Consider the following 72,089-nt stretch of genomic DNA (forward strand, 5'->3'; position numbering starts at 1 on the left):
TGGTACCTGAATAGAGCATCAGGTTACATAACTAATTTGGGAGCAAAATCTACCATTGAGAATAAAAATTATGAGCTTACCTCATATCATTAAAAGCAAAGAGAAAAATCACTCCACACAAAGAAAAGCTGACCTATGTTCCCAGCCTGTTAGTATATTATTAATGTCATGATGCCATTGTCCTCTGGAACATTTGGTTGCTGTTTGCATTGTTATTATTGAGTCTTTATATAGCACATTCATCTTTTATTGGTTTTAAAAGGTCACTTGTGATCTAAGCATTTTCCAGGTTACCCTTCTTTTCTTTTCTTGAACTTGGTGATGGTGTTTGTTTGGTTTGTTGTACTCTGAAAGATTCCATGCTCTGAAAGATACTCTGGACACTGAGGATATATCCAGGATACCTGTCTTTAGAGCCTGCCTCTGTACCTGTGGGAAACATTAAAGATCCATGTGTCCTCATCTGGTTAGAACAAGGCTCCCATCCTCAGCATTCATCATCAGTCTCTGCAGATTTTTGTCCAAAGTAGATAGGTGAAAGAGGTAAATTGTGTCTGCCTCAAACTTCTCTCTCTATTGGAGAGAATAAACTTGCTCTTTTTCAGTAGGTAAAATAGACTGTCTCTAAAATTCATACACTGTTTTGCAATTATTTTTAAGGACTTGCACCTAAATGACTTAGATTGTCAATGTGTTCATAGCCACAATTATATTGATCTGTGCCACTCTTTGACCTGCTGCCTCAATTTTATCTGGTCATGCAGTTCAAGGGAGCTAGATTTTGAAAATTTTTATAAATTCTTTCCAAAAGTGATAGGGATCTGATTTCAGTATTGTGGCTTCTCATGGTTATATAGAATTTGAGTTTCCTGTGTACAGGAAAAATTGCAAGACAACTTATCTTTTCTTTCTACATTCTTCCAACTCTCCATTTACCACTTCTGGTCAACTTTGAATTCACCTCAGATCCATGCTAAGAATGGGATTAACCCTGAATCCTAACACAAGTAAACCCATGGCTATCACTTGGATAAATGTTCACCAAAAGCCTATGTCTTAAAGAATTGTGGTTATCAGCCTTTAGTGTTTCAGGGAGATGGTGGACCCTTTAGGAGGTGGGGCCTATTGGAGGGAAGTTAGGTCATTGGAGAAATGCCCTTGGAGGGTATATTGATACCCCAGACTTTTCTTGTCTCTCTTGGCTCTCTGGCAAACGTGCAGGAGTGCTTCATATTCCCACCATGATGGACTGCCTCACCTCAGGCCCAAAAGCCATGGGGCCATGCAACCATCTGAAACTGTGAGCCAAATAAAACTTTCCTTATTAATGAAGATTATCTCAGTTATTTGGTTACAGCATTGGAAAGCTGACAAACACCTATTAACATCAACTGATCCAGCTAATGCCCAAGATGATTCCACCTGGCAGTCCCTACATAAGATAGCACTCCTTTGTGTGCAAATCTGTTTGTATGAAAACAGAAGAACTCTAAATGTGTCACCATGACTCTTACCTGGCTATGCCTACTTCCCTCCTAAGAGGCCTCATATTTTAAGGCAGAAAGTAAGCCACTGGGCAGAGATTATTGTCTGGCTTATAGAGCTGAGTACTCCTGTCTGCATCAATAGGGAAACATTTTAACATTCAAGCTCTAGAAAGAGTTTGAAAATCAACTACCATCAAGACCTTTATCCCTAGCTTTAATCACCTTTTTCATTAGCCTGAGCCTGTGTAGTACCTTTTCCATTTCTATTATTCTCAACCAAGGACTTGTGTTTCCAAATCTTTGTTCTTTTGAGCCCCTAGCTATTTCTTCCCATTTTATTCCACTGAACTCTACCTCATACTCAATCTGTCCACCCCAGGCTCACAAGTCCTTGCCTGAAGTATGGCCATCTCTTTTTGATTAAGCCAGAGCTGCATCCTGTCTGCATTCCATCACTTCTAAGCAATTCCTTGTTCCTCTTTCTATAGGGGATTGTAGGCTGATTATTAAATCAGATTCTTGCATATACCCTGTTACTGAGATTTACTTCCCATTTGATCCCCAACTGGGGTAATTTTCAGATTTTTGAAAATATTCACACGACTTAAAGCTTTGACAGCACCACTAAACCTCACCATCTTCCACCCATGTCAAGATACAATCACAGTTACTTGCTTTTCCCCATTTCTTTCATCCATCTACTCCCATGGCCACACCCTAAAACCTGCCATCCCCCAAACTATCCCTTTTCTGATGCTTTATATTTCAGTACCTCATTCCTTACCCACTTTCTTTGGTGATGTTTGTCACTCATTGTCTTCTCTTCAGTTTTTGGGCATCTCCCTTTTTGCACACTCTATCAGCAATTCTCTGACCTTTCATCTTTTTTCTATTGAACCTAGACCTCTTCATCAATTCTACTTTTCCTGTAAATCCATTAGGCTTATCTCATTATATATTTCATTATATACTCCAGTTGGCAAATCTTGCTACCAAAACCCACAATTTAAAATATTTGGCATCCTACCTCTGGACTCTCATCAGATACTGAACATATAATTGGATGCTATTTTACCATCCAAGTGACATATATTATGTTAAAAACTGAACTTACTCTATCAAAATTTTTTTAAGCTTGAGTGAAGAAACAAATTGCTGTTTGTAAGATGTTTAAAATCATTATCTTTTTTGCATTTAAAAATGAAGAAATGTCATGCTATATTTGGCATGGTATCTTCTAGACCAGGAATGGAAAATATACTTCTTTTTCATGCCAATTTCAATTGCTTAGAGTACCAGTAACTCATTTGTATTGACTACTGAACACAAAATGCACAATTTGGTTAACAGGATTTGGACATTAGAGGATTAGAGAAGGTAGACTGTTTTCCAAGCAGTGCTTAGCTGATATGTATTCAACCATCAGGTTTCAGCTTAAACAGTATTTCCTCAAAGACAATTTATCTTGAAACTTGTTCTAGATCTTACCATGTGGTCCTTATCATAGCTCTTAATTAATATCCCTGACCTAATAGACTAACAGGTTCCTTAAGAGAACTTTTCTATCATGCTTACCATGGTATCCTATGCTTAAGTGTCTAGCAAATGCTTAATAAATATTTACTGAATAAGTTGCATGATTCTAACCTGCAAACCTGCTTTGCACATACATTTTCTAGCCCAAAGAAGCCATTTGTTGTCTCCCTTAGGACACCATATATCCCAATTTTCATTCCTGCCATTTGCTCAACACTTATAAATGAACCTTTATTAAAGACACTTCAGTGCCGTTTGTTAGACACTTCAATATTTTACATGTTTTCAATGTACATTGTACCAAAATTTCTATAAATAAATAAATTTGTACATAAAAGTAATACTTCCTCTTTCACATTGCCTCTCAGAAGGAGCAAATTCACATATTTTGTGGAAGTAACATTTATTAGTTAACTGTTGAGGACAAACCAATGGATCAATGATGACCTCTGGAACAATGATGCCCTCTGACAGGAACATCTGACATAGGTAGCCATTTGGCTAATATCTCCCTTCAGCTTTTTGGCTAAAGAAATGTACTTTGAGATTTTTTTTAAGGACCTTATTTGTTTCAATGTAATTTTCAGTGAATTACACATTGGCACTCACAAGACAGTTAGCTACAGGTCTCAAAAGTGTAAACACACCCAGGTCTAGGGCTAAATCTTATGTAGTCCACACCCAGTCCCGTCTATGTGAAGGGAGGGCATGGATGGGCCTGCTCAGGCTCCTCAGTAGACATGAGCTAGCCCTGGAAGGTGAGAACTTGATCTTTTTTACCCCCAGTGTAATATTATATTGGCAGAATTAAAACATCACTATTGAAAAATCCACAGGTACCAACACCAGCAGCCTTTGCCTTAATAAAAAGCCTCAGCTAACAATCCGGCGACATGGACAAGATGACATTTGCTTTTAAGAAAAAGTGAGCTTCAGAGAAGGAAGAAAGGCCTACCATCCTAACTCATGGCTTGTGGTGGATTAGCAACCTTCACTCCACCCCTCAAAGAAGCCAGCCTCCAGGGAAAAGCCCCTCACAGCAAAGACACATTGCAGGAGCCACCAACGCAGGCTAAACGTAACTTCGAAGAGCACACAACACCAAGGACTCCCCGTCCTTCCAAACCCACCAGGAACCCCAGGAAACAAATGTGGTTTTTGTCTCTAATTCCCACCATGCACTAAGGCACCAGAACTATTCCTAACCCCCCTCCAAGGAAATAGCAACCTGCAGGAAAGGCCAAGGAGGCCTCTGGGAGCTCCGTGCTGCCTGAAGGGAACACAGGGCAGGGCTGAAGGTCTGCGGGGTCCTCGTCGCACAGCCTCACTATAGAGTACAGGCAAAGACCCCTGGGGAAAGAGAAGGCCGTCAGAGCCAAGTTCCAGCATGACCAGCTGTGGCAGCTAGTGTAGCTGCCAGGGAGGCCAGAAGGACAGTAAGGGATCACCTTTTCCATCTAGGGACACCGCCGGCTTCCTCAAGGATGTCGGCATTCTATTGTTTGCTGGGGTAGAGGGACCTGTCCCCGGCCCCACTGCGAGGATGATGTGGAGAGTCTCCTTGGTCGCCCTGGCTGGGATCCTGCCCACACAGTGCACTTGGCTGTGTGCTGTCCCTGCATGTGGGCTGAGGGTGGGGGGCCTGCTCCTTGGAGTAACTGTCCACATCAGCATTGCAGTCACTGCACACGAGAGGGCCACTGGGTTCTGAAGGAGAGATGGGCCAGGTCAGAGCCACCCCCACAGAACAGGCCACCCACCTGCACCCAAGTGGGGTCCTGCCCCCGGCCTACAAATGCCCCCTCACCAAAGACCTTCACAGAAAAGGCTGGGCACATGCCACACCGTTAGTGGAGATGGGGTCCTTCTTGCTCACATGCCCCAGATTAAGCTAATCTTGTACTTAGAGAATGTAGTCACACTACTGTGATCAGAGGCAAAAAAAAAAAAAAAAATAGAAAAAAGAAAAACCCCAACAATTTAATTAGGTACCAGGCAGGGTTAAGAGTTTTCTGAACAATTAGAAATTTAACCTCAAAACAGCCCTGGTGAACAGATACTAAAACCCCCTATGTTGCTTATTATTCTGGAAAATTATTGCTCAGGTTTACTGTACCATAAATAGTAACTAAGAGACACACTCATCTAGAATTAAAAGGGCACCAGGCCAGAGCTTCCTGTTTATATACTAAATACCCAATTTAGGGAGTGCTAGACGGAAATGTAGGCATCTCCCCTCTTCATTTAGTGAGTGGGTCAACCCAGATCTTGATTTCAAAAAGGCACTGGTTTTCCTGGTGGAAGCATCACCTACCCATCTTAGGTGGACCAGGTATCCCAGTGGCTTTTTCTGACACTTTCCAGGGCTCTTTACTGTATCTAACACAGAGCTTGGGCTGCCTCTGCATGATGCTGTGGACGTAACCTCTGGGAAGAGGCCCGCATCTCTCAGACACACACCTGCAACAGACTCCCCAGGTTAGAAACTGCAGAGGAGGTCTTAGTGAGTTTGAGGAGCAGGACGGGTGGGGCTGCTGCTGCAGTCTCTCTATCAGTGTGAGTTACTACTGTGCCACCACGAAGCTGGCAATGGGCCTGTTTTCTAGTACCACTTTCCCAGCAAGCAGTCTTTGAGAATCTGCAACCATGTTAGAGGAGCAGCTCTCTCAGGCCCGGCCTTCAGCTCAGCAAGTGCTCACAATCTCCCACCAACTGAAACAGCGCCCCCTGCAGAGAGCTTTCCCTGTGAGTCTGGAATACAGAGCAGGTCTGGGCACTGCCGCTGCACTCGCATCCCTTGGTACCTTCATGGTGCCAGAGCCCCCACACAGATCCCAAAATCCAGGGATGCTCAAGTCCCTTGTATATAATAACACACCATTTGCACATAACCTGAATACACTGTCCCATGTAAGTCACCCTAGATTAAGCATTGTGACTAGTAAAATGTAACTTTGTGTGCACAGCTATTGGACTGTGTTTTGGGGGAATAATGACAAGGAAAAGAAGGCTGCATGTGCATGCACCTTCTCCGCCCTGGATATTTCTAGTGTGTAGAAGATCGAACCCACAGATACCAAGGGCCAACTGTGGAAGCAGGGCTTGGTTTCAGGGCCTGGGGTTTCCCTTCAGCTGTTTCTGACAGTGGTCCTACCTTATCCCAACTGGGAGGCTTACTGCTAAGCCCAGATGGTGACCTTCCGGAGAGACAGGATGTTGAAACCTCTGCAAAGCTTGCACAGACCAGGACTGAGCTGAACAACAGAGGCCTGGGCCAGCAGCTGCCTCGTTCACCTGATGCTCCCTCCCACCTAATGCCAGACACCTGAATAGGGAGCTAGAGGCCATCTCCACCTACGGAGGATAGTCACCTAGATAGAGCTCCATCTCACTGTGTCAGAGGCCTTACTGTTGCTCTCGATGTGCTTGTTGGCCCAATGGCCACCCTCAGTCCTGATTGAGGTTTCTCACCAGTCAGAAAGAGTCCCCTGAGAAGAGAGGTAGCTTGGAACATCTTGTGGCACAATAGTTTCATCTGCAAGGAGATAAGACAATGAAATATTCAGGATTGCGGTGACAACAGATGCAGATGCACATTCACTGTCAGGCCCCAAGCAGGATCCCCTGGCAACAGCCATCGAGGCTGCGCAGAGACCAGGAGTTGGTGAAGGTAGGAGGCCCTCCCAGACCCGAGCTGAACCTGAGCCCAGGTCAAAAGCATGTGAGACCACAAAAGACGGGGAAGAGTGACAGGAAGGGAGACAAAACTAATAAATCCACAGCACTGTGATGCTTCAGGGACAATCCACCTCCGTTTATGAGGAGGACATCAGCAGGAAGTTCTTTTTTTTTTTACTTGTCAATAGACCTTTAGTTTATCTATTTATGTGCTGTGCTGAGGATCAAACCCAGTGCCTCACTCATGCCAGGCAAGTGCACTACCACTGAGCCCAAGCCCCAGCCCCAAGGCAGTTCCATTTCAGGCTCTGCCCTGAGTATGAACCCAGTGTTTGCAGGACCAAGGCTTCATTTCTCCAGAACCACATTCCCAGAGGTCCTGGAGTTCCCAGAGCATGAGAGCTCTTGAAGAGTGTGGACCTGGCTTCTCCTGCCCTGGAAATGAACGGCCACCATGCTCACCTGTGTTGGTGACACTGTACTCCTCGCTCTTCTTCCTGGTTTGGTAGATGATGCACACCCACACCAGCGACATAAGAACAATGCTGCACACCACGGTAATGGTGAAGATGCCATGGTGGTCCTTCCTGCAGCCAGGCGTGGGCAAGATGCTCAGTTGGCTGTGAGCGTGCTCCGTGCCCAGCGTGTTGGACATCTCGCAGGTGTACTGGCCCGCGTCCTCCACCACCACGTTCTAGACCACCAGCAGCTGGTTGCCGGAGGTAAGGTGGTGCCTGTCGGTGAGGCTCAGGAGGCAGTTCCCCTTGAGCCAGGTGATGGGGGGGGGAGGGGCTGCCAGTCACTGCACTGGAGGGCCACCGTCTCCCCCACAGACACCACGAGGTCTTCCAAGGGTACCACCAAGGACGGGGTCTCTGCAAGAGATCAAGAGACAGCACACTCACTCTGGGGCCTCAGTGCTGTGGTCTGCTTGGTTCTCAAGACATGGCATAATCCTACCTGAGGGCTTCCACCAGCATGGCAAGCTTTTCAGAAGTTGGCTGATCTCTGGTCACAAAGGTTCCTGGTCCCAAACTGTGCTGTGTCCCTGTTCTTGACTAAGACCACACCCCTCCTGCATGCTCCTTGGTCACCAGTTGCTCAAGGTTCTGGCACTGCACTGGCCTTTAGTCTTTTTAAAGAGATAGGAGCCATGGTGGTGGGACACGCCTGTAATCCCAGCAGCTCAGGAGGCTGAGGCAGGAGGATTGCAAGTTCAAAACCAGCCTCAGCAATTTAGCAAGGCCCTAAGCAACTCAGTGAGACCCTGTCTCTAAATACAAAATAGGGCTGGGGATGAGGCTCAGTGGTTGAGTGCCCTGGGTTCAATCCACAGGACCCCAAACAATTTTTTTAAAAAGAGGAAAAAAATCCTAAAAGCAGCCCCAAATTTCAAACAGTAGCAACACCTTCCCGTAACCCCAGGGTTCACAGAGCAACTCCGCAGGCCTTCCCCTCAGTGCCATTTCAGACTCCTACACATGCACGCACACACACACCCCCCAGAGTATACCAAGGGTCTAACCTAAGACAGTCAGGGTGGCATTCGCTGACACAGAGCCTGCTGAGTTCTGGGCGGTGCAGCTGTAAATGCCCATGTTATCTATTTTCACATTAGTGATGAAAAACACGTCGTCGTCTGGCATGACATGCATGCGACACTCCCGAGCTGCAGGAAAATATGTGCCTCTGTCATTCTGCCAGGCAATCTGGGGGTTGGGGTGGCCGGTGGCCACACACTCAAGGGGAGCCATGGTGCCAGTCTGGATGGCAATGTCTCGGGGCATTTTGGTAAATGATGGCAGCACTGGAAAACACACACAAAGGGGGAGGTCAGGGGACAGCTGGCTGCAAATGCAGGGAACACCTCTGGGGCAGAGACCCCCAGTGTGCGAGGGCCACTGCTCAATACCTCCCCGCCCTGTGCCACCGCCAGCCCAGGACTGCTACAGCCACCTCAATCAAGAGCAGTAAGCTTCCCAGGGAAAGTGCCAGCCTCTCCCCACCACGGCCTGGCACTTCCTCCACCTGTCCACTCCATCTGGGGATGGAGTCCCAGGCTATGGCTGACATTCTGCCTACTGCACCTCATAGGAAATGGGTCACACAGGTGGGACACTGGGAGTCGGGGCCTGAGGCTTACCTGCCTTCACAAGCCACAAGGACAGAGCCTGGGAAACAGAAATACCTGCTCACTAAGCTGCAATCACAGAGGGAAGGTCCATGCATCCCCAGGGCAGCCTGAGGGCCATGCTGCTGAGCACACATAGGCAGAAGCACTGGGCTCACTGGCTCAGGTTCAGCAAGCAGTGGGACACCAGAGTCAGTGTCCAGCTGCATGGCAGGCATCACCACGCTTCCTGTCCAAGCTGCTCTGGTCAGCCAGGTACCATGGCCCTCCCCTGTCATCCTAGTGTCTCAGGAGCCTGAGGCAGGAGGATCATGTTCAAAGCCAGCCTCAGCAACTTAGTGAGGCCCTAAGCAACTCAGTGAGACCCTGTCTCTAAATAAAATATAGGAAAGGGCTGGGATGTGGGTAAGCACCCCGGGACCTCATTTACCTGGTGTAAATAACAAATGCCCTGGCAGAGAGTCACTTAGTTGCCTGAGTCTTGAGGTGGCAGTGTGGCCTCTCTAAGAATACACCAAGACAACCTGAGGGTGGTCAAGTTTGTTCTGTGTTCTGCGGGGCTGACTGAGCGCAGCCTGCTGGCACTTCTGATGAACTTCGAGCCAACTCTGTCACTGGCACTTTAATGATGAGAAAAATCTCCCCGGGTTCTCAGGGAGATGCCCACTCACACTCCTCCCGTCCCCCTCCAAAAATAGCAGCCCTGAAGAGAGCAGCTCTGACAAGCTGCTTTCTGAGTACAGGACCTCATCCCACCCTCCCCCACACTTGTCTTGCTCTCTGCTGTCTTGAGAGGTGGGGACCTGCCCCTGCCCAAGCTGGCCTGTGCTTCCACAGCTGTGCCACCCACTCAAGGGCACAGCTTCCCCAGGGTCTGGGATACGGGACCTAGAAACTAAATTGCGTGGTTCCAGAGAAGTTTAAGGCTCAGCTCTGCCACTCACCCTGCCTCCCAACAGTCACCCAAAGTCCAGGGAGAGGGTGCTTTAACCTGCAGAACCTGCCCTGGGCAAACCCAGGGTACAGTGCGGTCTGATCCCAGGTCAGCCTTCATCCTCTCCTAGGTGGGCAGCTAGCAGGGCGGGGTGCCTGGGAGAGACCAACGGGGGCACCTACCATTCACCATGAGCTGGGCCTTGTTAGAGTAGGTGGAGCCAAAGTGGTTGGTGATGACACACTGGTAGCAGCCCTCCTGGCCAAAGGTGACCCTGTGGAGGTGCAGGATGGTGGTGTACTCCATCACTTCCCCGTCCTGGGTGCGCACGTGCAGGAAGTTCTCCATGTTGGCATTGGCCAGAACCTCATTGTCCTTCTTCCAGGCAAAGGTCATGGGGGAGCTGCTGCTGCTGGCTGCTGAGCACGTGAACCAGATGTCCTTGCCTACCACAGCTGTTGTCGTCTCCGGCTGGGTGATGATCTGTGGCTTTGGGAAGTAGACTGGGGAAAGAAGGGCCACTATGAGGAGAGAGGGACCAGCTGCTGTCACGCTCGCACAAAACCAGGCCAGGGACACCAGGCCCCACCCAGGTGAGGCCATTTGCACGCCCCTGCACTAGAAATGGGCCACCAGCACTTGGTCACCCAGCCCTCCGGAAGCTTCCTAGAGGCCCACACCCACTGCACCTGTTGATACGGCTACACAAGAGGTGCCACTTGTTGTGGCTGCACAAAGGACTCTGGCACAATGGCTTACAGAACGTTGGGACTCCCAGAAATCTGAACTCCCTTAAAATGATGAAAGTACTGCAAAAAAATGGTCAAAATCAACGGTTCCAATTTCTGGAAAATCAAACACAATGATCCACAGGGTGTGGACTTAAGAAAATGGAGGCCTCTTGGAAAGAGATAGGAGCTCTCTGGTGTTATGAGTTACCCAAGTCCTACCTGCCTCCACCCCACTCTGTGACAGCCTTGAGACTCAGCAGCTAGCAACCATTGAGGGGACAGGTGGAGCTCCCCCAAAAGCCCCATCTGAGCAGTGGCACTGTGTGATCTGTCAGGCCAAGACCTAGAAAGCCCCACTCATGAAGAAGGCTCACCACAGGAAGCCCTGTCCCCAGGCATCTGATGAAAATAGTGGCCACTGTGTAACCATGCCACTGTCCAAGGTGACTGTGGCTGTCGGGGTGAACAGGACAGTTCACTGAAACTGAAGGAAAGTCAGGTGGAGGAGATAGCAGCAGCAGGCCCTGTGAGGTCCACCAGAGTCCTGGGAATCAGGAAGTGCACGCCCACGTGCAGGGTGGACACACACCCTGGAAAGACCTCAGGGGAGCCCTCATTTCTTGCCTGGGCTCCGATGGCAGGCACACACAAGCAGGAAGTGAGAGAACACGCCAGCACATACATACCCGGCCTGGGTGAAGGACCCAGGATTTGCTGATGGGCGTGACTTAAGGACTTCTGTGTCCAACTATTGGCTACACACTAGCAAGCCAAGCAGGAACTCAAGGGGTTGTGCAGAGCAGGCTCCACAACACTCATCTAGGAGAGGCCCTAAAGGAACGGCGATGGGCTAGCAAGCCCTGGGGGAGGACGGGAAGATCTGACTCTGGACTTGCCATGTCATTTTACTTTTTTTTTTTTTTTTTGGAACTGGGGATCGAACCCAGGGTCACTTGAACATGGAGCCCCATCCCCAGCCCTATTTTGTACTTTATTAAGAGACAAGGTCTCACTGAGTTGCTGAGGACCTCCGTTAAGTTGCTGAGGCTGACTCTGAACTCAAGATCCTACTGCATGGGCCTCCTGAGCAGCTGGGATGGGGCCTGTGTTACCACACCCAGCATATTATTTTATCTTAAATGTCCAATTTTCAACAACAAATTATGAAACAGGTAAAAAAAAAAACATCAATACAAACTGTCCCTGAGGAAATTGAGATCTTGGATTCATTAAACAACATCAGAGGGGCTAGGGATGTGGCTCAAGTGGTAGCGCGCTCACCGGGCATGCGTGTGGCCCGGGTTCGATCCTCAGCACCACGTACAAAGATGTTGTGTCCGCCGAAAAGTAAAAAATAAATATTAAAAATTCTCTCTCTCTCTCTCTCTCTCTCTCTCTCTCTCAAAAAAATGTTTTAAACAACATCAGCTATTATAAAACTACTTGAAAAACTAAAACTAGTCTAAGAGAATTAAAGCATGAGAACAGAAACTATAAAAATGAACCACATACAAACCATGGCATTTACAAGTATAGTAACCGAAATTAAAAATCCACCCTAGGGTGGATATAGCTCATTGGTAGAGTGCTTGGCTTGCATGCACAAGGCCCTGGGTTCAATCCTCAGAACCAAATAAAAACAAAACAAAATCCACCCTAGGACTAGGGCTGTAGCTCCCTAGTAGAGCCCTTGTCTAGGATGGGTGAGACCCTGGATTCAATCTCCAGGACTACATAAAAAAAACCTAAGTAAAATAAAGGTATTGTGTCCATCTACAACTAAAAATATTTTTAAAAAATCCATCCTAGAGGGCTCAGTAGCAGAACTGAACTTGCAGATGAGTCAGTGAACTTGAGACAGGTCAGTGGAGATATCCAGTCTGAGAATCAAAGAGAATGAAGAAAATACACAGAACTTCAGAGATCTGTGCAAGAGCATCCAGCATCTCAACACACAGATCATGCAAGTCCAAGCACAGGACACAAGGAGCAGGGAGAGTATGTTTGAAGCCCTGATGCACCCAAACTTATAAATTGGATGAAAAACATGCACCCACATATCTGAAAAGTTTAATCAACTCTAAGCAAAATTCATTCAAAAGGCTAGGTTCATCATATTCAAGTGTTAAATGCCAAAGACAAAGCATTTTCAAAACAGCACAAGAAAAACAACTTATCAAGTACAGGGGATCCTTGAAAATATTTGTAGCTGATTTCTTATCCAAAACCAAAAAGGTCAAGAGGGAGAAATATTCAAAGTATTTAAAAAGTCTGGAAATCTCAGGTGCAGCAAAATTATCTTTCAAAAATAAAGATGAAATTAAAACATTCCCAGATTTTAAAAAATATACAAACTGAGAGAATTTACTGCTACCAGACCCTACCTACAAGAATTAACTGTGGTGGTGCATGCCTGTAATCCCAGCGGCTCAGGAGGCTGAGGCAGGAGGATCATGAGTTGAAAGCCAGCCTCAGCAAAAGTGAGGCCCTAAGCAACTCAGTAAGACCCTGTCTCTAAAAAAATTACGAATTAGGGCTGGGGATGTGGCTCAGTGGTTGAGTTCCCCTGAGTTCAATCCCTGGTACCCCCTCCTACAACAAAACAAAACAGTAAATGAATTAAACACTCTGATCAAAAGGCAAGGAGAACCATAATGGATAAAAAAAAAACTATGACCCAGTATACACTACCTACAAGAGGCAGTTTAGATCCCAAGACAATTAAACAGTCACCCAATATGAGACAAAATATTTTATTATGCAAATGGGTCAATCCATTAGGAAGACATAAAAATTATAAATATGTGCACCTAACAGAGCTTTACAAAATGTAGAGCACCACCTGTCAGAACTGAAGAGAAGAACAGACAATGTAACAATAATACTCTTATTTCCAATGAAAAGCTAGACAGAAAAACTAGGCAGATGAACAAGGATAAAGAAGACTTGAACAACAGTATAAACCAACTAGTTCTAATATACACCCATGGAACTCTCCATCAAACAACAGCAGAATATACTTTTGAAATGTACACGGAACAATCTCTAAGATAAGACTATATTTTAGGTCAAAACATAGGTCCAATATGTTTAAAAAGATGGAAATCACACAAAGTATCTTTTTTGATGACAATGGAACAATGTTTAAATCCACAGTGAAGAGAGTATTTGCAAAGCAACTTGCGGAAATAAGCAGTGCACTTCCGCATAGCAGAGAAGAAGTCACAGGGATGCTGGAAGATGCTCTGAGTTCAATGAAAACGATGTGTTTAGTTTTCAAGTCTCGGAAGCTATGCCTAAAATGGTGCTCGTGGACTTATTGCTGGAAAAGCCTGTATTAAAGAAGTTTAGGACTAGTAATCCAGTTTTTTAACCCAGAAAAAGAAGAATAGACTACACCATCACAAGCAGGAAAAAGAAATTAATCATGATTTGAGCAGAAATGAAAGGAGGAGGACAGGAAAATGAGAAAATCACTGCAAAGCAAAAATTGGTTCTTTGAAAATATCAACAAAATTGAAAAACCTTTAGCTCAACTAGTAGGCAGGAAGGAAAAACAGAAGGCACAAAAAAGGGCACCCTACTACTGACCTTCTTCCAGCCAGAGGAAAATAGGGAACACTCTAACAACTCTATCCATCTAACCAGACCACCTGGTTGAAATGACTAAATTCCTAAAACTGACTCAAGAAAAAACAAATTCTGGCTCAACACTAAGGAGACACTTTAGAATTTAAGAATTTTTAAATGTAGAATTAAGAAATTCCTATAAAGAAAAGCCCAGACTCAAGAGAATTCTACCAAATATTTAAAGAGACAACCAATCTAAAACTTCCAAAGCATTTTTTTTCCTCTTTCTTTTTTTGGACAAGTAGATGTAAAGAGAATATCTTCCAACTAATTTTACACAACTATTATTCTAACAACAAACACCTAAGAAAAACATCACACACACACACACACACACACACACACATCAACTATAACAACAACTTAGAGAACAATGTCTTTTATAAGTATAGATGCAAAAACTTCAGCAAAAATCCCAGCAAACTGAATTGTACAGCACCTAAAAAGAATCACATACTATAATCAAGTTAGGTTGATCCCAGGAAAGCAAGGTTTACCATTCAAAAATCAATGTACTAGACCATTATCAATAAAACAAAGGGGGGGGACCCTATACAGTCATCTCAGAAACACACACAAATATATTACACACAAGACAGAATCCAATAGATTTTCATAATAAAAATATTCAAAAAATTAGGGTTAAGAAAGGAACTTATTTAACCTCATAAAGGTCATCTTTGAAAAATCCACAGTTAATATTACACTTAGCTGGGCTCAGTGGCATGCACCTGTAATCCCAGCAGCTTGGGAGGCTGAGGCAGGATTAAAGCCAGCCTCAGCAATGGTGAGGCACTAAGCAAGTCAATGAGACCCTGTCTCTAAATAAAATACAAAATAGGGCTGGGGATGTGGCTCAGTGGTTAAGCACCCCTGGGTTCAATCCCTGGTACCTGCCCCCCCCAGAATAAAATTATTGTAAATGGAATTCTTTTCTTGTTTGTTTATTTAGTGCCTCGCAATTGCTGAGGGTGGCTTTGAACTTGCAATCCTCCTGACTAAGCCTCCCAAGCTGCTGGAATTATAGGCATGCACCACTGCAACTGGCTCTAAAAATATTTCTAAAAAAATTTTTGCACAACTGTCTAGAAACTGAAAAACCACCACCACAATTCACAGACTAGGAAATTGTATTTACAAATCATAGACCCGATGAGGTCTAATATTCTGAATATTCTAATATTCAGAACTGACAACTCATAACAAATATAGATCTGAATGTGCTAATATTCAGAATTGATAACTCATAACAAAATAGAGAAATGAATGACTTGAGTAGCTATTTTTCCAAAGAAGCTATGCACAATCCAATGAGAATCTAGAAAATTATTCAACATCATAAGTCATTGTGGAAATGTTAAGACTACCATGAAATTCTACTGTGTTCCCACTAGCAAAATCTGAAATAAAAAAGATAGCAAGTGTCCGCAAGCATGAGGAGAAACCAGAATCCTGTACATTGCCAGCAGGTGTGTAAAATCCTGAAGCCACTTTGAAAAAACAGTTTGACAGTTCTTCGGTCACACCTAGAGCTACCACAGGACCCAAAGATTCCATTCCCAGGTGCAATCCCAAGAGAATTCACATAACTAGTGCATGAATGTTCACATCAAAATTAATCATAAAATCCCCAAAGCACCATCAAATATCCGCCATCTGATGTATGGATGAAACAAAACCTATATCCATACAGCAGGATGTCACTCAGTCACAGAAAAGGAACTGATGCTTTAAAACTATGCTCAGGGGTTGGGGCTGGGGCTGGGACTCAGTGGTAGAGCACTCACCTAGCATGTGTGACCCACTGGGTTTGATCCTCAGCACCACATTAAAAATAAACAAATAAAATAAAGGTGTTGTGCCCAATTATACCTAAAAAAATATTAAAAATATAAAACAAAACTGCTCAGGGGTGCAGGCAGCTCAGGCCCCAGATCCAATCCCCCCACTGGGGGAGAAGACCCAGCAAAGTAAGAAGAGTTCCTCAGGCCACTTGCCGTCCACCAGCACTCATATTAACTGTCCAGAGCAGGCAGGTCACACACACCCGTGGACTAGTGACCGCCACGGCTCGTGGCCAGGAGAAGAGGGAATGCCTGCTAAGGCGTGGGGTTGTGGTTTCTTTCAGAAGTGATGAAAATGTTATAAATCACTGAGGACACAAATTTTGAAGACTCTAAATCCAAAGTTCATGTTTTAAAGAGACACATTTTTATGACATGTAAAAATTATATTTATAACACACAAACACACACACACACACACACACACACACACACACACACACCGAGCTTTACTGAGCAACAATTCACCTATACTACAGCTCGCCCATTTCAAGTTCACAACTTAATGGTCTGTGGTGCATTCACGAGTAGGTGTCGTCATGACCACAGTCAATTTTAAGATATCTATGTCACCTCATGAAGAAGCACTTTGTAGCTACTCCCCTTCTCTCTCCATCTCTCCCCAGGCTGGAGCACCTCCTAGGGCACATCTTACCTCTACAGATCTCCCTGTCCTGGGACTTCCCTGTGACTAGGTCATAGAATCTGCGGTCCTTTGTCACTGACCACTTTCCCTTAGCTTATCATTTTCAAAGTTAATCCAGGCTGTGGGAGGGATGGGACGGGTGGCATTTTATGGCCTGATAATCCTGCAATGTCTGAACCCAGAGCACTTAAGCACTGAGCCACATCCCCAGCCCTTTTATTTTTTTTTTATTTTTTATTTAGAGACAGGGTCTCACCGAGTTGCTTAGAGCCGCAATAAGTTGCTGAGGCTGGCTTTGAAATTGCAATCCTTCCGCCTCAGCCTCCTGAGCTGCTGGGATGATAGGCGTGCATCACCAAGCCAGCTTCCCCATAGTATTTTTTTTTAAACAGTTTAACTTGCATCTACCCATAAACGATCATAGCTATTAAAAACGTGAGCATAAAGCAATTACAAGGGTTTGTTACTCTGGAAGTTCTTCCTCATATTCACAAGGGCCCCAGGAAGCCTCAGTACTTACAGTTTCTTAAGATTCCTCATTGTGATAAAGGTGTCCAGCTGCACAGACCTGATGGCATTCTCTCCCAGGTCCCTGAAACACAACACAAGGACTTGTGCCAAGAAACCCCAGGTGCCCTTCCAGCCAGCCCTGTGTCTGAGCCAGGAGACTCGGAGGTTTTCTGTGACAGCCTTCGTTTCATGTGACCCAGAGGTGCTAACTCCACAGGAGGTGGCTCTCACACGTGTTGATACAGCACATGCGGTGACACGGGGACCCAACCTGTCTGAGGGGCAGCGCAGAGGCGGGTGCAGGCCTGCTCAGCAAGTCAACAGCCACAGACTCTCCCAGAAGAACCGGGGTTGAACTTGGTGCAAAGAGAAAACAGACTCAAGCCCACCCACTCGAAGGAGCTACCCCAGAAGGATGTAAAGTTCCCAGGGCTGGCTGGTCCCCTTACTCCCAGGGCCAGGCAGAGAAGCTCCCAGTGGGGTGGGGTATGTGTCACTCTGATGGCTGGCCTTGTGGGGGTGACAAGGAGACCAGGGCCCATGGAGGAGAGGGGGAAGCAGCAACACAGGGCACTGGAGGGAGGAAGGTATTGTCCACACACCAGCTGCATTCATGGGGATCACATCGACTGGCCATGTGTTTTGTGATTGCTCTGGCACAGGCAAGATAAGGGCCAGCATTGAAGCAGCTGCTGCTTCTAAACAGTCTGTTTCTCAGTTTACAAAGATGCCATTCAATCCTAGCTGACTTTGCCATGGCCACCCTTGGCAGGCCTGGGGGTCAGGCAAGGTCTGGCAAGATACTCACAGGTGCTCCAGTCCTTCCAGCCCCGAGAATGCTCTCTTAGCCACAGACTTGATCTTGTTCCCAAACAGAGTCCTGCAGATTCCAAACATCCAGGAAGAGACAGGGTGGGGGAAAAGGGGGGAGAAAGAACGCACAGTCAGCCTGTCTAGTGAGAGGCAGGGGAAGCTGACCTGCACTAAGATCCCAGGGTGGACACACACAGTCCTGCCCCTTCTGAGAGGAAACACTTTTCCCTCTATTAGAATTCAGGAGCAATGACAGGCTGAAGGTGCATGCACTTTAGGGCCTACAAAGGCCCCCTGCAGACTCCATCTCACTTCAGTCAGAATAGCTATCATTAAGAATACAACTAACAATAAGTGTTGGTGAGGATGTGGGAAAAATGCACACTCATACATTCCTGGTGGGACTGCAAATTGGTGCAAGCACTCTGGAAAGCAGTCTGGAGATTCCTCAGAAAACTTGGAATGGAACCATCATTTGATCCAGGTATCCCATTCCTTAGTCTATATCCAAAGGACATAAAATCAGCATACTACAGTGACATGGTCACATTAATGTTTATAGCAGCCCCATTCACAATAGCTAAGCTATGGAACCAACCTAGGTGCCCTTCAACAGATGAATGGATAAAGAAAATACAGTGTACATACACAATGGGATATTACTCAGCCTTAAAGAATGAAATTATGGCATTTGCAGGTAAAAGGATAAAACCAGAGACTATTGTGTTAAGTGAAATGAGTTCATCCCAAAAAACAAAGGTCAAATATTCACTCTGATTTGTGAATGCCAGCCCACAACAAGGGCGGTTGGGGGAATAATAGAAATCCATTGCATTAGAAAAAGGGAAATGAGGGGAAGGGAGAGGATGGGAATGGGAAAGACAGTGGAATGAATGGGACAGAACTTTCCTGTGTTCATATATGAACACATGACCAGGGAAACTCCACATCATGTCCAACCACAAGAATGGGAAGTTAGACTCCATGATGATCTGACATATGTATGATATGTCATAGTACACTCTACTGTCCTACATAACTAATACCCATTGGACACACACTTGTCCCACCTGGCCCTCTGTCTCCAAGGGCCCCTGAAGGGGGTTGGGGGTGAGGCAGGCAATAGCATCACAAGAGACAGGCTGGGTAGTCTCTTAGTGAGGAGAAACAGAGAAGGTAATGAAAACTATGGATCTGAAAGCTGCTGCCCACTTCTGAGAACTGTGTTCCAGGGATAATGGTTCCCCAAAGAGGCAAGAATGGGATAGGAAAATGGGTGGCTTGTCAGGGTGGCTCCACAGCTCTTTGCACCTGAGATGCATCCTGGCATCTCAGCCTGCAGAAGATGCCCTGTGCTGTGGTTTTTGAGCAAGACCCCAGATTTTATATGATGTCAACCCATCAGACATGGGTCCTACCAAGAACCAGGTAAGAAATGTGGAATACAAAGGCCAGTTCTACCTCCCCCCAGAGAAGCCAGTGAGCACCAAGTCCTCCTCAGGGATGCCAAGAAAGGGAAGGTGAGCTCCCCAAAATAAAAAAATGGCAGGGTCAGGCCATTGCCAGCTGTCTGAGCTTCAACCTAACTGCAACAGGGCAGGAGCAGCAGGTGTCCTCGAGAGTACAGGCCAAGCCAGGACCCGGAGCTCGAACAGGGAAGGCTGCACCACCTGCTCCCCAGACACCACCAGCCCACAGGCCAATGTCTGGGGCAGCCATGCCACAGGGCTCCCTGTCCCCCATTTCATCAGAAACAGACTCCTCCCCTGGGGGCCTCCATGCCCAGGGCCCAGCAGTCACTCCACATTCAGCCTCAGACAAAGTCAGCTCTGTTTTCTGTGTCCTCCAGAGGACAGAGAGCAAACAGGCCACACACCCCTGTGAGTGTCCTCCTCTCTGAGGTAGTGTGTGCATGGACGTGCCAGTAATCTCACCCCAAAAAGCACTTCTACAGCCTCACAATCAAAACTTCTGTTTTTAAACAAATAAACCAAACACTGAAAACCTGGTGGCTGGGCTTAGGCTCTGTAACTACAGAACTAGCAGCAAATAACGACTCAGGGGGGGCACCAAACTCCAAGCAAGGCTGAGGGCACTGCCAACCTCTCCACTTGCTCAGATCCGCCCAGGCTGAGGAACCGTGCACCCCAGGTCCTAGTAAAAATGCATGGCGCTGATCATCTAGACCTGTAAACCAGATCCAGGGAAATGCCAGGCTTTATTTCATCCACTCCATATTGGTCACGTTGACCCCTTTTACAGTGAGGCCAGGCTGTTATTCCTAATGGTGACAATAACAATAAAATGAATTCTCAATTTCGCAGGGCACGTCGTGCTGTGTGTGGACTGAAACAGGCCTTCACCTTCTCCCTGCCGGCGTGTGGGGGCTGGGTGGCGCTCAAGCTAGACACTGCAGTGGTTCTAACAAACAGCCACTGGGTAGGCAAAGGGGAACTGGAGCTCTCTGCTGGAGGGATGTTCTTGTCCCACAGTCAGGGATCCCAGGGAAGGGATGGCTTGCCTCTCATGAGTCTCCTGGCCAGTCAGTCATAGGCTCCCAAAGGCTGGATCAGTGCTTGCCTAAGCCACGGTGGCAAGGCACTGGGGGACGGTGCAGTGGCACTCATGTCCCTGGGACTAGCAATGACATGCACAAACCCCTTTCCCCATGAATCCCACTATGAAGGCCCTGCCCACCAGCCACAGGACCTCCTATCTCATGGGAACCCAGAGGCTCTGCATCTCCCCTGACACCCCCTTTACATGGACCTCTGTTCCCACCCAGCCTCCCAAAGAACGCCCCAGGCACAGGGCAGACCCCTGCATCGCCTGTCCTCCCCATGTCACTAACATTGCCAATGAACTGCCTCTCCTGGGGTCCAGAAATTCTCCCTTCTCTCCTCATATACTACCTGTGCAGGTCCCCAGCAGGTGACACCAGAGCCTTTTGGAACAGGATCTCTGGAGTGGGAGAGTATGACAATCCCACAAACCTGGGGGAAAGGAACACTCCAGCAGCACCAGAAAGAGCCAGATTGAAGAACTATCAATGGCTGGGCTTGAGGGACTACCTGAGCTCAAAACCTGGAACAAGGAAGGGCAACGTCCACCTGGTGGTCCCAGAGGGCTCTGCTGCTCTTAGTGAGAAAATAACTTCATTTAGGCCTGGCCAGTGGTGAGCTAGGAAGGACCTCAGGAGTAGCTCACCTTCCCATTCAGAGGCAGATCCAGCAAGACCAGCCTCTCAAGCTCTCCAAAGGCAGGTCCAGGCCACCTCTCTGGGACTCCTCATGGCTCCTCTGTGCTGGCATGCTCCACACTGACCAGGGGAGCCCCGCAGACTGGGGCCAGCCCATCCAGATGGGGCAACGCAGTGTGGAGGCCACATCTTCCAGCACAGCCATTCCACAGAGCTCCCAGTGACACTGGGAGGAAACCCAGCAGAGGAGGGGATCCAAGCAGCACGGTTCCCTCCTTAAGTGGTCACTCAACACCAAGCACAGTAGTCAACCTAGAGCTGCGCACCAAGATCCACTTTTCTCTTTCCCGTCTAATGCATAAACCTTCGCATACCATGACAGCAGACAAAAGAATATCGTGAACCCTAGGTGGTTGCCACACACCCACAGGTGTCATCAGATTGTGCCAATCTCATTATCTCCTCTACCTCTACTCTTTCACCATTTTCTAATCCAGCTGGATTATTTCAAATCCAAATCACAGGAATCAAATTATTTTCTTTTTTTTTTTTTTTTTTGGTATCAGGGGATTGAACCCAGGGGCACTTAACCACTCAGCCACATGCCCAGCCCTATTTAATACTTTATTTAGAGACAGGGTCTCAATGAGTTGCTTAGGGACTCGCTAAGTTGCTGAGGCTGGCTTTGAACTCGTGATCCTCCTGCCTCAGCCTCCTGAGCCACTGGGATTATAGGCATGCACCGGCGTGCACCACCACACCAGGGTAGAGCCCACTTTCTGCTGCAGGACTCAGACACAGGACAAGGGATCTGTCCAGGGGGTTCCAGTGCATGCCAGCACTCAGAGAGTCAGGTACTCAGAAATACTCACAGCTTGATAAGGCTGTCGAGGCCTGTGAAGGCACCACTGGTGTCCTCTAATGTGCCTGAGATCTCATTATGGTCCAGGTCCCTGGGGAGAAGACAGAGCATGAACCTCTCAGTCACAACCCTCAACCTACTTTTTTTCATTAGCTCTACATGACAACAGAATATGGCATCATTTTTAAAGCATGGGATATAGTTTGTTCTAATTCAGTTCCCAGGATTTCCCCCTCCCACTCTCTTCGGGGACAGGAGAACTGCTTTACACTGGGTTTCTACTTCACAGCTCAAGGCACCCAGGTGCACTCTAGGGGGCCCAGTGTCCTGTACAGTCATGAGGAGTCCGGCTCTGTGAAGCAGGCCCCGCTCTGTACAGCCTGCAGCGTGGCTAGGCTCCCACGGCCTTCCAATGCAGATGATGCACACCCCAAACAAGCAGCTTTCCCTGGCTAGGCCTGGGGCTGGGAAACAGTACAGAGCACATTTAGGAAAGCCCAGTTTGTAATCTGCCTGCACAGAGTAGACACCTGGCTGTGGCATGGAGGATCAGTTGACAAGTTCCTTGAGGTTCCTATCTTCTCTAACTCAACCAGAGTCCCTTTTTTTGACCCAACCAAGAATCTGGAACAAGGCACGTAGAAGAAAAAAATTGAGCAGTAAAGAAAGGAACCCTGGCCTTGTGCCCTGCATGCTGGCCGGTGAGTCTGGGGCCCAGAGCCCATCTCCTTACATGGCCTGCAGAGAGCTAGACATTGAGCCAGGGAGGACATCTGGGTGCTGAGTCAGACTTGTGACTCACTCGCCAGGGTGGGAGAGATGGGGCCAACTCTACAGGCCAGGCTCCTCCAGCAGAGCAAATCCCAAGGCCAGTGACTCAGCCTGCTTCCCAGAATCCAAGGGCAGGTCAAAGTGCCCAGGTGGGACATCGCACCTGGCAGCCAGGCCCTATTCTGCATGCACTCTGCCATCTCCAACTTTCCACCAGGCCCTCATGCCTGCCCTTCCCTCTCCTGAGCCCTTGCACAAGGGCCAGGAACAGAAAGGGATGCTCTTGGCTCCCAGGAAGACCTGGAATGGATGGTGCTAGAGGGAAGGGAGCTCTGACTGAAGGTGAATCATTCACTGTGACCTTGCTTGAGCAAAGTCAGCTGCTGGAGGGGCTTCTCCTTCCCACAGTTCCTGCCTATTATCTTCAGACTGAATGAACCCAGGCCTGGGGCGGTGGCTCTGTGTGCCTGTGTGCCCACTCCTGCTGCCAACCTTTTCCTCTTCCTCCGGCCTGCTAAGTCTCAATGCCTGTTCTCCTTATCCTGGCCTTGTAGGACTTCAGCTTGAATAGCTTGGCCTGGGGTGCTTTGCTCCCCCAGGCAGTGACTCCACTGCCCCCACTTTAAAACCAGCTCCACCAGGTACAACTGCAGAGGAAATTCCTGTCCCAGTTGCCTGCAGCAAGCCCCTGTCCACCGGGAACTCATGCCTAGGACAGGGGCCTCAAGAGCCCACCATCACTGTCTGCTGAAAATCACACACCCCGCTCTGGGGGCTTTCTGCTGATGGTTTGGAAACTGTCTGAGGCCAACAATCCCAGAAAAGCATCTGCGGTGACTTCTGGTGACTTACCTAATGGGACACTTAGAGGACACCTGGTTGAATGACTCCCTAATGAGGACAAGGAAAGATACAGAGTCCCCAACTCCACCTTTTTTGGAAATGAGGCACACTGGACACCAAGTGTAACAAAGGAGTTTTTGAACTAGTTTTTGAACTAGTTTTCTGCAATGGCTTTGAGAAAAGACATAGAGGGTTTAAAAAAATGAAACTGGGCCCAGTGTTGTATGCCTATAATCCCCAGGGCTCAGGAGGCTGAGGCAGGAGGATCATGAGTTCAAAGCCAGCCTCAGCAAAAAGCGAGGCACTAAGCAACTCTGTGAGACCCTGTCTCTAAATAAAAGAGAAAATAGGGCTGGGGACATGGCTCAGTGGTCGAGTGCCCCTGAGTTCCATCACTGGTACTGAAAGAAAGAAAAAAAAAAATGATTGCAGGGACAGTGTGGCAGTGGTTGCCGACCTGGGGACGCTCACTTCAACAGCAGGACCCAGCATCCTGACAGGCACAATGTGCAGCTTCTGCTTTGTGACACCACACTTTAAGGTTGTCATTCCCTCAGGCACCATTTCAGGGGAACAAGACATTCAATATCAGCTATGCACACATAACACATCAGCTTGGGGTCCAATTCCCACCCAAAGCCATTGGGAGTGGAGTTCAGAGAACTCCCAGAGAGGCCTTCGGGGGCCGGCTCTGCCCTCTTCTGCTCTCCTGCCCAGGACCCCATCGCTTGGTCACCCCCACAGTGAATGCCATACAGGATGCGCAGGTTCTTGAGTTCCTTGAAGGCGCCTTCGGTGATGTGGCTGATGGAGTTGTGGCTGAGGCGCAGGATGCTCAAACTGCCCAGCTTGGCCAGGCTCTCCTTGTCCAGCCGCGTGAGGTTGTTGAAGTACAGAATCCTGGGGAGGTGGAGGGGCACAGGTCATTATCAGGCTTCACAGACTTGCTTACAACAACCCATGGGGTCTCCGTGGGCAGGCAGTATCTCACAGTGGACGTGCAGCTAGGTCATCCACCTGGCCTAACAACAGGGATGGCTGTGCAGGTCCCAGTGTGGTTAAACTGTGGGGATGGCACAAGGTCATGCAATATAAAACCTCCCTGCTGGTGTCCAGGCTGGTCCTGATTCAGACCTTTCTTGGCAGAGGCCCGACACCCTGGATAGGCCCCTTGTGGGTCAGATGCTGCCACTCCACGCACTGGACAGCAAAGGGCGCCATGCATCCCTGCCTGGGACAACCACTGCAGGGCCTCAGCCTCAGGCTGGAGGCTCTGGCCTGAGTGTCACCTACCCTCCCTGTGAGCAGGACAGGACACGCCCCAAATCATCCATTTAGCCTGGATGTGAGACTCCAACCTTCCTCCCAGACACCCTTGCATTTCTGACACAACCCTGGCGCTGGTCACTTGGCATACGGGTCACCTCTGGTTGAAAAATGGGAAGTTTGGGCTGGGTCAGGAAGAAGAAAAATAGTATCAGTGAAGATTAATGGGTTTTTAAAGGGGGCAGCAGGCAGCCTTCTTTCCCTGCTGGAGAAATAAGTCATGGTGTCTGTCAGTCACAAGACCTGGCAGGAGACCAAAATTATATCCTCACCTGCAATTAAGGAATTTGGCTTAGGGGAGGGGCGGGAAAGCAACCCTCAGCCTGCCTCTGAGGTGACCTGAGAACGGGGCAAGCTTCTAGGACTGGTCAAGGCACGCTGCAGTGACCCCCGGTCCCTCTAAAGGGCACAGCAGACAGCGGTCCACAGCCAGAAAGGGGAGCAGCGAGCTCAAAGCCCCATCAAGGCTCAGGAGCACAGCTTCTCCCAGGAGGTCACACACCCTCTGCTGAGTCACAGGACGGTGGCTCCTCACCCTAGGAACTAGACAGGCTCAGGACTGTGGGACTCAACCTGCCCTGCTTCCCCAGGGCTCCCGGACTAGGACAACAGAGAACCACGTGTCCCTGGAGTTCCCTCATGCAGTCCTCACCTGAGCAAAGAGTGTGCCATCCGATACCACAAGAGGGAGGAAGCAGCACCCTAAAGCACCAGGAGGGCAAATCTAACACCCCAAGTCCAAGGGCAGTGAGCAGGAGGGAGAGGCAGGCTGTTGCATGGCACATGCTCTGACCACTGATCCACAGAGACTGAAACGCCAGGTCAGCAGAGGGATGCTTGTGGGCCCAAGATGCAAGGGACACACAACGGGAGGGACCGGCTAAGGACTCGGGCTGCAAGCGCAGCATGAAGTTCCAGGTCCCTGTGAGTGTGCCTGGCCCCCCTAACGCTTGCTCACATTAAGTGACGATTTTTCTAGGCCAAGCCTATGAAAAGTGGGAAAGGAGAAAACCCTCCCAAACTCTCCTGAAAAATAAGGAAACCCAACTGGACTAAACTAGAGCATTATGAAACTGAAAATTTCCACCTAGTGAGGACCTGTTCCCCCAACACAAGCAGAGATCTAGAAACGGGTGCAGACACGGGAACATGGCCATGTTCTCCGACCTTTGGCTATGCAGCTCTGGCTGTGCATGCAGGTCAGAGAGGGGACCCAGGTTCCCTCTCCAGGGGTCACCACTGTGGCTCTCAGCTTGGGCAACAGTGAGCTCAGGTGCCCTCAGGCCCAGCCTGGGTGTCCTGCCTGGGGATCTTCCAAAGGAATGGAGGGTGGGGGGACACTGTGAGCCTCCATGCACATCCACCTCCTCCACCAGGCACGACAGGTAAAGGGAAGAGCCAGGTCCCTGGGGAAGCTGACTGAGGTGCAAGCGCTGAGGACACACAGATTCTTCCAGTCAGTGGGTCGCCATTGCTCTGTTCATGATCCCAGTGTGGTTCAAACACACTCTCTCTCTCTCTCTCTCTCTCTCTCTCTCTCTCTCTCTCTCTCTCTCCCTCTCTCTCGTACTGGGGCTCCTACCACTGAGCCACATTGCCAGCTTCTTTTTTTTTTTGAAATAGGTCCCACTAATTTGCTGAGGCTGGCCTCAAACTTGTGATACTCCTGCCTTGGCCTCCCAGGTCACTGGCATTACACGTGTGCCACACCATGGCCCAGAGGCCTAAGGTACCATCACTCTGCAAGAAGCTACAGTGAGAAGGGTTCTTTAGGTTGCCCTTCCCAGACAGAGCCCTTGACTTCAGGAGCTTTTTCCACACCCAAGAAATCCCTGGGGACAGAGGATCTTCATGGGGACCGACAGGCTACACCTCTGTTATTTCAAAAATAGGAGGTAGGAAGGGCCTGGAGCTCAAAGACCTGACATTCCTGTTTTGGGCCTGGCTGGCCTGGACATCTATCCTTCTTTCTGCCAGAACAGGGCCACCGGCCTGCCTGCCTCTAAGCTTCCTTTGCCCCTGAGGCCTACACCCCTTCTTAGTCCACTGCTCTCTGGGCTCTGGAGGATCTGCCTCCACAGACCAAAGCCGAGGGCACTTACAACTCATGCAGCTTCTGACAGAAGTTCCAGCCATCGCGGTGGATGCGTGAGATGGAGTTGTGGCCAAGGTGCAGCTGGTGCAGGGCCGTGAGGCGAAAGAGGGAGCCGCTGTTCACTTCCACCAGGCTGTTGTGCTCGAGGTGTCTGCAATGACAGTGCCTGGGGTCAAAGGGGTCCAACCTTTACCCAATACCCGGAGTGTGCCTGGTCAGCACTCCGATCAGACACGGCGGTCACAATAAGGGTGTAAGAGCACAAGGGAAGCATGGAGACCCCCTGGTGTGCATACACATGGCGGAGAGAAGACAGGCAGACCCCAGTGGAGGGTCTGCAGGCCAAGACATACTCAGAAAGTTCGGAAGGGCAGGGGATGTTAGCCATAAGTCACTTTCAGCTAAGTCAAAGTGAACCAGGCAGATGAGTGGGCAGAGGAGCTCTCAGCAAGGGCAAAGCCAGGAGAGGAACAGAGAGACAAGGGGAAAAGGGAGACAGCCCTTATCCTCATCCAACTGAAAAAATCCACTGTGCCAGGAGACATGGCATTAGCTCTGGGGTCCAATGACTGTATGATTTTTGTTTTTCTGGTACCCAGTATTGAACCCAGGAGTGCTTAACCACTGAGCCCCAGCCCCAGTCCTACTTATATGTTTTATTTAGAGACAGGGTCTCACTGAGTTGCTTAGGGCTTTGCTAAGTTGCTAAGGCTGGCTTTGAACTCACGATCCTCCTGCCTCAGCCTCCTGAGACGCTGGAATTACAGGTGTGTGCCACTACTCCCAGCTCCATGACTACAAGATTTAAATATTGATTTTGCTATTTTGATGGCTTAATGAGTCTGAAAACCTGCGAAATGGAAATATCCAGAAGAATCCACCTCATGGTGCTGTATGGAGAGGGAATAGAGAATGTACCTCGGGGTTGTGGGCAGTGTGAGGATCTGGCTCCCAACAAGCTCATTAAGTATGCACAGTAGGTCCCTGACTTACAGTATTCCAACTTGTGATGTCCACACTCTATGAAGGTGTGAGACTAACACACATTCTGCAGAAACTCCGCTTTGAATTCCGAATCTAGATCTTTCCTAACTGGTACAATCCTTTTTCAATGCTGGGAGTGGCAGAGAGATGGCTCCCCCTCAGCCCTGTGGTACCCAGAGGAAACAACTGACACTCTACCATGTGTTGTGCTGCAAGCTAGGATGCCATGGGGACTAGGAATTAAGTGTATTTTCAACTTATGACATCCTCAGCTCACAGTGGGCATCTCAGGATATGACCCCACTGAATGAAGAGCATTCATGTGCCATTCCCTCACTTCTCAGAATCCTCACCAATGACAGCTCTGCCTAGACACCTGGTTTCTCTCATGGAAGTTACCGATGCACATTTTGCTCTTTTTTTGGTACCAGGGATTGAACTCAGGGGTGCTTAACCACTGAGCCATACCCCCACCCTTTTTTATCTTTGATTTAGAGACAGGGTCTCGCTGAGTTGCTTAGGATCTTGATAAGTTGCTGAGGCTGGCCTCAAACTTGCAATCCTCCTGCCTCAGCCTCCTGAGCCACTGGGATTACAGGCACACACCACCATGACCGGCCCTAATTTGTATAAATTCGATCCACATAAAAATGAAATGGTAGAGCCTCACACTGTTTTCTTATGAAAATTCTCTTAATCCTCAGACCATCATCAACTTAGAACTTCAGATTCTAAACGACAAACTTGAGGAAGGAAGAGTGTTCTGGAATATGCACCACAGAGATCCAGCCCAGCTGAAGTGGCAAAGGAGGAGAAGCCACTAGCATCCTGGTCATGCAAAGCAGAGATGCTTCTGCACAGTACACTGTGGGGCCTGGACCTAAGCTTCTGGGCTTGGTTTCAGTTATAAAGACAAGTAGTAAAGGAAAGAAGTGGGTAAAGATACTGGTGAAGATGTGCCAACTTGGAAGTAACCACCTGCAAACCTGAAAACAGGAAAACCAAGAGGAAATGCTGAGACCCAACTGTCTTCTGGGAGAAGAACAGGGATGTGGAGGGAGGGGGAGAGAGGGGACGGATGATGGGTGGGCAGCAGCTGCTTTCCTTTACTATCTGATTCATTCACGCAGAGGCATGACCTCTAATGAAAAATAAACAAATTAAATGTTGAAGGACAGCAGATTACATTCCTCTGCTTTTTTTTTTTTTTTGATGTTGCCTTTGTTTCTGGCAGGCCTCGGCTCCACTATTGGACACATCTGGCCGAAGAGAATGTTCCTTTGATAAAAGCTGCACATCTGCACCAAGTGCCTTGATGAGCTCACAAGACATAAATAAATCTCCTGTGATGAACTATATTTTGGGTCCACCTACACATCAAGGAAGACTGTCAATCCCAAAATGGGGAGAGAAGGAGCTTCCTGTGGAGTGTGGGAGTGGGGAGGATGTGGGGAAGGATCTGTTCTGCAGCGAGGAAGTGGGGGTGGGAGGAAGCCCAGGAATGGGGCTCCTTCCTGCAACACCTGACCTGATTCAAAAACCTCCTCCAAGAGATGTTCCTACTCTGCTATGGAAACACGAACAGATATGGTTGAGTCTGCAGAGACACTGAGTTGGGACCACAGGAAGACTCAAAGGACAGGTGGCCTTCTGGGTGCGATGGCACAGGACTGTGATCAAGGCAGCTCAGGAGGCTGAGACAGGAGGATCTCAAGTTCAAAGCCAGCCTCAGCAAAAGTGAGGTGCTGAGCAACTCAGTGAGACCCTGTCTCTAAATAAAATACAAAATAGGGCTGGGGATGGGCCCAGGGGTCGAGTGCCTCCCCAATTTCAATACTGGTACCAAAACAAAAAAACAGAAAGAAAAAGGAAAGGTGGCCTGCTCTCCACCTAGTGCTCAGCTGAATGGACACACACAGGCTGCCCCACTCCCCACAGAGGCAGGGTGCAGAGGCCACGGCCTCACCCTTGGGCGGGAGCCCTGCCAGGGCCCGCCCACATTTACAGCACATGCATATTGGACAGCCCCCAGAAAGCGCCATCCATCAGCTTGCTGATGTTGTTTTTCTGAAGCTTCAGCACCTCCAAGCTGTCCAGGCCCTGGAACGTGAGGCCCTGGATCAACAGAATCTGATTCCGATTGAGGTCCCTGAAGAGAAGAAGCCCACAGGGTCAGAGCCTCCCTGTGCACATTCCACACACACACCCACCCACACACACACCCACCCACCCACACACACACACACACACACACACACCCCTGTCGATTTTCCCAGCCAGCGAGCCAGCGGGTATCTAATGCAAGAACATTTGCAGTCAGGGCATCTGATGGGATCTCCATGTATGGGGCAAGAGCAGCGGGGGACCCCCCATGAAGCACACACATTCAGCTGCTAGCTCTAGTACTAGAGAGCCTCCGGGGACTGAAAGGACTCTGGGTGGCCTGGAGGGGCAGGGAAAGACACATGGAGCTAATGGGAAAGCCCTGGTTTCCCCCAACTATTTCTGGAGCATCTCGTGACCCAACCTCCTCAGCATCATGGAGACCTTCTCCGCAGACAGCCCAGGATCCACACCCCACTGAGCCTCAACAACTGTTCTCGTCAATTTAAACCAAATGTCCACTACTGGCTTGTTTTCCTGACATTTATTCTTCCAATAATAAAAAGAAGTAAAAAATCAATCTATCAATCAATCAATCAAGAGCCAAGCATGGTAGCACAGGGTTATAATCCCAGTGGCGTGGGAGGATTGTGAGTTCAGAGCCAGCCTCAGCAACTCAGCGAGGCCCTAAGCAACTCAATGAGATTCTGTCTCTAAATAAAATACAAAATATGGCTGGGGAGGTAGCCCAGTGGTTGAGTGCCCCTGAGTTCAATCCCCGGTACCAAAAAAAAAAAAAAAAAAAAAAAAAGCGAGAGACAATCATAAATCAACCACCTTGTAAGATTTAGGAGATAAAAATTGCCATCTCCTGCTTACCGCCTTTAGCCATGCTAACTTCCTGCCAAATTCAAGAAATGTCGAGGATGCCATCAAGCCTGAGGTACTTATTTTACGGGTACCTTTAAAACCAACACTAAAACCTCTGAGACAAATAAACAGAATGCATGCAGCCTAAGCACTAGCCACGCCAGCTAACCAGCAGGATTCCTCATGTCATCGAGGAGGACACTAGCATGAACCTGCACGTCCATACTCAGTGGACCTCATCCCTGCAAGATGAGGTGGCCCACCGGCCCCCGACCCAGCTCCAATCTGCTTTTACTAGGTGTTGTCATAGGGGCATTAATTACAGTTCATGCAGAACTTTACTGGGGGCAAGGTTTGGGGGGGAAGTAGGGGTTGCATTTGGTGCTAGGTCCTTGGGGAAGTTTGGCCCCCATAAAATTGGGCTATAACCTTAATTAAAGTGCTGGTTTCTGTACTCACAGTTGTGTCAGCCTGGGTAACTTGAATGCTTTTATAGGAAGCTGGGTGATCCTGTTTTTGCTCAGGCAAAGAGTTAGCAGTGACCGTGATAGGCCATCAAATGCTCCTGACTCCAGGGTGCCAATGCGATTGCTGGCCAGGTTGCTGGAACGAGTCAGGAGAGAAAATGTGACAGCTGTAGGAGGCCTTCCTCATTCTGTTACAGACACCAGACCCAGCTGGATCCGAGCTGGGAAAACACGCTAAGACACACCCAGAGGGACAGGTTTCCTGAGGAGATGTCTGTTATCACGAGGCTTCAGAGCCTGCCCTGACTCCCAGATGGGAAGCACTGCAGGTGGCAAGACTGTCCAAGGTCAACCTCCACTCAGCCCAGAGCACACAGCACCTGTGGCTAGTGGGCCCAAGAGGGCGGGAGTGACCGTCAGACACCTCCACCCCCAGCCCTCCTACAAACCTGCCAACCTTGGGCCACACCTGGCCCGCCACCCTAGGCCGACAAGAAAAGCCCTACACAAAGCACAAAGTCAGCTCAGAGGCCAGGTCAGATTCCATTCCATGATTTGGGGAAACAGTCTTTAATCCTGAAGTGGGTCTCATTTTTGGACTTATATAATAAGCAGGTATAAGCCAATTCCTTTAAATGATTTTAAATACCTGAAAGAAACCCTCTAGTTAAAGAGACTTGAGCCAAGTTCTTTAGAGAGCAAGCCATACCACGCCTGTAATCCCAGTAGCTTGGGAGGCTGAGGCAGGAGGATTGAGAGTTCAAAGCCAGCCTCAGCAAAAGTGAGGCCCTAAGCAACTCAGTGAGACCCTATCTCTAAATAAAATACAAAATAGGGCTGGGGATGGGGCTCAGTGGTTAAGCGTCCCTGGTTCAATCCCCGGTACCCCCGCCCCCGCCAAAAAAAGACAAGCAATACTTTTTCAGGGCCATCTCCTTTGACCGTGCTGAGCAGAGGGACTGCAGTGTATAACACAGACAGGTGTGTCACACTGTGTGAAAGCATAGCAAGCAGTGGAATAGAAAAGGGAAAAAATAAAGAGAATAAAATAAATCAGTATTCCTATGAGAAGTTACCCCTCAACACCCTTCTTACTGCTTTTCCTAGACAAAATTTTGGTGTTTTTTTTTTTTTAAACAAAACAACAACAACAAAAAAACAAAAACAACAACAACAACAACAACAAAAACCAGCGCCTAAGTGAAAAGGAGAAAGCCCAGAGAATCTTCTACACTGGGGGGAAGAAACAAGGCTCCTCTGGATTCTTTACCAGGCAGAGCCCCAGCACAGGGCACATGAGGATTCTCTACAAACTGTTTGTTCTTGACATTCCAGATTAGAGAATAACAGCCTCTTGGAAGAAGATAGAGCAGCCACAAGCTGCCAAAAGAGAAAGTCCCTCCTACTTTCTTGCAGGGACAGAAGGTCAGTGCAATTCCATTTCGTGGTTGGTGGTTTCTTGGTTCTGAGCAAGGGAGTGTTGGGCGGCAGCTGGACACCTCAGGACAGGCTCCACTTGAGGTTAACAAAGGCCAAGGCCTCCTGTTCCTGATTTCGGCACCTTGATGCAGCCTGAGAATAACTTGGAAAATCTAGAGGCCAAGGTTCATCTTCCCTGAAGAGATGGGTCATGACCACCTCTAAACAGGACTCGCAAATGAGCTCCAAAATGACTTTAAAACAGTGATGACAAAGCGAATGTAAACTCCCTCAGATTTGGAAATGTCTCTTCAGATTTTTCCCCAGAGCAACACTTTCCTACCCACAGGCAGCGGGTGCTGCAGTCTTTATCATTTTTACTCCTGTCTACCATCCACATCGCAGGTAAGATGGGGCCCGAACACAGGTAAGAGACACATCAGCACAGTCCTGAGAACCCACAGAACCAGGAGCCGCCTTCCCAGACAGATCCCATGATCACTGTGGGACGCTAGGAAGAAACAGCCTGGAGAGTATGCAAAGCGCTCTCCCTGCAGAGTGGGCCTCTAAGCTCCCCTGAGCCTTCTCTCCAAGCTCTGCTGGGAAGCAGCCCAGTAAATGGGAGTAAAAGCAGGCTTTGTTGTCAGGGCAGACCTCAGAGTCTTGAACTCTTTTGTCTGAGGGGGTGAGCTCCCTGGACAGGCAAGTCCACCTCTCCCTGCCAAAGGTGTCCACCTTGGGTGTAACACAGACGAATACTATGGGACTGGAAATGTTCCATCAGTGGGCATCAGAGGCCAATCCCTCCTGTCATGTACCATCCCCAGAGCTGAAAAATTGTTATGGTTTGGATGTGAGGTATCCCCCAAAAGCTCACATGTGAGATAGTGCAAGAAGGTCCAGAGGAGAAATGACTGGGTTGTGAGAACCTTAACCCAACCAGTGAATGAACCCCCTGATGGGATTAACTGGGTGGTCCTGGAGGCAGGTGGGTGTGGCTGGAGGAGGGGGCATGGGGGCATGGCTTTGGGTCTCTGTTTGTCTCTGGAGAGTGGAGTCTCTCTCTGCTTCCTGATCACCATGTGAGCTGCTTCCCTCCACCACACTCTTCCTCCATGACCTCCTGCCTCCCCTTGAGCCCTGAGGAATGGAGCCTGCTGTCTATGAATGGAGACCTCTGAAACCGTCAGCCCCCAAATAAACTTTTCCTCCTCTACAATTTTCTGGTCGGGTTTTTTTAGTCACACAGTAGTGAAAAAGCTGACCAAAGCAGAAGTGAAATATGCAGACTGTGTACAGACCTGGGCAATGGAGAGGCCTCCAGCTGACCTAGAAGCAGAGGGACAGCCCCAGCCACAGAAGCACTTACAGCTCTCTTATGTACAGTCCAGGGGGAAAGCAGGCGCTCCAAATTTCCATGATATTATTCAAACTCAGATCCAACACTTCTAAGGAAAGATAGGCCTTCAGCTGGCTCCCGTTCACACTGCGGATCCTGTTGTGCTGCCTGAAACACACAAGTGGAGGTTACTCGGGCATTTCTTTTTGCAGAGTAACTACAAGAGCCAGGCATAGTGGTGGACGCCTGTAATCCCAGTGGCTCAGGAGGCTGAGGCAGGAGGAACTTGAGTTCAAGGCCAGCCTCAGCTTATTGAGGCCCTAAACAACTCAGTGAGACCCTGTGTCTAAATCAAATATAAAAAAAGTATAAGAATTCTCTTTCCTATTTTACTAGTTGTTTCACTCTTTCATAACATGACCCTCTAGTGACATTCAAAATGAGCTTTCCTGTTGTTCTTCCCATCCATGATCAGCTGCTGGCTTCAGAGAGTATGCTGGATTTTCTCATATGGGACAAGCTGTTTAAAAAAGTATGGGAAAGAACAGAAGGGTGATCTCTAAGTACACAATCATGGCGTTACCTGCATCTACCTATATACCCACCATAAAGGATGTACCAGTGCAATTGGGCAGCTCCAAACCAATAACCTTCTGCAATCTTCAGGACCCAGTCCACTGCCATGATTTAAAAGGCTTGTAGGCACCAGCCTAGGTTTAGTCATATGGCTGTGTGCAGTATTGGGGATTAAACCCAGGGCCTCATGCATGCTAGGAAAGTGCTACACCACTGAGCCACATCCTCAGACCTCTCTGGGTCAGTTTAATCCAACTTCACAAATCACTACGTACTTTCACAAATCACTACTGACACCTCCCATGTGCCAGGCCTGGAGACATACAGGAAATTAAACACACACACACAACACACACAACACACACACACACACACACACACACACAGAGATAAAATCATGGTAATCTGCCGCAGTCTGGCTGCAGCAAAATAACTGGGGGGGGGGGGGGGGCTGGGGATGTGGCTCAAGCGGTAGCGTGCTCACCTGGCATGCGTGCGGCCCGGGTTCCATCCTCAGCACCACATACAAACAAAGATGTTGTATCCACCGATAACTAAAAAATAAATATTAAAATTCTCTCTCTCTCTCTCTCTCTCTCTCTCTCTCTCTCTCTCTCTCTCTCCCCCCCCCCTCTCACTCTCTCTCTTTAAAAAAAAATAACTGGGGGGTGATGAAAAACTTGTGTACATTGATACAGCAGGAGTGGGAACCCTTTATTGTAGGACAGGAGCAGTATTTCTACATTCCACACAGCTTATCTTAATTAGCATAAACTAGATACAGCAGTCAACCAATAAGGAATCTCCACACGTAATGGCTCCCTGGCATTACTTCACAAACCACTCCTCTGGCAAAATGCCAGGCACCATCTTGACTTGTTTACAGACCCTAACAGTAATCTTCATACATTGCTGGTGGGACTGCAAATTGGTGCAACCACTCTGGAAAGCAGTATGGAGATTCCTCGGAAAACTTGGAATGAAACCACCATTTGACCCAGTTACCCCACTCCTCAGCATAATACCCAAAGGACCTAAAATCAGCATACTACAATGACACAGTCACATCAATGTTTATAGCAGCTCAATTCACAAAAGCCCAGCTATAGAACCAACCTATAGGCCCTTCAACAGATGAATGGATAAAGATAATGTGTTATATATACACAATGGAATATTACTCAGCCTTAAAGAAGAATGAAATGATGGCATTTGCTGGTAAATGGGGGGAAATGGAGATTATCATCCTAAGTGAATGAAACATGCCAATTCCAAAAAAACCAAAGGCTGAATGTTCTTTTTGATATGCAGGTGCTAATTCAAAATGGCGGGTGAGTAGGGAAGAATAGAGGTATATAATAGAGGAAGAATAGAGGCAGAGGGGAGCAAAGGGAAGGGAGGGTGTTTTGGGGGTAGGAAGGATAGTATAAGGAATGGGACATTATTACCCTGTGTGCATATATAATTATATGACTGGTATGATTCCACATCATGTACAACCAGAAGAAGTTATATTCCATTTATGTTGGATGTTTCAAAATGCATTCTACTGTCATGTATAACTAATTAGAACGAATTTTAAAAAATAAAATCCTGGCACTCTGCAAAGGGAGAGAGGAGCTCACTGCAGGGTCTCATTGGAATCAAATCCCCTGCAGCTCTAATGGCGTTGTTCGTCAGTTTTCTCATCTAAATGATGGAGCCGAAACTTGTCATTTCTGGAATACGGGCAACCCAACTTAAAACCATGCTAAAGGGGTAGCAGACATTAAAGAAAGTGCTCCGAGGATGTCCTGCCCACCTAGGAAGGCACTGTCCGCTATGACTTATTTGTATCTTTAACCCTCGAGGCCTCTGGCGAACCCCAAATCTAACCAAGGGACCAGCAGTCATTAATCAGGACAAAAGTAACTAATGCTGAGTGAGGTGGGGCCATGGGCCTGTTGTGAACATGGCTGTGCCTCACAGATTCAAACTGGGACAGGAGATGCATGAGAATCTGCTTGGTTTCCAGGTGCAGTGTGCCTGTCATCCCAGTGGCTCTGAAGCCTGAGGCAGGAGGATCACAGGGTCAAAGCCAGCCTCAGCAACTTAGTGAGGCCCTGAGCAACTCAGTGAGACTCTGTCTCTAAATAAAATATGACATAGGGCTTGGGATGGGGCTCAGTGGTTGAGTGGCCCTGAGTTCAATCTCTGGTACCCACCCTCCTCTCCCCACCTTAAAAAAGAATCTGCAGGGTGGCAGTGCTGTCCTCAGGGTTCCAGGCTCACACTTCTGCCAGGTTGAGAAAAGAGGGGCAGCTGTCCAGCCGATAGAAGTCAGGAAGCCAGCTGTCCCTTACCAAGTGGCATCTCCTTTATACCAACCCTTGAACATTGGTTCCAACAAGGCAGGTATGAGGACCTCTCTCCCAGAAGTTTGGGGGCCTCCCTTGGCTCATTTTGTTGTTGGTGGTGTTGGTTTTTCTTTTCACAAGTCTCCCAGGCCCTAAATTCAAAACTAGATTTACAAGGGCCCAACTCTGCTGACAGGGGGAGCCTCCTTCCAATGAAAGGACCCTTCCCCCCACCTCCTCCTCACCCCCCCCCCCTCAACAAGCTACTTCCTTTGAGGTCTGTATTCAGTTCTTTAATAAACATAGCCTCTTACAGTTTTCAGACTCCCAAAGCAAAAGAACAGAAAACCTTTTAGATAGAAACAAAAGTCAGTTTGACTTGCTTCATCTTAAACACTTAGCAAAGACAGTCAAAGCCAAAACACAGCTATTCTTGGGCATTTTAAATAAAATAATAGTTAAATGTAACTGAGTAAACTGGAGGCTTCAAAAGAGAGTCTCAGACAGGAATGCCTGATAACTATCAAAAGGAACTGCCAGAGTAGTTTTTAGTTCAAGGCCTTTATTTCTAACCTATGCAGGTAGGCTTAATGTTTGCTAGTATGGTTATCCAGCCCTAAGTAACAGAATTAAATATTTCTCTATTAGACACATAGGTCATCCTAGTAAAAGGATTTTTGCAAGCTCAGATGACATTAAGTTATTAAATTGTATATTAAGGAAAAGGACATCTGTAACCCTAAAAGTTAAATGTTGTGTTTACATCCCTGACAATTCTGGCAATGTGACAAATGCCCTTAAAGATTTACATGCTCAGACAGAAGCCATGTCCTCAGCAAATTTGTCATGAAAACAATATCTTAGCTCCTGGTTCTTGGTACTTCCTGGTGGAAAACATTGTTAGTCTTTGTCTTTGCCATCATACTCATTGGCATATTCCTGTGCTATGGGATTTATTGCTGCATCAATCTGGTTCCAGTACTAATTAATTCTTGTTTCCTCTTATAGACCACCCATCACTCAAATGGCCTTCCAGTCTATTACTTCTCAATCAAACTTCTATCATGGACCACTCGATAGACCCGATTTTTAAAGGGGGAATCCAAACTGCTTGCCCCACACCATCCCTTTTCAGCCTGAAGAAGCCAGAAAGATCTTCTTCGCCCCCCTTCCTTACAGCAGTAAGGAGTTCCCAAATTAGAGAGGGGAATGAAGCCAGATTTAAAATTAGGTAGTCAGTGTAGTTAGGTAAATCGGGTCTAATATCGAGTGAAATCTAAAATGGAGGCCATGCTGGGAATGACTCAGGGAAAACACAGGACAACTCATGGAATGTTAATGAAGCCCCAAAAAGGCCCTAGGCCAAGTCCACCTCAAAGAAATGTTAATGGAGCTCAGGAAACAGCCCCCAACAGATTTGGAGATAGCCCATCCTAAAAGGGGAAACAACCACACTTCCACGGATTCCACCTCTTGGGTCCCCTTCTTCCTCTGGGAGAAGTCTTTTCTGCTGTCCTTTAATAAACTTTTAATTTCTATTCTGAAAAAAAAAGACTGCAGGCCAAACCCCCAGTGAAAGACTCTGATGGTCATTAGGATTCACAATTATAGGGACTTGTGTCACTGTTACTTTTAATATCTGCTCAATTTCCCACAAAAGATGTTTTACTCCTCAGATCAACTAAAACTCATTCATCTCAGAAGCTGGGCAAAGATAGATTTTTATCTTATCCTTTAAATTTTTTTTTAAACACTCCCTTAGCCAGCAAGAGTGAGGGCATGCTGCTAAATGGTCTCACCTACTATTATCATACTGTATCCACTTTAGGGATCCAATTTATGTGGTTAACAAAACTTTAACAAATTCATTTCATCCTCACAACAATTATACAATGGGGAGATCAACTTAATCTTCATTTTACAACTTGGGAAACTGAAGAACAAAAATATCCCATAACTTATATAAAGTGGCATGCCAATAGTGGCACAGAATGGATCTGAACAGTCTTGCTTCAGTAGCAGGATTTTTCCAACCTCAATAGACACACAATTCAGTTAGCAATTTTATTAAATTCAGATACAGACTCAGTACTTCTGCTTAGGGGAAAACAACATTCTGAGTTTTTACAATCACACCTGTGATACAGATGTTGCTAGTCTGAAGATCACCCTTTAATTAGCAAAGTTCTAATCTACACTGGACAATAGTGAGAGATATGGCAACCATCAGAAACACAGTTTATCCTCAGAAAATTACTCTTATGTGCAAATTGCAAACTTCTGATTTAGAACTTAGGCTACTTCTTTTTCTTTCTTTTAAAAATGGAAGTTAACAAAATTTGCAAGTATTATAGTATTTACAAGTATTATAGTAGCTGATTTCAGGTTTTGATAGTCAACATATGATTAACATAAACTTGAAACTGTAGTATCTACCCCCCATAAGGCCTTCCCCTCATCCAAAAACGATTTACAGATTTACAATTACTCTTGAATATAATCTTTAACATAGATTCAGTCCAAACCCATTAATATTTATGAGTACATGTTTGTACCCTCTATACAGGAAAAGAAATTCAAGATTAACTTAGAAATCCAGCACCTTTCTAAACTTTTGCTGTTTACACAAGTGCTGACCGTAAGTGAAGGAAGCACATCCTTTGATAAATAGAATGTAAATGTCAACACATTACTAAACAACTCTCGTCCATAACTATCTGTAAAACAAAGGGATGTTCATAATAATTTCACTTCACGCTTACTGGTGAATTGATTTTTATACCCTAATCTAAAATATAGAATGTAAAAAGTATAAACATAAATCAAAAAACATATATTATTTCCCTGTGTTTAAAATGCATTGGCCCACAGGTCTTCAATATTTAAAACCTAAAATACCATCAAATCATTAGAAATTAATTTTTTATCAACCTTTTTTACTAAAAGAAAAAGAAGTATTCCTATTGACATATAATCAAACACTTTTAAAGTCATGAATTTAATTTGACAATGATATCTACCCAAAGGCCATCCTGGATGTATATATTAGACCTAATTATGTAACTATAGAATAACTTATTAATTAAAACAAAAGATGGGATTTAAGACAAATCTCCCTAGTACAAGTAATTCTGGTTTTCCTATATCTCATTCAACATTTTCCTGAATGTACCCAGATACACTTAACATTTCTTCCTTGAGGGATAATTAACACTGTCACATACTTTGACAAGTTTATACACACACACACACACACACCTTACCAAAAGCCATAATTAAATAATCACACCTGGAAGTAGCAAGCATAAGGTTTCAAAGGTCTCATGCAATATTAACCCACAAATTCTAAGTGTACTTATGATTGTGGAATCCCATTTTTAATTACAACATAAATTAACAAATCTAAATAATACAACTACCATAAAGCTAAAATTCTCATTTATGCAGCTATGAGTTAAAAGAATTATAATACCAAAATCTATTGCATTTTCTGGCATGAAAGCAAAAACACAATACAAATTTAGGCTTTTCTATCAAAATTACAAGAACTAACCTTCTACCCAGAAAAATCCAAAGACACACAAAAGCATCTGCATTATTTTACAAATGAGGTATATGGAAAAAAGTCTCTCCTCAAAGTAGTAAGAAACAACTTCTAATTTGCTAAGAAACTTGTATTTTACATTTTTTTTCCTGAATCACTTACACAGCCACAAAGAAACTCAGATATTAAAGAACTAGAGAAGTTAAAAGATGTCCTTTTCAATAGCCAACAGTGACCAAAGACTGTGACAAAAGAAAATAGATATAAGTTTGCACAAGCAAGCCCAAAGTTTTACTGCTTCACTAGTTAAATCACTAAATGTTAAGCATTATTTCATGAACTTAAATGAAATCTGGTATATAAAGAGAAAAAATATGCAATAAATGAAACTTACTATTTCATCTGGTGTGAATGCAGCTGCCGCTGAGGCTGCCCTAACTGCCCACCCCCCAGGACCCCAGCCCTGCCGCCCTACCTTGCTGCTCCTACTGCCCCCCACGCGGACCCCAGCCCCAGCGCCTTACCTCGCGGTGGGAATGAAGCTGCCGCCTCCACCGCCCTACCTTGCCGCCCCTACTGCCCCCCACGCGGACCCCAGCCCCGGCCTTACCTTGCGGTGGGAATGAAGCTGCCGCCTCCACGGACCTGGCTGAAGCCCACGTGGACACCATCACCGCTGCCCTACTTCCTGGCTGGAACAAAGCTGCCGCCACCGCTACCACAGCCCTAGCTGCCCCCAAAGCCGAACTCAGTCCCGCCACCTGAGGAGGAGATGTGGCGGCGGCGGCGGGAATGAGGCGGCGGCGGCGGCGGCAGGAACCAGGTGGCGGCGGCGGTGGCGGCAGGAACCAGGCGGCGCGGCGGCGCCAGGAACGTGGCGGCGGCAAGAACGAGGCTGAGGCGGTGGCAGGATCGAGGCAGCGGCGGCGTCAGGAACGAGGCTGAGGCAGCGGCGGGGGCGGCAGGAACCAGGTGGCGTCAGGAACCAGGATGCGGCAGGAATGAGGCGGCGGTGGCGGCAGGAACCAGGCGGCGGCGGCGTCAGGAACCTGGCGGCGGCAGGAAGGATGCGGCGGCGGCAGGATCGAGGCAGCGGTGGCGGCAGGAACCAGGCGGCAGCGTCAGGAACGAGGCAGTGGCAGGAAGCAGGCGGCAGCAGGAATGAGGCGGCGGTGGCGGCAGGAAGCAGGCGGCGTCAGGAACAAGGCGGCGTCAGGAACCAGGCAGCGGCAGCAGGAACCAGGAGGCGGCGGTGGCGGCGGCAGGAACGAGGCGGCGGCGGCAACAGGAACCAGGCGGCGGCGGCAGGAACCAGGCGTTGGCGGCGGCAGGAACCAGGTGGCGGTGGCGGCAGGAACCAGGCGGCGGCAGCGGCAGGAACGAGGCTGCGGTGGCGGCAGGAACAAGGCGGGGGCGGCGTCAGGAACGTGGTGGCGGCAGGAACGTGGCGGCGGTGGCAGGATCGAGGCAGCAGTGGCGGCAGGAACCAGGCGGTGGCGGCGTCAGGAAGCAGGCGGCGGCAGGAAAGAGGCGGCGGCAGGAACCAGGCAGCGGTGGCAGGAACCAGGAGGCGGCGGCGGCGGCAGGAACGATGCGGCGGCAGGAACGAGGTGGAGGCGGCGCCGGCAGCGGCAGCAGGAACGAGGCAACGGTGGCAGCAGGAACGAGGCAATGGCGGCAACAGGAACGAGGCAACGGCGGCAACAGGAACCAGGCGACGGCGGCAAGAACCAGGCGGTGGCAGGAACCAGGTGGAAGTTGCCCACGCCGACCCCCACGCGGACCCCCACGCCGACCCCCACGCCGACCCCCACGCCGACCCCCACGCCGACCCCCACGCCGACCCCCACGCCGACCCCCACGCCGACCCCCACGCCGACCCCCACGCCGACCCCCACGCCGACCCCCACGCCCCCGTTGCCTTACCTCCCCCCAAAAAGGAAGCAGCCGCTGCCACCGCCCACAGGAGCCCAGACCCGCTGCCTTACCTCGAGGTGGAAGGAAGCTGCTGCTGCCGCTGCGGACCTTGCAAACCCCAGCCTCCTGCCTGACGTCGCCGCCTGAAGGAAGCCGCCGCCGCCCCCCTCCACTGCCTGCACACAGACTCCAGCCCTCTTATATTGCGGTGGCAAGGAAGCTGCCACTGCCATGCCCAGGCTGCCCCCCTCGCGGACCCCAGCCCCAACGCCTTACCTCGCGGCCAGAATGAAGCTGCAGCCGCCGCCCTGGCTGGTGCCCACTGGACCCAAGCCCCACCAACTTACCTCCCTGTAAAATTCTCCCATAGAAGAATCAGTTTTTTATATGTTGCTGTTGAATGAATTCTTTTACTTCAGCAGAATAACTATTTCAGAAACTACCCAAAATGATTTATATCTGCTTAAATTTTCCATGCCTGGCTTATTTTACTATAGGAAGAAAACAATGTTCTGGGCTTTCAAAAATAGAAGAATATACCAGTCTCTGAAAAGATTTCTGGTATCAGATCTAGTCTTTATTTTCAGAATGTATTAGACAGCACTGTGCATGTTCAGTATTATTCCAAACAGTGTTTGAGGATTATATACATGGATTTTCTACCCAGACACCAATTCTAGGATTACCAAATTTTCAGCTATAGCACTCAGAAAATTGATGGTCTCTGTGTCTGTCTCTGTTTCTCTCCATCTCACTCTCACTCTTTTTTATGAACATTAATCTACTTTCAAGATTACATCAGTATCTCAATAAATGTCAAGTTCTTTACTTTTATAGTTTGAATAAATCCAAATGTTTTTTCTGTCCACCCCAAATTTCGTTTGAAATATTGTTGGTCATATAATGAATAAAAACATTGCTAATGCTTTTAGAGACTACATGTATCGTCTACTGGAGTGATGTTTATGATGCCTTAGGGGCCAAAAGCTAAGTACAGCTAAAGTGAGTTTGTCAGCCACAGGAGAATTCAGATTTTTCGCATGTACAGAGTTTTTATAAGGACTGAAGAGGGAAAATAAAATAGCAAGGTAGTTTAGGTCCAACATCCTGGGAAGTATATAAAATGTGCCATTCCAGACCTACACTCCCTTCTGATTGGTAGCTAGGTCACAGATTTTAAGATTATGATGTCATACCTTCTGTGGTGCCTAAACTCTATTTAAATGCTGAAGTTGTTTTTTCTGGTCATATGGTATATAAAACCATTGCATGATATTCTTAGAATTGGCTACCATTTCACATTCTGGGCATATATATAAAAAAAGCTTTAAGTGATATATTTGTATATTCACTTAGAAGGGTATTTTACTTTTGAACTGAGAGGAAACATTCAAATTCTAGCTGAAATGTAGGCATCAATTTTGAATAATCAGGGAAAAGGATTTTTTTTTACTTTTTAAAAATTTTTGTTATAATAGCAGCTCTACTAATGCCTATATAATTTTCTTTCCCTTTTGCTTATCCTTCACTGCTAACATGGACTTCTACAAAGGCTCAGGTTGGTGTTGCAATCTGTTCTGATCTTTACTGTTTTCATTTAGTGAAAAAAAGCTTTGATGTTTTCCTTTACAAATCAGCTTTCTTTTCTCTTTGTAAATCCTGATCAAACTTAGGATTATGTAGCAACAAGAACACATGGATCTGAAAAGGCTGAGTAGATTTTCACTAGTTGTCCTCTTGTTATGAGAGTTGATTCCTAAGATCAAGGGTCTTAGTGGGAATGACATAAATATCTGAGGCCTAACTCAAATGCCCTAAGAGTATAACAGTCACAGTTGATTACTCATGGCAAAAGATACAAGAATTGTTATTTTTGCAGTTATAGAACTTATAGGCCAGACTTTTACAACGTAGATTCCATGATACTCAAACTGGTCCTTCCTCTCTATCATGGATCTTTCTTTCTTCCTTAACTTTACCGCAACTTTAATTTTGAACTTGAGTGATATGTTAACTACTATCATCTCTAACATTAGACTGTATGTTCCCAGAGGGCAGATCTGGAACCATTTTTATGTCTAGCATTTTATTCTGAATATACAGTACCCGGTATACAGTAAATATTTCAAAAACTTTTTTTTTGAAAGATGAATGAGTAAATGAGTATAGTTCTGAGGTCACATAAATTATACTTGGACACATCTGAAAAATTATAACCCGAATCCAGAATCTATTTTCAGTTTGCATTGCAATAGATCAAAATCTTAATAAACAGAATAATAATTCCAAATAAGTTGGGTGGGTCAATTACACATCCTTCTATCTGGCATTTTAATTGCCTTTGAATCAAATCATCATCATCATCATCATCATCATCATCAATCTATAAAGAAGAAGTTGTCAAATAAATCATTGAGACAACAGGGCTTCACAAACTCAGAAGGTGGCCACATTTATTATCACTATCTCAAAAATAGTATTAAAATAGATCAGTTAATAGTTATAATTATTTAGGCTAATCAAAATAAGAATATTGTTGGCTTTAGATATGTCCTTAGATAGAAATATAAACCATTAAAAATACTTAATGATAAGAAGCTGAAGAAAATTCCTAACATTAGTGAAATGTCTGCTTCATGATAAATGGTGGACATAATTAACTCAGAGTTAAGTGATCTGTGAACAATGAACCATGCTCACAGGATTATTTTATTGCACATTAGTATCACATCTATGGAGATGAGTTATGTGTTGTCTTAATATTACTACCAAATCTTGGTGACAGCTGCCCAAAGATTAAAATTCAGATCACTGACCATGGAAACTTGAGTATATTATCTGACTCACTCTCCTCTCTCTCTCTCTTTCTCTCTCTTAGTAAGTGGATTGAACCCATGTCTTCAAGTGTGCTAGGCAAGCCTACTATCACAGAACTACATCCTCAGTTTGTATAACTCCTGATTTTGTATAGATCACCCAGGAATTTTGGTCTGTCCAGAACTTAGGAATCCAGCTCCATAGTTCAAGGGTTGCTAGAATTATTGGATTTCAGTTCACTGCATCACTACATGAAATATGTGTTGGGCAAATAATGAATGCATTATTAATACCAAAGGGGAAAATATTCTTGATGAATAATAATGGGTAATTTCTTTGATATGGATAGTTAAATTTCCACGGGGCAATAAATAAAAGCAATCAAAAGTACCTCTTTGTCATTCCTCGGGATACATACTGAAGAAGTGTTCAAAAGCATGAATAATTATATTAGACATAAGAATTTGAATGTACTATGACAAACTAAGTTGTTTTCCTGAAATAATGTGTATCATTTTCCCTTTCTGTCTTTAAAAATATTCTTTGCATCATAATTACCTAATCTCTTGTTAAAATATGTAATTTCTATAAAAGATCAAATCTGTATTGTTCTTGCTCAAAAATCTTTCAGATATTTCAACTGTTTTTACCTTTCTATATAGTCTTAATCTATGTCCTTGGCCTTGTTCAAGGTGTGTTTGGCTATTTCTAATATAAAATATGGTTACTGTGTTAACATCAATGTGTCAAAATGGAAATGGTTTAATTTCCCCACAGGGCCTACTACATCTCCACATATCAAAATATTACTCTTTCTTGGGGCTGGGGTTGTGGCTCAGCAGTAGAGCGCTCACCTATCACATGTGAGGCCCTGGGTTCAATCCTCAGCACAATAAATAAATAAATAAATAAATAAATAAATAAATATATTTAAAAAATATTACTCTTTCTTTAAAAATCATTTTAGACCTTACTTTCTCACCCTGCAATTCCTCACTTTTGTGCTTTTATTGTCCCCTGAATTCCTGAGATGCAACACACAGTACCAGAGGTTTGGCTTTCTATACACACGTTCTGTCTCTCTAGATGGAACCCGAGTTGTGTTTTGAGAGTAGGATCAGTAGTACATACTTCATCAGACAAGATTAAACCAGTTCTCTCTCCTACTCGAAACACTGCAGGGGCCCCATCACACATAGAATCATACCCAAAACACTCATATGAATGGCCTACTGAGCCCTAAATGACCCAACCCTGGTGTATTTCTTTAAAAATCTCTAATACTCACCGTGTAGCTTATGCATTCCAGCCACACCACCCTTTACATTGCTCCTCAGCCAGAACAAGTGAGTGTCTGTCTGAGTCTCACCCCTTTGTCTAAGGAATAGTTTATTCCTTCACTATAAGCTTCGTTAGAATTTTGACTGCCTTATTCTTAAATGTATCTGAGCAAATGGCACCTGGGATGCACTTAATAATTGTGTGTCCCTCAAATAATGATCTCTTCATATGTTAGGCAACTGGTATAACATCTTAAGCAAGGACTGTGAGGATTGGTAATTAAAGAATATTTGGTAAAATGATACTATAAAACTATACATACATGATTATACTTAAAGAAATAGGGATATGTGTTTGTATCCATTTTCAAAATATCTGATTTACTCATTGCATAAGATTCAATATCAGTGACAGTTAACCCAAACGGTAATTAAGGAAGTTCACTAGGAGACATTCCTTCTTTGTTTCATGCATTCCAGCACATACCTTGTCCTCATTTCCACAAATTATGAATTTTCCTTGAAGTGTGTTACCATGAATAAATAGAAGTGGTATATACCCACATAAATAATGAATGCTTATCTAGGTGAATATGAACCTAAAATATTGAACATAAGAAAAAAATGAACAAATTTGTTATCAAATTACAGATTAGAAAACTTTCATAATATTGTCTTTTTCAAAAATTTTAAAGCACTAAAAACCATAATGTTGAATCAAAGGCTAAAGGATATTTGAAATATTCCTTCCAAAAATGATGGAGGAAACAAGATTTTTTTTTTCAGTAGTAGGGATTGAACCCAGAGCCTCTGCACATTATAGACAAGGATTCTATCACTAAGCTATATCCCCAGACTGAAAAATAAGAATTTTGATGAATATATAATTAAGAAGGATATCAATAGACAAAACAGATTTCAATTCTATACAAAGTAAATATGTGTTTTTCTTCTTGTGAAATTTTATAATTAAATTAAGGCATACCATATATAGCCATTCTAAGTATTATAATGTGGAATCAATTGAAAGGATATGATTTTCTATGTAATATGTTCTTAAGAAATATGGTTTTTATTTTCTTATTTTAGAAACTCACATAGAGATGCTAATGATATATTTATGACTCATAGGCCTGTGTATTTATTTCTACATGTGTTAGAATTTGGGGGAAGATTAAAAACTATATTTGTAGCATGTATTTTAAATATGGTACAGAAACTTTCCCATAATTTAAGTATTTATTTTGTGTAAGAATAAATTAGGTAATATTTACATTTTACAGTTAAAGAAGAGTTAAACAAAGATAACTCAAAACTCACTTCTTCTTTCTTTAGAGCACTATATTTTGCTCTCTCCTCAGGCTCCAAATGAGAAAAAAGAAATGCATTGCACAGATATCTCATTGATGATATTTTTGTGAATGCAACTTCTAGTTGGCCATAAAATTCTATCCTATGCTCACATAAAAGGGATTGCTATACATGACTTAATAAGCACCAAGAAGTCTAAAAATAGACATACTGCTGTTAGAACCCTGGTTCTCATTAATCCTCTAAACTCTCCATAAATACATAAGAAGACAGAAAAAGAGACAACTATTTTTCTTTCATGATACAAAAACCAAAAAATCAAGGAAGACAACCGGATCAGAACAAAAGGGGAAACAGAAGGGTTAAGGAAATAATCAGTGCTTCAAACACTGTGGAAGAACAAAGTTGGAATAAAACCAGTTTTCTTCCCAATACAATTGTGTGTGTGTGTGTGTGTGTGTGTGTGTGTGTGTGTTTATGTGTGTGTGTTTTCACATGTGCGTATGGGCAGAGTTACTGTATTTACTTTTATATATTAGAATAAACAAGAGTGACATTGGAGAGAATAAACTTTTAAGAGTGTAGTTTCCAAATTAAAGGTTTAGTCAAAGTTTTCATTGTGCATCCATGTAATAAGGAATGCCAAAAAGACTGTCAGAGACAAAGGCCTGGTTCCAAGAGTGTATTTTTTTAATTTTAAAATTTTATTTATTCTAATTAGTTATACATGACAGCAGAATACAATTCAATAAATATTACACAAACAGAACACAATTTTTCAGTTCTCTGGTTGAACACAAAGTAGAGTCACACCATTTGTGTTTTCATATATGTACTAAGGGTAATGATGTCCATCTCATTTGACCATCTTTCCTACCCTCATGCCCCCTCCCTTCCCCTCCCTCCCCTTTACCCTGTCTATGGTTTGTCTATTCCTCCCATGCTCCCCCATCCCCATTATGAATCAGCATCCTTATATCAGAGATGACATTTGGCATTTGTTTTTTTCAGATTTGTTTAATTCACTTAGCATTATATTCTCCCACTCTATCCATTTACTTGCAAATGCCATGATTTTATTCTCTTTTATTGCTGAGTAATATGTATATATATGTGTGTGTATGTATGTATGTATGTGTGTGTGTGTGTATATATATATATATATATATATATATATATATATATATATATATATAATATACCACATTTTCTTTATCCATTCATCTACTGAAGGTTATCTAGGTTGGATCCACAATTTAGCTATTGTGAATTGTGCTATTATAAACATTGATGTGGCTGTGTCACTATAATATGCTGTCTTTAAGTCATTTGGGTATAAACTGAGTGGGATAGGTGGGTCAAATGATGGTTCCATTCAACTTTTCCAAGGAATCTCCATACTGCTTTCCAGATTGGTTGCACCAATTTGCAGTCCCACCAGCCATGTGAGAGTGTGATCTTTTCCCCACATCCTCACAAACACTTATTATCGTTTGTATTCTTAATTGTTGCCATTCTGACTGGTTGGAGGTGGAATCTTAAAGTAGTTTTGATTTGCATTTCTCTAATTGCTAGAGATATCAAACATTTTTTCATATGTCTATTGATTGATTGTACATCATTTTCTGAGAATTGTCTGTTCAGTTCCTTGGCCCATTTACTTATTGGATTATTTGGGGCGGGGTTGGCGTTAAGATTTTTGAGTTTTTTATATATCCTAGAGATTACTGCTGTATCTGATGTGCATGTGGTAAAAATTTGTTCCAATTCTGTAGGCATTCTGTCACCTTGCTGTTTGTTTCTTTTGCTCAGAAGAAGCTTTTGAGTTTGAATCCATCTGACTTATTGATTCTTGATTTTATTATTGCACTATAGGAGTCTTATTAAGAAAGTTAGAGTCTAATCTGACATGATGAAGATTTGGGTGTATTTTTTATTCTATTAGACACAGGGTCTCTGGTTTAAATCCCAGGTCCTTGATCCAATTTGAGTTGAGTTTTGTGCATGGTGAGAGACAGGGGTTTAATTTCATTTGGTTGCATATAGATTTCCAGTTTTCCCAGCACCATTTGTTGAAGAGGCTATCCTTTCACCAATGTATGTTCTGGTGACTTTATCTAATATAAGATAACTGTATTTATGTGGGTTTGGTTCTATGCCTTCTATTCTGTATCATTGATCAAGTTTATTTTGGTGTCAGTACAATGCCGCTTTTATTACTATAGCTCTGTAGTATAGCTTAAGGTCTGGAATGGTGGTGCCATCTGCTTTATTTTTCTTGCTAAGGATTTTGCTTTAGCTATTCTAGGTGTCTTATTTTTCCAAATGAATTTCATGATTGCTTTTTCTTTTTCTATAATGAATGTCATTGGAATTTTGATTGGAATTGCATTAAATCTGTATAGTGCTTTTGGTAATACTGTTATTTTGACAATATTAATTGTGCCTGTCCAAGAACAAGGGAGATCTATCCATCTTCTAAGGTCTTCTTAAATTCTTTCTTTAGCATTCTGTAGTTTTCACTTTACAAGTCTCACTTCTTTCATTAAGTAGATTCTCAAGTATTTATTTATTTTGAGGCTATTGTAAATGGGTTAGTTTTGTTCATTTCCCATTCAGGGGACTTGTCACTGATATACAGAAATGCCTTTGATTTATGGGTGTTGAGTTTCCAAATACATTGACTAGTTCTAGAAGATTCCTGGTGTAATTTTTGGGGTCTTCTATCTATAGAATCATATTGTCAGCAAATAGTGCTAATTTGAGTTCTTCTTTTCCTATCTGTATCCCTTTAATTTTCTTCATCTGTCTAATTGCTCTGGCTAGCATTTCAAAAACTATGTTAAAATAGAAGTAGTGAAAGATGACATCCCTGGCGTGTTCCAGTTTTTAGATGAAATGCTTTCAATTTTTCTCCAATTAGAATGATGTTGGCCTGAAACTTATCATAGATAGCTTTTACAATGTTGAGATAAGTACCTGTTATCCCTAGTTTTTCTACTGTTTTAAACCTGAAGGGGTGCTGTATTTTGTCAAATGCTTTTTCTGCAGCTATTGAGATGATCATATGATTCCTATCTTTAAGCCTATTGATGTGATGAATTACATTTATTGATTTCCGTATGTTGAAACAACCTTGCATCCCTGGGATGAACTCCACTTGATCATGGTGCACTATCTTTTTATATGTTTCCGTACTCGATTTGGCAGAATTTTATTGAGAATTTTTGTATCTATGTTAATTAGAGTTATTATTCTTAAGTTTTCTTTGTTTGATGTGTCTTTGCTTGGTTTTAAAATCGGGGTAATATTGCCCTCATAGGAAAAGTTTGGAAGTGTTCCCCTCCCCTTTTTTCCCTATTTCATGAAATAATTTGAGGAGTAAGTGGTAGTAGTTCTTCTTTAAAGGTCTTGTAGAACTCAGCTGTGTATCCATCCGGTCCTGGGCTTTTCTTGGTTCATAGGCTTCTGATGGCATCTTCTTTCATTGCTTGAAACTGATCTGTGAAGATCGTTCTGGTTCAGTTTGGGTGAATCATGTGGCTCTAGAAATTTGTTGATACATCTGGGATTTTCTACAAATTTTCAAAATAATTTCTAATTGTCTTCTGTATTTTTGTAGTGTATGTCATGATATTTCCTTTTTCATCACGGATGTTAGGAATTTGACTTTTCTTTCTCCTTCTCTTCATTAGCATGTCTAAATGGTTATCTATTTTGTTTATTTTTTCAAAGAACCAACTTTTTGTTCTGTCAATTTTTTCAATTGTTTCAGTTTCATTGCTTTAGCTCTAATTTTAACTATTTCCTGTCTTCTATTTCTTTTGGTATTGATTTGTTCTTGTTTTTCTAGGGCTTTCAGATATAATGTTAGGTAATTTATTTGTTGATTTTTTCTTCTTTTAAGTAATGAACTCCATGCAATGAACTTTCCTCTCTGTACTGTCTTCATAGTGTCCCAGAGATATTGATATGTTGTATCAGTGTTCTCATTAACCTCTAAGAATTTTTTAGTCTCTTCTTTGATGTCTTTTGTAAGCCATTGTTCATTCAATAGCATATTACTTAGTCTCCAGGTGTTGGAGTAACTTTTATTTTTTATTTTATCATTGATTCCTAATTTCATTCCATTATGATCTTATAGAATGTATCTGTAGTTTTTTGTATTTGCTAAGAGTTACTTTAGCAAATATAAAAAAATATAAAATATATTTTATAAATATAAATATATTTTATAAATATATATATATTTATATATATAAATATATTTTATAAAGATAAAATATGGTTTATTTTAGAGAAAGATCCATGTGCTGTTGAGCAGAAAGTGTATTCACTTGGTGATGGATGAAATATTCCATATATGTCGGTTAAGTTTAAGTTATTGATTGTTTTGAGTTCTATAGTTTCTTTGTTCAGTTTTTGTTTGGAAGATCTATCCAGTGGTGAAAGAAGTGTGTTACAGTCACCCAGAATTATTGTGTTGTGGTCTATTTGGCTCTTGAACTTGACAAGAGTTTGTTTGATTGACATAGATGCTCCACTTTGGGGATATATATATATATATATATATATATATATATATATATATATATATTATTGTTATGTTTTGTTGATATATGGTTCCCTTGAGCAGCATGGAATATCCTTCTGTATCTCTTCTGATTAACTTTGGCTTGAAATCTACTTTATTTGATATGAGGATGGAAACCCCTGCTTGTTTCTGCAGTCCATGTGAGTGGTATATTTTTTTTTAAAGAGAGAGAGATTGAGATTTTTAATATTTTTTTTTTTTTTTTTTTAGTTTTTGGTGGACACACCACATCTTTATTTTATTTTTATGTGGTGCTGAGGATCAAACCCAGCACCCTGCGCATGCTAGGCAAGCGCGCTACTGCTTGAGCCACATCCTGAGCCCTGAGTTGTATGTTTTTTCCCAATCTTTCACCTTCAGTCTGTGGTTGTCTTTTCCTATGAAATGAGTCTCTTAGAGGCAGCATATTGTTGGGTATTTTCTTTTAATCAATCTGCTAGTCTATGTCTTGATTGGTGAATTCAGGCCATTAATATTCACGGTTATTATTGAGACATGATTTGTATTTTCAGCCATTCTTGTTTATTTTTTATATTTAACTGACTTGGTTTCTCCTTTGATTAGTTTTTCCTTATGTTTAATACATCCCTCTGCTGATTTTCATTGTTTTTCATTTTCTCCTTGTTTAATATTTTGCCAAGGATGTTCTGTAGTGCCGGCTTTTTAGCTTTAAATTCTTTTAACTTTTGTTTACCATGTAAGGTTTTTATTTCATCATCACATCTAAAGCTTAATTTTGCTGGATATAAGATTCTTGGTTGACATCCATTTTCTTTCAGAGCTTGATTTTCTAGGTTTTAGGGTCTGGTTTGAAAAATCTGCTGATATCCTAATTGGTTTCCCCCTATATATAATCTTATTCCTTTCATGGCTTTTAAGATTCAGTACTTATTCTGTATGCTAGGCATTTTCATTATAATGTTCCTTGGTGTTGGTCTGTTGTGATTTTGTACATCTGGCATCCTGTAATCCACTTGTATTTGTTTTTCCAATTCATTCTTCATGTTTGGAAAATTTTCTAATATTAATTCATTGAATAGATTGCTCATTCCTTTGGTTTGAAACTATGCCTTCTTCTATCCTAATGCCTCTTAAAGTTGGTCTTTTTATATTATCCCATATTTCTTAAATGTTCTACTCATGGATTTTTACCATCTTCACTTTTTGATCTACATTATTTTTGAGATTATGTATTTTGTCTTATTGTCTGAGGTTCTGTCCTTCAAGTGGTCTAATCTGTTGGTGATGCTTTCTACTGAGCTTTTAATTTGGTTTATTGTTTCTTTCATTTCAAGGATTTCTGTTTGTTTTTGTTTCAGAACCTCCATTTTCTTATTGAAGTAATCTTTTGCTTCCTTTATTTGCTTATGTAGCTCTTTATCAGATTCCAATTGTAAAAATTGTAAAGATTCCAATTGTAAAAAGATTTTCATTCTTTTTGACAGTGATTAGAATTGCAACAATGAACTTCAAACTTAACACATGCACATAATCTTTATTCTCCATTTGCACCTCCTACCCAACATAGTTTCTAGAGCTTCAATATACCTCCCACATAAGCCCTGCAGTCTCTGTCATCTTGGACCTACCCTCTCCTCAGCTCTCCTCAGTCACCCCAAGAGCTCTTTCAATCTTTCTTCCCATACATACTTGCTCAGTCACTCTCTTGCTTTTCCTAAATTTTAGTATCAAATCATCTAGTCATCTATTTATGATCACAAGCATAAGTTTATTTTTTTCACAGATGATTTCATTTATTACCCATTGCAGAACATGTCTTCTTTTATAACAATGTTATCCTCTCATGAATTCTTATTAAACTGACCATCTCTAAATTTTTCAGGCAGTATGAAGTACATACTGGGGGAACTTATTGCTTTTGTTCCATAGACTTGGAAACTTTGAAAATAAAATTTTCCACCTGGATTTGCTATAATGCCCAATATTTGCATAGAAAACACTTGCACTTATCCTATTATTACTGGTTAAATTGTATAATTCAAAGAGAGAGAGGGAGAGAGGGATGGGGGAGGGAGAGAGAGAGAGAGAGAGAGAGAGAGAGAGAGAGAGAGCGCTACTGTGAGAGCCATGCCCTTGTAAAATGAGAGAAATACGAAAGCTCAATGAAAAGTGGTGTGAAATTGTGCAGCTCCACCCTGGGTCCACCTCCATTCTGGCCTCTGATATAGCCCTTCAATAATCAGGAATGCTTCTTAGTTTTGAGATAACCTGTATTCTCCTTTGAATATGCATCTACCTTCCTACATAAACTTCTGTCTATATTTAAAATGAGATGGCATGTTGCAAAATTATCATTCTACAAAACGAAGAAAAGAGGAAAGAGAGGGAAAAATGAATGGAGACTTCTGAGTTATGATAATTTTCTGTAAATTACAAAAAAATCTTGCCAGGGTTCAGTTTTTCATTATAACTGATTAAGTGTTATTACTATAATAAGTATGGCTATTTTGCCAGAATAAATTGAATATATTAACTTTTTTCTTTCTTTTAGTTTAGAAACTTGCAGAGGGCAGGGGCAAGTAGGAATAAGAAGCAATTAAAACAGCATTAGGTTTTTAAATGCTAAGTATAATGACATTCCTATTTGATTTCCTTTAGCACATGAAATATGGAGGAATGATTCCATCCATGAAACATATTTTTGTGAAATCGTAATCAACCTTTATCTGCTCTTATTCATTTCATAAAGTAGATAAAATATTTTCATCAGGCATGTAACAGTGAAATAGCAATGCTCCTGTAAGGAAATATTGTTCAATATTTTATTGCCCAATTGAAAGAACTGATGTAAAAGATTGCATATACTATCATGTTTTATGGTTTAAAAGCAATTCCTCAAAAATATAACAAATCCATACAGAGAGAAAGTTTAAAGCTCATATCTATCATTCACTTGTACCAAATCAATGTCCTATACCAAATAGAGAAAAACCATGATACAATAACAACTATTCAATTTGAAATTATGTCTAATATTTAAATTTAACAATTAAGTCTTCATGTTTAGAATTATTTCAAACAGAATAACAGTACATTACTGTTTTTCAATGAAATATGTTTCTCAAAATTTTTCTATATCTCAATAAAAAATTGACAGTTGCATTCAAATTTTGTTATTTTGTATTCAGACCCTCTGAAATATCTTGATCTTAAAATTATGAACACAACACTTCAATAGCTCTTATAGCTCACCATATATTTATTCACTTTTAAATAAAGACTACACCATATTAGTGTTTAGTAAAGTTGTCATAGACAACAACATCTGTGCTATAGAAGAAGCCAGGCACGCTGTTTTAGTTCAAGAGTAAAAGAAGAGAGATGATGGACAATACCAACATCAAGGTCACATAGAATCTAAGGCTTTTTACTTGTAATTTTTGGCTTTAAAATTTTTTTAAATCTAACCAAGCTGAACTCAGTATGTTAGCTATAAAATATTTGGAAGGTTGAATAAGGGTGACTGGTCAGGGGGTCATTCCACTAGATATGTTCTGAAGTCCCTCCATCCTTCACATCTATTAGTCTTTGCAAAAGACAATAAATCTAAAAAATATGCATAAAACAAGTATTACACAATATATTTTAAAATTTCTCTGGAGACCAAGACAAAAAACTCAAAGCAATCAACATGGGCCACACACTGAAATTGGTTACATATTAATTATAAGGAATTCATTTTGAAGATGTGGTCCTGGCTGAGAAAAGCTGAATATATTAGAATGTACCAACAAACCAGCAAGGAAGCCACAACACCCAGGGGAAGTTCCCAGCCACTGGAGCTTCCCCCCAGCGATGATCTATAAAAAGCAGACAGGGATCCAGGTGGAAAGAGCTTATTCTGTATTCTGCCACTCACACTTCTGGGTCCTTGTTATCTCCAATGACAATGATATGGGGGTTGAGGACGTTCTTCAAAATATCTGTTTTATCTGACTCTACAGAGTATTTGTAGAAACTGCTACATAACATTCAATTATCACATTGGTGATAACTGTTACAAAAAATGAGTTTCATAATATTATTTAAAACCCTCTCTAGCATTATTAGTTTAGAGTTTATGGTAACTACATTGTTCTCAATCCTAGAATCACAAAAAAAAGAGGATATATAATTTCCTAGATTTGGTAGCCTCATATTGGAGCCTCACTAACTCACATGTTAGCTCTCACACTGCAAAATACCCCTATTTCATATAAAGTTCTATGTCAGTTTAGGAAGTGAATGGCGTCACTGTAACTAAGAAAGCAAGACCAAATGATCTTTAAGAAAAAAAATCTTATGTGTAATTGAGTTAAACTGATTAGAAGTAGTAAAAAATTCTAGTTGAACATAATATCAATGACTTAAATTTATAAACAACATATTCAACCAATTATTTTCATAGTCTAGGGCTTACAGGTTGGTAGAGAACATATAAAAGAAACTTGTAATATGGAATATGTGAAGCTAAAATGTCATTTTCAATCCCAATGGATTTTTTCTCCAAAGAATCTCAATCGATTTATAATACAGGGGAAAATAAAAAATTTATTTTTGGCATTCTGAGTTAACCTGTTTAATAATTATTCGATGGTAACCATAAAGCATGTACCAAAATCAAAAATTTGAAGTAACATCAGTCTTCAGTGAGTAGACTAGGTCAGGTCACAAGCATATGAATTTGTAAATACTAATCTATCCTGTCCATCAGAAGATAAAATACTTTGGGACCTCAGATATTAGTGGAAACAGATTCGTCATCATGAACCTCAACATTTGAAGAAATATAATCAGGGGAATTCTACTAACTAAAGACTTTTAGGATATTTATTTTAAGAGGTTAGTTTACCCTATTTAAAATGAATATGTTGAACACTTTGATGGCTGGGGCATGAGAAGGGTAGCCAAGTTCAAAACTGAAGAAAATTATTCAAATAGAACAGATGCAAAGAAAAAAAGTAGGTGCTTTTGTATATTGAATATATTTTAGAGGTAGAAACTAAAATCTGTCACTTCAAAACAAGTGTAAACTAAGTAAAATAGAAAAATTAATATGCACTCAATAGCCAAGTGTCATTGTTTATTAAGAATATGTCCATAGTATTTGTTTTTGTGATACTGGTTGTGCTACCGTTTTAACTGGAACAGATTCTATTATGGTTCTATTATGATTATAATAAAACTATGTGAAGAATATGGAGACACTTTCTTTGCTGAACCCTAAGAAATTACATCTGAGATGTTTGAGCAATTGTTAACCATGATACTGAGGGGGTGGTGGCTAGGAAGAAAAATGAAACCTAAAAGTAGTATTCTAAGAATTATTCAACACCAGTTATGGGTTCATATTTGAAAACTTTTTAGAAGTAGAAAATTGTCAACATTAGTTAACATTTTGTGACCACAAGGAAAGCTAAGAATCAACATATTAATTTTCTGGATACTTACTGAATACCTAGAATGAGTCAGACACTATATATAGTGTATACAAAAAAAAAAAAAAACAAAAAACAAACAAAAAAAAAAAACGAATGAAACATACTTTCTGCCCACAGAAATTTTAAAAATCATTAGGATAGAGGACTAAGTTAGCCAATAATTCCAGCTAACCACTATACAAGCCTGAAAGGAGGACACCATGGGAAAAGAAAGAAACTCCTACCTTGGAAGCATCATGACAATGTTAGGCAAAGCAGAGAAAACAGACCACCTGGGGAAAATGAAGTGTGAAGCTGAATTAGGCATTAGAGGGCCAGTATCAGGTAAGGTAAAAAAGAAAAATAGGAGGGGCTGGGGCTGGGGCTCAGTGGTAGAGTTCTTGCATAGCACGTGTGAGGCCCTGGGTTCAATCCTCAGCACCACATAAAAATAAATAAAATAAAGTTTTGTCTTTTTTTTAAAGAAATGAAAATAGGAACCACATCATGAACTGCCCTACATTTTACATTTTAGAAGTGTATAGTGATATGTTAAAAACATTAAACAAGTAATGAGAAATAATTACATTTAGTCATTTAAGAAATATCAGGTGTATATTTGGAGATTCATATCATAGTCCATTATGATGATATGGCTTATATTAAGTTGGCATCAGTAAGAAAGAAGAGATTTGGGATCCGATGTGTAGGTCTTTTACTTAATAAGATATATTTATTTAAGAATTGGAAAGAGTGCAGAGCAATTCCCCAGTTATTCCATTCTTTTGAATACAGAATATAGTAATAATGTGTTGCATATATTCAAGTTATTAAGAGTATGATATTAAGTGTTTAAAATTGTAATTGAGAGAGCCAATTCTGATTTACTTAGCAAAAAGAGAATGACAGAAAGTAGAGCTAGAGACAGAAGAGATACAGAGGAAAAGAGGAGGAGCGGGGGAGGGGCGAGGAGGAGGAGGAGGGGAGAAGAGAGGGCACAAGTTATTTCACAGAAAAGGAAGGGAAAAACAACAATCTACATTCCAAGAACAAAAACTAGGGCAGTCCTTAATTTGAATAGCACAGAGATGTGATTAAATCTACACCTTGGCTCACTCAACTTGATAGTCAAATCTAGGAAACTAGAGCCTACAATGGCTGGAAAATTATGCAGCCTATCCCTTGGCAAGCAGAAGGTGAGAAGAAGGCACACTATTTGATTCATAGTTCCACTGTGTATCCCAGCAGCTTGGGAAGCTGAGGCCGGGGGATAGCAAATTCAAAGCCAGCCTCAGCAACTTAGAGAGGTCCTAAGCAACTCAGCGAGACCTTGTCTCTGAACAAAATATATAAAAGGGCCAAGAGTGTGGCTCAATGATAAAGGCGCCCATTACCACACACACACACAAAAAAAAATGTGACTGGGATAATTTTCTATTGGGACTCAGAAAAGGGACAAGTGTCATTAAGTTAAAAAAATACAAATAATCAGCATCAGGGAATAAATGCCTAATATGGAAAATATATTAGTAGATACCAACCACCATGGAGACAAAATTATTTTTCTGGTAACATTAGGAAGAAAAACTACTTATTAAGTACTGACTGTGCTAACCATAGATTGGGTTGTTACAATAATACCAACACAAATCAAACTTAGCAGGTTCTAAAATACAAACACAGAATAAATAGCTCTTTATGTGGAGTGTAATTATATCATACATGTCACTCCAAAACCTTAACTTCCCAGGGAGGCCGCTGATAAGATGGCACAGTACTCAAAATTTCAGTCTGCACAAGTGTTTCAGAATTTAATTACGAGTTTGCAGCTTTGCAACTGTCACATTACCATTTGCTGTCCAATTGTGAATTCTGAAGTGTCTCGGATCCACACGTTGAAACAAATGATTCTTTAAAGAAGTGGTTAGCACTGCTACAGATTAAAATGCATTTGTAATCAATTTACAGCTATACACACTATTAATCAATTAGCTTGTTATTAACAATAGGCACACATTGTCAGAAATATTATTTGTATGGTAAATTATTTGAGCAATCCAGAAAATACAGACATTTTCAAATTAGATCTGTCTGACTGAGGGAAAGCAAAGCTAATATTCCAATTGGGGTTCTAAAACAGAAATCGTTAACCTCAGCACTATTGATATCCAAGGCCAAGCTAGTATCACCCTCTGCAATCCAGTTATGAACAATGAAAAATGCCTCCAGATGTCACCAAATAGCCCTTGGTGATGGTGGTGGTGAATTCATCACCAAGTGAATACAGTGGTCTAGAGAAAGAGAATCGGCATTTTTCTCCTGCTTTCTCCTATGTAAGGGACAAAGTCCTCCAAATTTCAAGGACATTTGTGAGACACTTGATAAATTATGTAAGTTCAATTCATGATCCTGACATTCGAACATCAAGTTGTGTGATACCATCTCAGTTTTCTTTCATTACAAATACACTTTTGAAGCAAATTGTAAAATCTGCCCAATATGGAGTTAGACTGATATAGCCTCTGCTCTCCAGGAGATTCAACTTTATAAGCACATTTCCTGTTTCCATAATTTGATTTAAGTGTTTAAAAAGCTAGTTTATAACAATAAGTTTAATGTGTTATTATTTCTGGTTTTGACTCTACAAAATAAAATCATGCATTCATTACATGTATTTCTGTTCATTATATTTTTACAAAAGTTCTTAACTTCTTCTTGATTCATACTTATTGAGCAAACATCTAATAAGTGACAATTATTTATGCAATATAGAGGTATTTGCGGAACTGGAGATATAAAGATGAATAAAGCACAACCTAATAGGGAGCCCAGCATGGTGGCACACACCTAAATCCCAGTGAGTTGGAAGCTAAGGCAAGAGGATCACAAGTTAGAGGCCACTCTCAGCAACTTAGGCCCTAGGCAACTTACAGAGATCATGCCTCAAAATTTAAAAATAAATAAATAAATAAAAAGAGCTAGGGATGTAGCTCAATGGTAAAGTACCCTTGGGTTTAATCCCAGTACTAAAAACAAAACAAAACCTAATAAGAGAACATTCAAGTTATAATGTGACTATGATACATAAAGTACACAAAACTAGGGAGTATATGCTCAGAAATGCTTAACTACAGCTGGAAGAATGGAATCATTTGAAGAAGGGGGTGATATCGGAGATGGAGTGGGGGACATTAGAGATCCCAATAAATAAAGGTAGGTGAAAAGGTTTCCTGATATAAAAAGCCCAGAGGTGATGAGTGTTTTGTGGCCTTGGCAATGCCTGGCCAATGGATGGGGTCTTCGAAAAGTAAAACAGCACTGGGCTGAGGCGGCCCTTTGAGGCATATGACAATGGTGGTGAAAGCAGAGCCACTGAAATGTCTTAAGCAGGTAACAATCAGATGAGTTCCCCTACATAGGTGATTCTGACTTCAATCTGAGATAGATTTAAAAAAAAAAAAAAAAACATGTCAGGAAATAGGGAGAGCCATCGGGAGGTGCTGTGATACTCAGGTAGATGCAGAGGCCTTAGGAAGATGGGGCTCACAGGATGCTAAGGCTGACTCTCTTGGTTCATGGACAGCTAAAGATGCAACTCCCTGGTATTGAAACTCAGGAAGAGAAGTCCAGTTTCTGGAGGTAGAAAAAAAGGGTTCATAATTAAAATAACACTTATAAACCATGGTATACTGCTTGTACAGCAACTGATATTTAAGGGGCAAATCCTAAACCTGGAATTGAGAGAAATGACTTCACTGACATAAAGGCTTAGGATTATCCCTAGAGTTTTAAACCCTGGGAAGAAAGTTGGGGTGACCTGGGGAGACATGGCAGATGGAAAGAGAACTATGAAGACTGATGGCATACTAAGGTTTGAGTGGAAAGGAGAAGCCAGGCTCAGAACAGGGACCAGGCTCAGTCCAGGGTAGCATGAGTTCCAGGATAAAACCCCAACACAGGAGTAGAGGTTAAGAGTCTAAGGAAGCAGACCTCTGTGGGCTGAAGAGATTACTGGATGTAAAGAAGATCATGAGTGACAACTGAGAAAGGGGTCTCTGTGAACACTGAACCATTCTGTAAAAGCTTTTATCTTTCTTCCTCAGTTCCCCAGGACCTGTGTTCTACTTCCCCCTGGACTTCAGAGCAAAAGAGAAAGGAGCTCCTTCTTTTTCAGTTCCTGAAGTCACCTCTATAGTGGATCACATCCCGTCCCCATCTCCAGCACTGACTCCCTCAAGGATTTCCCCTCCTCCTGACAGTTTCAAGATCCTTCCCCGCCACTTCATTCTACTTTGTCTTTAGATGTGTACAGGGTGGTCTTGTCTTTGCTCTTCAAAACATGAGCTGTCATTCTTCTTTCCTGGTTTTCTTTGACAAATATTCTGTAATGTCATCTACTTAATATCTATTTCTTCTCAACCTTGGTCTCAAAACTATGATTTTTTTTTTAACCTACAATTACTCTGCTGAAATTAAATGCTAGATACTGAGCTATGTCCACCAACTGTCAATTTCATACTTCTGTTTTTATACAATTATTTTAGGTAATATGTTTTTATTAGTAAATTATAATTAATATTGAGATTTACTGTGATATATTCATACTTGTATAGAATTTGCTCTATTTAATTCCTTAGTACTTCCCCTTTTCCTCCCTGCTCTCGTGATGCTCATCCTCAACTCTACTGGTCTCCCTTCTGCTTACCTACTTGCCTACCTACTTACCTATTTACCTATCTATTTTTTAACTGGTACAAAAACATTTGAGAATCCTACACTGATTCTTCATAAAAATTTTACCTCTGTGATTTTTATGATACTATATTTATATTTCACAATAACGTAACGATTTTAGTTGGCATTCCTTGAAAAATAGGCTATCGGCAAATGAGCTTGGAAAACTCTGTTACATAAAAAGAAGGTAATAAAAATTTCTTAATTGCAGCAATTCTAGCATATGCTAACTCTACATGGAAAATTTCCCAAAGGAAAGTTATTTGGTCACACATTACATACCCTTCAAATAACTGATGAATTTCTCTACTCATCACTAGTTACTTTTACTCAAAAAAAAAAAATGCTTTGCGATATTTACACTTTCCCTAGCTTCTAATTATCACCATCTTCTAAGGGTTGAAAAAAACAAAGGGAATTAAGGTTTCCTTCATAAACACGATCACTGGCAAAATCACCAAGAAACCAGAATGATTATCCCATTGTAGATAGGACAGCTGAGATCCAGACAGGGTAAGTAGTTGGACCAACCTCACACAAGTACTGAGAAGCCAATCCAGGGCTTGAGTGGAGCTGCCTCTCACTGAAGCATTCACATGAATGCTCCCTGCTTTCATCACAGGAGACCGCCTCTCGGTGTTAGGCTTCTACACTTTTTATGTTCAACTGGAGGAAACAAGTGGCATCAACTACATAGGCAGAGGATATAGACAGAGGATTCCTTTAGGCAGAGGAATGACTACTCTTGAATATTTAAGAATGTCTCTCTCTCTCACTGTATGTGTGTATGTGCATTTTTGTATAAGTTCTGTTAGCTTTTTATGTCAATATTATCCCGTTCTCATTGGCCTAAAACCACTGAGTCCTTTCAATTCATCACTATACTTTGCTCTGAATATAAGATAGCTCGTAAATATTGCTGTTGGCTTTTTTTCTTAAAATGCCTTTTTTTTTTTAAAAAAATAGCTTACATGGAAATAATACCTTTATTTTATGTATGTATGTATTTATTTATTTATTGTGGTGCTGAGGATTGAACCCAGTGCCTTACACATGCTAGGCAAGCGCTCTACCACTGAATCACAACCCCAGCTCATTAAAATGCCTTTTATGCATATTCTTTCTAATCCTTTCAAAATATTACTATTTCAGCACAGGTTTCTAAATCCCTTCTTGCCATAATTACAAAGCCTCATGAACCCCAACCTTCCTATTTTCAGCTTCTATGATTTATATCCTACTATGAAGCAGATCACCTCATGTACTTATTGAGATTAATTGACTGTAATAGGTTTTCAATTCTTGTTCCCCATATAACCTGGATTAAGAGTGTGAATTTATTTTATTTTTTTGCATCTGTTAATCTTTCATAATATGGTTGGCCTAAAAATATACTGTTTAGTAACTTCTGCTTCTGTTTGGATTCACAGTAGCAGTAGAGCTATTTGAGGCTCCTATGTTAGTTTTTATAATCCCTAGTGTAACTGTGGGCTCCACATTCTCTTGCTGCTACCCAGAAGAAGGATTGGTGTTTCTGTTCTGTTTAGAGATGCAAATAAAAAATGCACTCATTTTACCTCCTCCTAATACAATCTTGAGATGGCATGTAGGTTAAACAAAAATGAACACCTTGACCTTGAGGGAAGCCAGGGGATATGCATCTATTTGAAGAGAGAGAATTCAGTCCTGGACAAGAGACAAGTAATCCTATTACACTTACACAGTTTGCAGTAGACTTTGAAATTCATATTAGCATTCCTGAAGGGAAGATAGTCCTGAGACCCATATGGCTAAAAGAGAAAATTCTTGATCAGAGTTTTACATTCTTCTGTTGAACAATCTTTACTTGTCACCCACCCATCTTCATCCCCAACATCCATTCCATCAGGGAAATAGAGATGAGAATTGGCTAAAGGAGGGAAGAAGGCAACTCTGTACTTTGCATCATAGCTTATTATGCTAGAAATTGACAGGTTGATGTAATACATTTCTGAATCCACAGTTAGCACAATTTTGTGACTAAAGAATTCTGCTTTTTTAAAATATTGTTTTAGTTGTAGATGGACACAATATCTCTTTACTTCATCTGATTTTATGCGGTGCTGAGGATCGAACCCAGTACCTCACACATGTGAGGCAAGTGCTCTACCAATGAGTCACAACCCCAGCCCTAAAGCATTCTGCTTTTGATTGCCCATTTTCTAAAGTATTTATTTGAAATTTATCACCAGTTTTTTTTAAATGTGCATATTTTACCTGCAGCAACCATGAAAGCCACAAAGATAATCCTACCTGGAAACATGTAAAGGAAATGAAAAATTATTCACTTACATTAAAATGCAATCTCTACTCTGAATCCAACACTTGACTCTCAAAACCCAGTGCCTAGGGTATTATAAAACCCATCCTTTTGTTACACTCTGAGGATATTTTAATTTTGAGAGTTGGCATATGCTGTCGATTTAATTTCTATATTCTAACCTGACCTTCCTTATTTTTACACTTTTAGCAATTATATTTTGCAGAGATCTCATGAAAGTTCCTTAAAATATTTATAATCCATCATTTGTTATCTGAAGCTTTTTGATAAATAATATTATGCCTTCTAATAGTGTATTCTGTTCTGGATGTCAGACTGGAAGTTAAAAGCCTCCCCAAGAGGATTCTTTAATGCAAAGAATATTGGGGTCTGATCACTTTTTCCTATGAGATTATCACATTTATTAAAGGTGATCTCACAATAAAAATGGGGCATGGCAGAACAGATCTAGGCAGGAGCTCTTGACCTCTCCATGACCCAGTGAAGAAGTAGTAAAGAACAGTTGATCAGAGAGTTGGGTGACAGAAGTCTCTAAAATTCCACATTGGACAGCTTGAGACTTGGAGAAAGTTGGAGTTTGGTTGCCAGAGTAGAAAATAAGGACAGAATTCCTTGATCTAAAACCCCGATGGGAGTGGAATTTAAGGGATGGGTAGGAGGAGAGAAAAGCCTATCCAGTACTTCCTTAACAATGGCTGGAAAGAAGAGCAGATCAAGTTAAACAGAATAGGAGCAGCATGACAGTAAGGATATCATATAGCTTAGCCATAATTCGGAACTGAAAGCTGTGCTGGGCAGGGCAGTCTTTGTGTAGAGACCACAGCTGGACAGCCTCCCTAGAAGTAATTAAATCAATACCATTTCTCCTGTCCTTAATATAGTAACCAATACAACCAGAGGGAATACCTCTGAAGTGGGTTATCCCAGCAATTCACCTAGAAAGAACTTTTAGAGGAATTGTTGCTGGCTGAGAATTGTGAAGTCCCCTCCCTATCACCAGGGACAAGGGAAGTGGGGTAGAACTGATCTGAGAACTACTCCCAGGGAGTGCTAACCTGCACCCATCAAAGCACCCAGCTCAGCAGGAGCTCAATCAAAGACAGGCCAACTGACATTCTACCAGCAACCTAGTGCTAGGCAAAACTATGTTGAGCTGCACCAGTGACAGCAGAGGCTTCTGTGCCTCAGATGGCCACAAAGAGCCTGCATCCGCAGGCCCCACAATTGGAGATAGTCACCAAGCACTTACAGAGCACCAGTATATAGAAGTCCCAGCAGAGGGGACTAAGCACCCAACAATTTACAACCACCTACTAACAGTAGTTCAAAGGCAGGGCAACTGATGCTCTATTGCAGACACAGGGATGGTACCCCAGTGATCTACATCAGCCAACATGGAGGCTTCTACATCACAGACCACCAACAAAAAGCCTACAGTCAAACATCTCACACATTTGACAGCTACCAAGCTCTATAGCACTTTAAAGAAAGTTACATGAAGAGAGCAGGCATATAGCATCCTACAGTAGTCATCAACAGTTCTGAGCCCTATGTCTGGTGCTGCCACAACCAACGGAAAGAGTCAGCTAAAAAAGCTCAGCACCCTCCAAGAATGCAGGCTTGAAACCTTGGGCTGTCTTAACAAGAACCACTTGACAAGAAAATCATAGTAACCAGGGAAGTAGCTCCTGTCCCCCAGCATCTCTAGGAGGAGCCAAAGCTATGAATCCCAGATTTGCCACTTAATTCAGTTCTCATTCATTCACATGAACCTACTGATTTAATCAGCATTTTCACCACTGTGACTAAAGGAACCAAGCAAAACAACTGTAATGGAGAAAAAGTTTATTTGGAGGCTCACAGTTTCTGAGGTCTCAGTCCACAGACAACTGGCTCCATTCCTCAGGGCTCAAAGTGAGGCAGGACATCATGGAGGAAGAACGTGGAAGAAAAAAGCAGCTCATATGATGCTCAGAAAGTGGAGAGAGAGAGGTCTCCACTTGCCAGATACAAATAGCCAAAGCCATACCCCTAATGCCCCACTTCCTCCAGCCACACCCTACCTGCCTTCAGTTACCATCCAGCTAATCCCATCAGGGATCAATTGACTGGTTGGGTCATCATTTTATAATCCAATCACTTCTCCTGTGAACCTTCTTGGATTGTCTCACATGTGAGCTTTTGGGGGACACCTCACATCCAAACCATAACACCCACAGAAGGCAAATCCTGAGGATAATCCCAAGCATCCATATTGAACCTTATGCATACATGATGGCAGTGTAGCCCACAACAGGGCTTACAGAGGAGAATCTCACAGACACTAGTCACTGCCCAGTGTGTCCAGATACAAACCCACAGACTTGTGACCACTGCATTCCAGAGAAGGCAGTAGCCTGACAGCCCTCTCCATGGGCCACCCAGTGAAACATCAAACAGAGTGCAATACATCTACCTTACATTCCACACCCTACACACTCCAAAATATACCTAGAGCAGCCCACACTAGATTTGACAGCACTAGATATATGGGGGTTTTCTTCAGGAGGGTACATAAGCTTGCACGTCCTAACAGAAAATAATTGGGCTGCTAAGTCACAGACAATTAGGAACTGTCTTTTCCTCTGACTCAACAGAAAGCTAGTAGGTACTTAGATATACCAAAGATACAGAGTAGTGTATAAATCCAGATAGAACTTACAAACTTTACAATTAAATTCTTCAATGAGTTAAAAGAAGTTATAATGAAGAAACTTAAAAGGAAGTGAAAGATCTTTCTAATAAAGAGCTAGAGATTTTGAAAAAGAAACAAACAGAAATCCTGGAAATTAAAGACCCAATGCATCAAATTAAAAATTCAGTTGAAAGCATCACTGATAAGTTAAACCACATAGAAGATAGATTATCAGGTCTTAAAGACAAAGTATATAATCTTGAAAATAAAGTCAAGAATAAGGAAAAGATTTTTAAAGACCATGACCAGAAGATTCATGAAATTTGGGATAACATTAAGAGACCAAATGTAGGAATCTTTGTTGCAGATGAAGGCACTGAAATATAAAGGAAAGGAATGTTCAACCATTCCAATAAAATATTATCAGAGAAAACTTGAAACTTATGAATAAGATGAAAACTCAAACACAAGAATCATTTTTAAACCCAAATAGTCAAGATCAAAAAAGTTTCTAAGACCTGGTATAATTAACATGCTTAATATACATAATGAGGATGGAATTTTAAAAGCTGCCAGAGAAAAATGGAAGGTCATTTTTAGAGGTTAGCCAACTAGAATTTCAATGAATTTGTCAGACTGAAATTTTAAAGCAGAAAGGCTTGGAATAATATACACCAAGCCATTAAAGAAAACAGGTGGCAATCAAGATTACTGTGTCTAGTAAAATTATCCTTTGGAAAGGAAGATGGAAAAGAAAAAAAAAAAACCTCCATGATAAATAAAAAGTAAAAGAACTAATAACCACTAAGCCTGCACTACAAAACATACTCAATGAAATACTGCATGCAGAAGAAAAGAAAAATAAATATCTGAGTCAGCATATGAACAAATATCACTCATTCATTATTGGTGGGACTGCAAGTTATAACCACTTTGGAAAGCAATATGGAGATTTCCCAAAGACTAGAAAGGGAACCACCATATGACCCTATGACTTACTTTTGGTATATTTCTTAAAAATCTAAAATTAGCATCCTATAGTGAGTGATAGAGGTACAGCAGTGCAATTCTCAATATCTAAGTTATGGAATGAAATTAGGTGCCCTATCAACAAATTAATGTATAAATAAAATGTGGTATATATATACCCAATGGAGTTTGACTCAACCATAAAGAAGAATGAAATGATGGCATTTGCTGGTAAAATGGATGGAACTGGAGAACATCAAGCTAAGTGAAATAAGGTAGACTCAGAAAATCCAGGGTCAAATATCCTCTCTCCTATACAAAAGTTAGAACAAACTGGGTAAAAAAAAGGGCAGGGGGATCCCAAGAAAAAAGAAAGAACAAAAATGGAGTAAAAAAAAAAAAGGGGGATAGAGGGGGAAGGGAAGCTGGACAGGAAAAGTGAGAAGAGCAGAATGAAATTGACCAAATTATGCTATGTACACATATGAGTATACCACAGTAAGTTTCACCATTGTGTATATCTATAAAGTCAACTAAAAAACAGACTATAACATGCCTGTAATCCCAGTGGCTCAGGAGGATCTTGAGTTCAAAGCCAGCCTCAGCAATGGCAAAGCACTAAGCAACTCAGTGAGACCCTGTCTCTAAATAAAATACAAAACAGGGCTGGGGATGTGGCTCAGTGGTGGAGTGCCCGAGTTCACTCCCCAGTACCACTGCCCCCCTAAATAACCCCACACTATAAGTAAATAGAAGAAAGATTAGAAGAGTAGATGAAAGGAAACAGGGAAAGGGAGGAGGAGGAAGGAAAGAGGAAGTGCTGGGAATTAAACTGTGGAGCATTAAAATATTGAAAACTGCCCTCACAAAAGGTACTGATAACAATATTTTTGGATAATTATTTGCTTGTCATCTAAATCAGAAATTTCAGTAGGTTGTTCTGGGAAGTGGGGACAAGTTCTCCTTTCATTAAATACACAGGAAAGGTATTGCCAGATGTCTTTGCTCTTTTAAGAAAGTGACATTAGAAGAAGGGTCTATGGGGTAGATAGCAGTTGTTCCCCATTCCCTACTGGAAATTCCCATATCCCACAGCTAATGTAGGTCATTTCTATTATTAGTAATAGTATTAGGCAATGCTGAGGATAGAACTCAGGGCTTTCTGCAGGCTAAGCAAGCATTCTACCACTGAGCTACATCCCCAGTTCTAATGTAGGTCATTTCTGTCCAAGTTCTGAAGAAAATAGATGAAATGACTCCACTTTCCTCCCAAGGAGAAATTTTCCTCTCCCCTCCCATACAAAAAAAAAATGTTTCATTTTCAAATAAAAGTGGTTATGACCATCTCTCTCTGTTATTACCCAGTCACGACAAAAACTGGTATGTGTTTCCCTTTCTGAATCTACTGAAATGCCTTTTTGTTTGTGATTTATATAAATGAACATAACAGAACAAACTTACATAATTATAAGTTTTTATTCTACATTTGGAGAATGAATGTCCAATAATCTAAAAGTATCTTCTTTTTCTCCTAAAAAGTACTCCTGGTATCAGATAGGAAAACATGACTAGCTGATTGCCATAGTTTGGGTCTGGAATGTTGTCCAGAGGCCCATTCCCCAGCATGTGTGTGGCACCATGGAAAGTGGGGGTACCTTCAGGATGTGGGGCCTAGGGAAAGCAAGTTAGGTTATTAGAGATGTACCTTTGAAGGGCACTCTGGCCCCTTCCTGTCTCTTTTTTTTTTTTTTGCTTTCTGGCTACTTTGAGTGAGCAGCCTCTTCTGCCATGTGCTCCTACTATGAAGATATGCCTCACAAGAGGCCCAGGAGTAATGGGACAACTGTGGACTGAAACCTTTAAGACTGTGAGCCAAAATAAATCTGTCCTTCCTTAAGTTGATTATCTCAGGTGTTTTATCATAATTGCTAGAAAATTAGCACATTGAGGGTTTGGATATTTTATGGACAGGTTGTGATGATACATGGTTCTTTTCAAAGTGTGAGCTTTTTGGTATATTACTTTGTTTTTTAGACAGATTTGGTTAGTAAGCTTTAACTCTCTCTTTCTATGAAGATAACAGCACTTAAAAATGATTTTCAGTCAGAAAATACAGTACTGAGACATACCGTATGAATTGTTTCCTTTGAGTTTTGTTCATATAATGCATTTAATTCTGTTTTTCAACAATATTCAGTTACATTAAAATCTTAAAAATTACATTCTGAAAAAGATTGAAATAAAAATACCTTACTAAAAAGGGAGACATAAACAAATATATATATATATATGTATATGTGAAGCCAGATTTAAAATTAGGTAGTCAGTGTAGTTAGGTAAATCGGGTCTAATATCGAGTGAAATCTAAAATGGAGGCCATACTGAGAATGACTCAGGAAAAACGCAGGACAACTCAAGGAATGTTAATGAAGTCCTGAAAAGGCCCTAGGCCAAAGTCCACCTCAAAGAAATGTTAATGGAGCCCAGGAAACAGCCCCCAGCAAACTTGAAGGTGCTAACTCAGAAGTCCTTCCTGCTCTTTGACCCACCTGTGTCCCACCCCTCGGGCTTTCCCACCTACATTCCATCACTGAAAGAACTATAAAAAGGGGAGACAACCGCACTTCCATGGATTCCACCTTTTAGGTCCCCTTCTTCCTCCGGGAGAAGTCTTTTCTGCTGTCCTTTAATAAACTTCTAATTTCTACTCTGACCTTGCCTTGCCGTGCTTCTTTGGTGTTATTCTTCAACATTGGGGAAGCAAGAACTCGTCACCAGTCAACAGCGGTATCATATGTATATATATATTTATATGTATTTACATTTTTGGACACAAGATTCAAATTGCTATACTATTTAGACTATCCTGTTTTTTAACCTCTTCCTATATATTACTCCACCCTATTTGAAAGCAAAGGCATCCCAGAACTTATTTTGATACTGAACTATTTTGCTCATTTTTAAAAAATAAAAAAATACTTTTTTTTTTTTTTAAAGGAATAGGATTTATTCAAGTGTGAAACTCTCACAGGGGCAAGAGAGGACCTGAGAGCCAGTTGCCACTTAGGTGTGCTAGTCTAGGGGTTTCTTTCTTTTTTTATTTGTTCTAATTAGTTATACATGACAGTAGAATGCACTTATATACTTTGATGTTTCATGCATAGATGGGATATAATTTTTCACTTTTCTGAGTATACATATTGCAGAATCACATTGGTCATACAGTCACATAAATACATACAGTATTATAGGTTATTAGAGATGTACCTAATTTCATTCTACTATTTTCTAATCCCCACATCCTCTGAGTTCCCCTCCTTTCACTTCCCACTACCTAAGGTCTACTTTTTTATTTTTTTGCACCACAATTCTTAATACA

At 42.9% G+C, this 72,089-nt stretch overlaps 1 pseudogene; it reads right to left on the reverse strand.

The window, feature by feature from the left end:
- Window positions 1-4,427: 4,427 nt before the first annotated feature.
- Window positions 4,428-34,344, reverse strand: LOC143382348 (leucine-rich repeats and immunoglobulin-like domains protein 1; annotated as a pseudogene).
- Window positions 34,345-72,089: the final 37,745 nt, after the last annotated feature.

The sequence above is a fragment of the Callospermophilus lateralis genome, chromosome 16, assembly GCF_048772815.1.
Source record: "Callospermophilus lateralis isolate mCalLat2 chromosome 16, mCalLat2.hap1, whole genome shotgun sequence".
Lineage (NCBI taxonomy): Eukaryota > Metazoa > Chordata > Mammalia > Rodentia > Sciuridae > Callospermophilus > Callospermophilus lateralis.